General features: G+C 42.2%; 1 non-coding gene across 1 annotated transcript; it reads left to right on the top strand.

Moving 5' to 3' along the window:
- The first annotated feature begins 29797 nt into the window (after nt 1-29797).
- LOC145405558 (5S ribosomal RNA) lies at nt 29798-29916 on the top strand. Its single transcript, XR_013898381.1, has one exon. It is a non-coding gene; the product is annotated as a 5S ribosomal RNA (ribosomal RNA).
- Nucleotides 29917-72089: the final 42173 nt, after the last annotated feature.

A 72089-nucleotide genomic window follows, 5' to 3' on the forward strand; every position in this document is an offset into this window, starting at 1 on the left:
GAGGTACAAGGTAGGGTAGTGGATGTTGGAGTGGCCCTGGTGAGAGAGGATAGTGTTTGGAAACTCCCTGTACTGTTGTTTGGAGATGATACTGTGTTGTTGAGTGAAGACGAAAGGGAGCTGCAAGGCTTGGCGGATGAGTTTGGGAGAGTGTGTAAGAAACGGAATCTAAAGGTGAATGTAGGGAAGAGTAAAGTGATGGTCTTTGAGAGAGGTGAAGTCAGTGAATGTACAGCGAGGTTGGATGGTGAGGAATTGGAAAATGTTAGTACGTTAAAGTACTTGGGTAGTGTGATGAGTAAGGATGGAGGTTTGGAGGGTGAAGTGTTTGAAAGGGTACAGCAGGGAAGAAAGGTTGCTGGTTCTTTGAAAGCAGTGATAAGAAACAGGGAAGTGAGCATGGAAGTGTAAGAGTTACTACATGACAGTATTGTGATACCAACTCTAACGTATGGAAGTGAAGCTTGGACATTGTTGGAAGGACACAAGTCAAGAGTGAGAGCAGTGGAAATTTGTTATTTAAGAGGAGCCTGTGGAGTCATAAGGAGAGACAGGCTGATGAATGAAGATATAAAGGAGCGTTGTGGTGTGGATGTGGATGTGGTAGGAAGCGTTATGAGGAACACACTGAGGTGGTTTGGCCATGTGGAGAGGATGGAGGGTGAAAGACTGACGAAGAGAGTTTATGTGAGTGAGGTGGAGGGGGGAAGAGGGAGGAGGAGGCCGAGGATGAGATGGAGGGATGGGGTGGAGAGGTATATGAGAGAGGGGGGTGTGAGTTGGGAGCAGGGCAGTGAAATGGCGGGGGACAGGGCGACATGGAGGCGATTTGTTTGTGGCCACCCCAAACGGGATTGAGGCATCTGGCAATATATATATATATATATATATATATATATATATATATATATATATATATACATACTCGCATAGTGCATGGAAAGTATAATGCAAGAACAATGACCAGAATGCAATTTAGATATGACATGGATGTTAAGTAATGAAACTGTTCCACAGTGGAAAAAAAGAACAGTAAAATGTAAACGAAAATAGGCAATGATGAAACGCGGTGGTGTAACACAGCAGAACCTAATATCACACACCCAGATCGCTCAGGCAGGCCACTATGACAAATAAAAGCTGATAAGTTATCATGGGTATAGTATACTCAACCTTAACTGCCAAGAGCGACGTACTGTATACGAAACCCAGCGGTTCTTAAGGACGAAAGGGGCAGTAGCCAATCATATTTATTATCAGGTATAGTAGGCAGCCAATCATGGGCAAACCGAACTTTTGTCTGGCATCATGAGTAATGCAACGCCAGTCAAAGAAGGTGTTCCTCATAGATAGAAGAAACAGCGAGGTTGCACTACGAGGACAGATCATCGGTCTTCGAGAAGTGGTTTAAGTATCCGGGCCGTCGCCAACGAATCAGGCATATCAACTAGGACAGTGGCAAAGTGGATACGAAGATGGCAAGAATCTGGAGATCTGACTAATCAGGGTATGTAGTCATGCAGTGAACAACATTGCATTCCTCTTGCACCATTTTGAATTTAGTGAACTAATTTATCCACGTTGCTCTCTTGTTATCGAAGGGTAGTAATTATACCCTATTGTTAACTTAGCCATTATTTTTTTCTGCGTGTCTGTATCTCTATGTGTGTCGGTCGGTCTGAGTGTGTGCGTGTGTGTGTGTGTGTGTGTGTGTGTGTGTGTGTGTGTGTGTGTGTGTGTGTGTGTGTGTGTGTGTGTGTGTGTGTGTGTGTGTGTGTGTGTGTGTGTGTGTGTGTGTGTGTGTGTGTGTGTGTGTGTTACGCAAAAACTAATGAGCAAATTTTCATGAAACTTAGTGGAGGGTTGGAGCATGGGACAGGAAGAACCCATTAAATTTTGGAGTGCATCAGGATACAGGGGCACTCTTTAGAGTGCATAAATTTTTCAACTACTGAATGGATATTCATGAAACTTGGTTGTGAGATGCGGCATGGGCCAGGAAATAACCCGTTAAATTCTGGAGTGGATCCGGATAAAGGAGCACTCAAGTGGAGTGCATACCTCCACAAAGGATTGTTGGGCCTTTGTGGAGGTAGGCACGCTATTGAATACCCCTCTAGTTAATATTGTATTTGTAGCTTTCCCATATTGCCCACCACGTTTGGGTAGGGGCCCGTGGGTAGGCTGTTGTGGTCCAGATTCTTAAGTGAAAGATGACAAGTGTGTCCATCCTCATGGCATTGCGTGAGTCTGTGACCCCAGCCCCCTCGGGGAGACTTGAACCTTTGTGCATGGCATGGCTTTTTACCAAGAAATATTTTTACCTGTTTGCCAGTGCTATTTAGATTATATTTTTAGGCTTTATCTCTTTTTGACATACTCATATACTTGATAAATGTATTATTCCCTCAGAAACTCTAAATACGTTATATAATAAACTGGAACTGGGGTTGTACATTTTCCCAAGAAGTTTGTCAGTTCGTGGGTTTCAACTGTCCTACATAATGAGGGACACCGATTTTGTCGCTAAATCACTGCCTCACCCTAAAAAAGACAGCATGTAAATGTTAATGAGTGATTGCATATGTAGCATTTCGTTGAGGGTCACAATATTTGCTATTACTGAATCTCCTACACACCCAAAAGGCTCTCATATCACTCAAAATGAAACCTTTTCCGACACATAACCCCACTTTGTGTAATACTAATGTGCCCGAACTACTCACTCAAGGAATTCGGAAAATATTTATAGAGATTGACATACATTCCATCATCTGACTTAACGTAACTAACTACATTCCACAGCAAAACAACAACGCTCACGAGTGACGACATGCTAGCATGACGAAGAGTTACTACGTGTGGCACAGGAATCCCGACTAACGAATGCGGTGGCACTACAGGAGAGACTTGGACTAGAAGTACTGTGTCTTTCAGTACAGTCTGTCAGCGGTTACATGAAGCGGGAAGACATCATGGGGTTCCAGTAAAAAAGGAGATCCTCACCGAAGCACATTGTGCTCCCAGGCTGGAATTTGCCCGCTATTATGAGAACCAAGGGCTAGACTTCTGGTCATGGGTTATTTTCCTTGACAAGAAAACTTTATGATCGTCCAATCATGGTAGGGATCATGTGTGGAGAAGACATAATACATGGTAAGATGTTTTATATATTAATCTTTGACCAAAAAGCACTGCCGCAACCAGTGTTTGATACAGCTTTTTTTTTTTTTCTAAGACCTGGAATAAATCTCGGCAATCGACATCCCAGGCTGGGGAGATAAGTCACAAACATCACACTCCCGTATCCATTATTGTGCACAAAAGCAACTTCTCCCGAGTCACATTTAACGGTTATTCTTGTTTGGCATTAAAAGTTGGACACCTAACGCAAGAGAGGCTGATTTTTCACTCAATGTAATCAAAAGTACAATAAAACGATAACTTTGTACGGGATAAGCAGGCCTAAGGAGTCGATACGGTTACACAAGCGCCTGCAGACGAGTGAAGAGATCCGTCGCTGAGAAGTTTTAATACCGATAGTTTCACTTTGTTTTCATTTAAGCTTCATAATTTTCTTTTTTAAATTGCTCCTATATCAACGCAATCTTTACGAGAGGGTGAAAATGTTTGGAATGGGTATGTGGAAGAATCAAGTGAATCTATTTCTTTCCCAGGACGGGTGGTGGGCATGTCGATTATCGACTCTGCGCCATCTGGAAAAAAGAAAAATGACTGTAGTACTGTAATACATAAACAAAAATATCATAAATCACTTAAGATTAGGCCTACGAACTCGGTGCTTTACTGTGAAATAGGCTGTCATAATCACATCAGCAACAATGTGAATGGTTTGTCAAAAGAAAATGACATTATATTACTATAGTTATCTATTACTTAACCGAAGCGATAGTTTTGTTGACAACTGAATCGGTTACCCAGCACATCTGGGAAGGATAAATAAATCTGTTTAAAATGTAGTATAGCATATTCCACCCATAGTCTGTAAGGTGAGATTATGCAAGAAAATATAAGAAACACTACTTCCACCTATTCACTTGATTAGAGAACTCTCCTTCCGCCTATAAATATTTTGTTTAGGTACAATACAGTACATTAAAGCATTTTCCAAAGAAGAGTAGCTTTCAGCTAAAGGAAGAAGTCAAAACCAAGACTAACTCCTATAACGTAATATCTATCTATCTATCTATATACATATATATATATATATATATATATATATATATATATATATATATATATATATATATATATATATATATATATATATATATATATATATATTAGCTATGATCGAGCAAACATCTATGATCAGACCAGAAGTGGACATCATGTGTGCAATGTATGGGGATGGATATCTATCCATGGAGTGGGAGGTATTACGAGAGTAGAGGGACGGTTCACAGCGCAAAAGTATTTGGAAATTCTTCAGGAATTTGTCCTACCTTCCCTGCAGGAGCTAAATGCTTTCCCACCAGGTCCCATTTTATTCGTCCATGACCGGTGCCCAGTTCACATGGCACATGCAGTCCAGGAGTGGTTTGCTACAAGGAAAATCTTCAGCTCTTGGACTGAACTACCAGTTATTTTTTTTTTTTTTTTACGCGAGGATGAAGGAACCAAGGGCTGAGCCAGCAGAAAAAAAAAAAAAAAAAAACAATACAAAAGAGAGCCAAATTCAAGATCCGATCATTTCGAGATGCCTGGACACACTGCGTTTGAAAGACTAGAGATCGTAGGAAATAAAAAATACAGACAGAGGGAGACAGTTCCAGAGTTGATCTATTGCATAAATGAAAGACTGGGAGTAACGGTTAACTCTTGCATTAGAAAGCTGGACAGAAAAGGGATGAGAGACTGCTGCTAGACGGGTGCTACGCACCGGTCATAGAGGTGGAGAGATGCAAGAAGAAAGTTCAGAGGAGCAGTGACCATTGAAGTAGTGATAGAAAAGAGATAAAAAGGCAACAGTGTGGTGAAGAGACAGCGGTTGAAGGGAGCCAGTAAGAGGAGGAGAGTTAATAAGACGAAAAGCCTTTGATCCACCCAATTGAGAAGATATATATATATATATATATATATATATATATATATATATATATATATATATATATTTTTATGCGAGGAAGAAGGAACCAAAGGCCATGAGCCCGCAGTAACAGTTCCATCCAAGAGAAAAACAAAATACAATAGAGAGCCAAATTCAAGATCTGATCATTTTGTGATGCCTGGACACACTGCGTTTGAAAGACTGGAGATCATAGGCAGCAGGAAATACAGACAGAGGGAGGCAGTTCCAGAGTTGACTTGTTGCATAAATGAAAGACTGGGAGTCACGGTTAACTCTTGCATTAGAGAGTTGGACAGAAAAGGGATGAGAGTTTGCTACCAGACGGGTGCTACGCGCCCGTAGTAGAGGTGGAGGAATGCAAGCAGACAGTTCAGAGGAGCAGTGACCATTAAAGTAGCGATAGAAAAGAGATAAAGATGCAACAGTGCGGCGAAGAGACAGAGGTTGATGGGAGTCAGTAAGAGAAGGATAGTTAATGAGAAGAAAAGCCTTTGACTCCACCCTATTGAGAAGAGCTGTATGTGGGGAGCCTCCTCACACATGAGAGTTGTACTCCACACAGGAGTGGATAAAACCCCCGTATAGAGTCAACAATTGTGCAGGGGTAAAGAAAGAGCGGAGTCGGCTTAGCACACCCAATCTCTTGGAAGCAGATTTTACAAGAGATGTAATATGATCTTTCCAAGATAAGTCCCAAGTAAATGAAACCCCAAGCATGTTCAAGGATGATGCAGGATTAAGCTGAATATTATTAAACATTAATGGGTATAGCTGTGGAAAATTTTGTCGGGTTGATAGGTATAAGAACTGAGTCTTAGATGCTTTAAAAACAACCAGATTATTTTTACCCCAGTCAGAGATACGAGCCAAGTCAGACATTAGGTGTGCCATAGCCTTATCCCTTGTTTGTTAAAGTAACTGTTGAGATGGGCGTTGTGGGAACCGAATGGAAAGGTGAAGGGTGGAGTCATCAGCGTATGAGTGGATAGGGTTAGATGTACAGCTTAGAAGATCATTGATGAATAAAAGGAAGAGAGTTGGTGATAGGACAGAGCCCTGAGGAACACCACTGTTGATAGATCTAGGAGAAGAACGATGGCCGTCTACAACAGCGGCTATAGAACGACCAGAAAGGAAGCTAGTGATGAAGGCACAGATAGAAGGATAGAAACCGTAGGAGGGCAGTTTGGAAATTAAAGATTTATGCCAGACTCGATCGAAAGCCTTTGAGATGTCAAATGCAATGGCAAAGCTTTCGCCAAAGTCCCGAAAGGAGGATGACCAGGAGTCTGAAAGGTTGGTGAGAAGATCGCCAGTGGAGCGTCCCTGACAGAACCCGTACTGACGATCGGAAAGAAGGTTGTGATAGGAAAGATGCCTTAAAATTTTTCTATTGAGAATTGACTCGAAAACATTTGAAATACAGGACGTTAAAGCAATTGGACGATAGTTGGAGGGTTGGGAGTGGTCACCCTTCTTTGGGACTGGCTGAATGAGAGCAAACTTCCAGCAAGAAGGAAAGGTACAAGTTGACAGACAAAGGCGAAAGAGTTGGCCTAGGCAGGGTGTAAGCACAGAAGCACAGTTCTTGAGAACAACAGGAGGGACCCCATCAGGCCCATATGCCTTGTTAGTACTGAGGCCAGTGATGGCAGAAAATACATCAGCTGAAGAAATTATAATGTCAGCCATGAGGAAGTCAGAGGGGGGAAGCTATGGAGGAACAGCACCGGAATCGTCTAAGGTGGAATTGGAGGAGAAAGTCTGTGCGAAGAGTTCTGCTTTATCATTAGAAGAAATAGCTACAGAACCATCAGAGTAGAAAAGATGATGGAAGGATGATGAGGTAAAGTTGTTAGAAAGATTTTTGGCAAGGTGCCAGAAGGAGCAGGATGAGTTCGAGTTAGAGAGTTAAGAGTATTTAGTATGGATGAAATTATTTTTAGCAGAGCGAAGAACAGACTTAGCACGATTCCGGGCAGAAACGTAAAGATGATGTGATTCAGGGGTGGGTTGCCTCTGGTACCTTTTGTAGGCCCTCTCCTTGTTGCGGACAGCATTAGAACAAGTGTGATTTAACCAAGGCTTTCTTGCATTAGTCAAAGGATATGAGAAAGGAATGTATGCTTCCATGCTCGAGAGAATAACCTCCGTAATGCGCAAGGCACACTCAGATGGCTCCCGGCCATGGAAGCAATAATCATTCCAGGGAAAATCAAAGAAGTACTGCCTGCGGGCCTCCCAGTCCACGGCTCCAAAATGCCACAGACGACATTTCCCTGAAGGGCCCACAGGCCGTACCGGAGTGATAGGACAGGTTAAGGTGATAAGGTTGTGATCGGAGGAGCCCAACGGAGAGAAAAGATTAACAGAGTAAGGAGAAGGATTAGTTGTGAGGAAGAGGTCAAGTATGTTGGAGCTCTCTCCAAGGCGGTCAGGGATACGGGTAGGGTGCTGTACAAGCTGCTCTAGGTCATTAAGGATAGAAAAGATGTAGGCTTGTTCACCAGGTGAATCAGTGAAAGGAGAGGAGAGCCAAAGGTGGTGGTGAACATTGAAATCTCCTAGAATGGAGATTTCAGAGAAAGGAGAAATGGATAGAATGTGTTCCATTGTAGAAGTAAGATAGTCGAAGAATTTTTGATAGTCAGTAGAATTAGGGGATAAGTAAACAGCACAGATATATTTAGTCAGAGAATGACAGGAAAGCCGAAGCCAGAGTGTAGAGAATTCAGAAGAATCGATTTCAGGAACACGAGAGCAAGATAAGTCGTTGCGTATATATACACAACAGCCACCTTTGGCTTTGAAATGAGCATAGAGGAAATAGGAAGATACAGAAAAGGGTTTGCTGTCAGTTGCCTCAGACAGCTGAGTCTCAGTTAGAAAAAGAAGGTGAGGTTTAGAGGAAGAGAGGTGGTGCTCAACAGAGTGAAAGTTAGAGGAAAGGCTGTGAATGTTGCAGAAATGAAGAAAAAGAGAGTCAGACAGTGGTTCCAGGCTCCTCGAGTCGTCACCGGGAGAGGGGCGGATGGTGGGGGCATTTATGATCCCCCCCCTTGGGGACTCCGAGGCTTGGTGATGAGACGCCATAATTTTTTGACTTTTGGAAAAGGAAGTGTAGTGTGTACCGTGCATGTAGTTTGGTGTAGATAGTTAGAGAAATTTGTACTGGAGAGCATGTTGGCCTACTCTCTGTGTAACTGAGACACTGAAAAAGTTCAGCAAAGGGGGCTGGTCAGGAACTAGTCCTGAGGGCTGACGAAACGGGAGCTCCAGCACTCCCTGTCATCAGCTTTCCATCCACCTCGGGAGTACTGCCCTGCTCGACTGGTGCTACAGTCTACTCCTGCCATATGTATATGGGGAACCTCCCCACACATGCGAGTTGTACTTCATACAGGGGTGGATAAAACCTGTGTACAGAGTCAACAATTGTGCAGGGGTAAAGAAGGAATGGAGTCGGCTTAGAACACCTAATCTCTTGGAAGCTGATTCTACAAGAAATGCAATATCATCTTTCCAAGATAAGTCTCGTGTGAATGAAACCCCAAGGATGTTCAAGAATGATGCAGAATTGAGCTGGATGTTATTAAACATTAGTGGGTACTCTTATGGAAGATTTTGACGAGTTGATAGGTGTAAAAACTGGGTCTTGATGCATTAAAAACAACAAGATTATTTTTACCCCAGTAAGAGATACGAGCCAAGTCAGACATTAGGTGTGCCATAGCCTCATCCCTTGTTTGTTGAAGTAACTGCTGAGATGGATGCTGTGGAAACCGAATGGAAAGGTGAAAGGTGGAATCATCAGCATACAAGTGGATAGGACCGGATGTACGGCTTAGACGGTCATTGATGAATAAAATGAAGAGAGTTGGTGAAAGGACAGAGCCCTGAGGAACACCACTGTTGATAGAGCTAGAAGAAAAAACGGTGGCCGCCTACAACAGCAGCTATAGAACGACCAGAAAGGAAGCTATAGATGGAGGCACAGATAGAAACCTTAAGAGGGCAGTTTGGAAATTAAAGATTTATGCCGGACTCGATCGAAAGCTTTTGAGATGTCAAGTGTAATGGCAAAGCTCTCGCCAAAGTCCCAAAAGGAGGATGACCAGGAGTCTGAAAGGTAGGTGAGAAGATCGCCAGCGGAGCGTCCCTGATGGAATCTATACTGACGATCAAAAAGAAGGTTATGATAGGAAAGATGCTTTAAAATTTTTCTGTTAAGAATAGACTCGAAAACTCTTGAGACACAGGATGTTAAAGGAATTAGACGAAAGTTAGAGGGCTGGGAATGGTTCCCCTTCTTTGGGCTGGCTGAATGAGAGCAAACTTCCAGCAAGAAGGAAAGGTACAAGTTGACAGACAAAGGCAAAAGAGTTTACCTAGGCAGGGTGTAAGCACAGAAGCACAGTTCTTGAGGACAATAGGAGGGACTCCATCAGGCCCATATGCCTTGTTAGTATTGAGGTCAGTGACGGCAGAAAATACATCAGCTGAAGAAATTTTAATGTCAGCTATGAGGAAGTCAGATGGGGGAAATGATGGAGGAACAGCACCGCAATCGTCTAAGGTGGAAATGGAGGAGAAAGTCTGAACGAAGAGATCTGCTTTATCAGTAGAAATAGCTACAGAGCGATCATAGTAGAAAAGAGGAGGGAAGGATGATGAGGTAAAAGTTGTTAGGAAGGTTTTTGGCAAGGTGCCAGAAGGAGCAGGAAGAATTCGAGTTAGAGAGTTGAGAGCATTTAATATGGATGAAATTATTTTTAGCAGAGTGAAGAACAGACTTAGCACGATTCCGGGCAGAAAGATAAAAAAAGATGTGATTCAAGGGTGGGTTGGCTCCAGTACCTTTTATACGCCCTCTCCTTGTTGTGGACAGCATTAGAACAAGTGTGATTAAACCAGGGCTTTCTTGCATTAGTCAAAGAATATGAGAAAGGAATGTATGCTTCCATGCGTGAGAGAATAACCTCCGTAATGCGCAAGGCACACTCAGATGGCTCCCGGCCATAGAAGCACTAATTATTCCTGGGAAAATCAAAGAAGTACTGCCTGAGGGCCTCCCAGTCTGCAGCTCCAAAGTGTCAGAGACGACGTTTCTTCGGAGGGTCCACAGGCTGTACTGGAGCGATGGGACAGTTAAGGTATCAAGATTATGATTGGAGGAGCCCAACGGAGAGAAAAGATTAACAGTGTAAGCAGAAGGATTAGTTGTATGGAAGAGGTCAAGTATGTTGGAGCTCTCTCCAAGGCAGTCAGGGATATGGGAAGGGTGCTGTACATGCTGCTCTAGGTCATTAAGGATCGAAAAGATGTAGGCTTGTTCACCAGGTGGATCAGTGAAAGGAGAGGAGAGCCAAAGGTGGTGGTGGACATTGAAGTCTAGAATGGAGATTTCAGAGAAAGGAGAAATGGATAGAATGTGTTCCATCGTAGAAGTAAGATAGTTGAAGAATTTTTTATAGTCAGTAGAAATCGGAGGTAAGTAAACAGCGTAGATATAATTAGTCAGGGAATGACAGGAGAGCCGAAGCCAGAGAGTAGAGAATTCAGAAGAATCAAGTTCAGGAGCACGAGAGCAAGATAGGTTGTTGCATACATATACGCAGTATCCACAGTTGACTTTGAAATGAGTATAGAGGAGGATATAGAAAAGGGTTTGCTGTCAGTTGCCTCAGACAGCTGAGTCTCAGTAAGGAAGATAAGGTAAGGTTTAGAGCAGGAGAGGTTGTGTTCGACAAAGAGAAAGAGGAAAGGCCGCGAATGTTGCAGAAATGAAGAAGTGAGTCAGACAGTGGATCCAGGCAGCTCAAAGGGTCGTCACCGGGATAGGGGCGGATGATGGGGGTATTTATGCCCTCCCCCGGGGACTCCGAGGCATGGTTGTAGTACGCCATTTGTCTTTTTTTTTTTTTTTTTGAAAAGGAAGTGTAGCCTGTACTGTGCATGTAGTTTGTTGTTGGCAGAGAAACTTGTATTGGACTGCATGCTGGCCTACACTCTGTGTTACTGAAACACTGATAAAGTTCAGAAAATGAGGGTGGTCAGGAACTAGTCCCAAAGGCTGATGAAATGGGAGCTCCAGCTCTCCCTGTCATCAGCTTTCCATCCACCTTGGGAGTACTGCCCTGCTCGACTGGTACTACAGTCAACCAAGTTGAAAGTACCTCTGCGAATTATGATCAACACATGGGAGCCAGAAAGAGAGAGTACAGCCGAGTAGTTGATGGAACATATACGGCGAGAATGGGAATATCTACGGGGAAAGCAGCACATTGTGCGAAATGTCGTCTCCAGCATGCCTGATAGACTCTGTGAGGTTTTTGTGCAGGAGGGAGGATGGACCCGTTACTAAACACATCAGTAAACTGTGTATGATCTACAGTCTCAATTTTCCTTTTTCATATTATATTGTTGCGGATTACCAAATGCTCCTAGTGCTGTTTGTAGAGTGATTCATGTATTGCTCTCAATGCGAGCTTAGTAGTTCAGTCAGTAGAGGCCTGACTCACCGTCCTTAGCGTAGGGAGTTAGGGTCCATGTGGTGCTACATGGCCTTCGATGCCTACGCGATTATATATATATATATATATATATATATATATATATATATATATATATATATATATATATATATATATATATATATATATACTAAAGACAAAAGTAGGCCTATTCCTTATACTTTGGCCGTGAAATATGAATATTTGAGTATCTTATTGGAGTGGGATTTAATTTTAATGATAAACTTCTTTCTCCTCTACCTGGCATCAAAACATACCGGTATGACTATTCTGGCTCAAAGCATGACCATTTTATTAATGCTAGTGATAATCTCACGGTTATCAATCTGTCAGCCATTTCTGATGTCGCATACCACTACACACGACAACCCCTTATGGTTTCAGTTGCCTGGTGCTATAGTGTAAAGTTCCATCCAAGTCTGTTAATTGAACATTGTAATGAATTTGAGTGTCTACGAATACCTATTTATAGTTTTAGAGCTTGATTTCTACTAGCTTCATGACATACCACACATAGTATAAGTGACTTGCTGGAACCGAATTGTCTGAGCACAATAACACAGTATGGTGGTATAACGGGTTAGAGATGAAAGTAAGGGAGTTATGTGGAGGGAAGCGTAGTCTGGTAGATACTGCAAGAGCTTATCAAGGAGTGCTGAAAAGGTCTGATCATGTGGAATTCGTGGATAGTAGGAATGATGAAATGGATATAGGAATTACAGGCGGAGGGCGCTACAGAGAAATGGAGAACGAAGAGATGGAAGAATACTGGGAGACAGGCTTTGTGTGGTGGAAGTTTTTCAGATATTATGAATTTGACGGCACTAGCCCAGAAGAACAAGGCCGATACGCCAATGGTCTCTCAAGAACACCGTTATACTTTTTGTTCCGAATGTGGAACAGTTTCATTAGCGACTTCACTTCCTTTTCTTACCTAAATTGCATTCCAAGCATTGTTCCTGCACTATAACTTCCAGAGAGAGAGAGAGAGAGAGAGATGGACAAATATATAGATATATATAGATACAGATCTATCTATCTATCTATCTATATAGATAGATAGATAGATAGATTTAGATATATAGACTGATAGGTATACAGTATAGATAAATAGGATGAATATGTTCCTCCTCCATTATATGTTGCGTTAGGCATGTCTTATTTTGGCACGCGTCTCATTCAGTAAAGCAAGGCCTGCTTCGGACCAACAGCGCCCCTGAAGCATCCTACTTCATGACTGGTCCCAGCACCATCACATTAAATTAAGCTCGAGTTACAGGCACATGTTCAATAATTACATTGCATGTTTTATATAATATAAGCACTACACTGATCATAGCAATGAAGTTGTCAGTACCTGACCACTATGCCGGGGTTCCTCCAACTCATTCGCGTCTTAATACGACAATGTAAACAAACACAGTGGTGCCACATCTACCGAGACGCCACAAGTCGGTGTAGTACTTAGAAGTGAACCCAACTGTACGTTTATTACCATATTTATTTACCAGGATACAGTTAGCCACCAGCCTGTACGAGTTGTCTCAAACTATCTCCACTGAGCCGACATTACCTTCAATATAGACATCTCATCCTGTTTATCACACACACACACACACACACACACACACACACACACACACGACCAGTAAAACATAAGACACTGTCTTATTTTCGCGAGCGAACAAATAATAAAATTGGTACAGGAAAAAAACTGTTCTTAGGCTGCTTTCAAGAGACAGCTGCCACCCTTTCAATCAACGGGGCACTGCTTACCTAGAATAATTTATTGTTACTGATTTTACCTGAAAAATATCCAAAGAGATTTCTTGCTTGACCACAATGGTTGTGAATATGATGGTCTCAAAGGCGCAACTTGTAGTACAAGGCGCTTATTTTTTTCCCTCCTACTGACAATTAAATTATTCCTGCTAGAGGCACAAACTTAATATGCAACTTCTCAATACGTCTGTGTGGCAATGTCACTCTTGGAGTTGCGGCTTTTGAACGGACCCGCTTGTTTCATTCATGTTAGCGCTACAGTAACTAAACGCACAACATCCCAGTTCCTCGCCTGACTGCCGCCAAACATCTTCTGTAAAATGTACAGTACATATATTTACTTCCAGAACACACAATGTCACTTATTCCTGTTTCACTGTAGAAAGACGCTTTAATATCGTTTTATAACGTATCCTTGCTGCCGGAGGTCAGTTCTTCTAAATGGCCGTGCATATGTTAACTTAAAACTGTAGAAATCTGCACCTATTTCAGGTTCAATTAGGTTGCAACGCTTTAATGGTTTCTTTTATTTTATTGTTCCTCTCGCCATTTATTTTTCTGCCAAAAGAAAATTGATACAAATGATAGTTCATACGAGAGAGAGAGAGAGAGAGAGAGAGAGAGAGAGAGAGAGAGAGAGAGAGAGAGAGAGAGAGAGAGGTGGGCAAAGTTGTCTTTAAACTTTCTGGGCATGAATGAGACAGTCTGTTCCGCAATTCCTAGCAGTCTTTCTATTCGTGCGTATCACACAAGTAACAAAATCAATAAACCATGCACGCGATGCTCCCACGTTTCTGGCAACTTGGACTAATCATGATAACTAAAGTAAATAAACAAATAAAAATATATAAACAAATAAATTCCAAGCCCTTACAAAGAGAACAACCCCAAGACACCGAGGCTTGATGGGGTAACTGCCGTAAACAGTATGTGAGAAGGCCGAGTTCGAAATGATCGGGTGAAAGAGGGAGGTTAAGGAGGCCATTGGCGTCGCGTTCTCCTTAATTAACATGGCGGAGGGAGCCATCACAGAGATGAAAATGAGGAGGAGGAGGAAATGGAAAGGGAGAAGCAAACGGTGAGAGGGACAGGGAAGGAAGGAGAAGCAGAAGAGTAAAGAGGGAGAAAGAGGAAAGGGGTAGGAAAGATGAAAGGGGGGAAGGGACAACTAGGTCAAAATAAAAAATTAGAGAGTGATAAACAAGGGAGGAAGAAGGAGGGACAAGAAGAGAACAATGGAGACCAAGAAATGGAGGAAATGCCGAACGGGATGGAAATGAAATAACTAGGAGTGGAGAGGGAATGGGGACGAGAAATGGAAAGAATTAGAGTGAAGCCTGAATATAGAGAGTAATCTTAATGAGACAAAGAGGAACACAAGATGAAAACAAGGTTTTTAGAATGATAGAAGGGAAACAGAAATGCTGCAAAGCAGAACATGGAGAAGGCACAAGAATATAAGATTAATAATGATTAGGAAAAATGACAAGCGGAAGCAAAGAGAGAAAAAACAAACAAACTAGGAGCAAGAAAGAAGATAATATTAGAAATGGGCTACGCGAAAACGAAGAAAGTAAAATAAACAGAAAAACAGAGAGACAGACAAAGGAAGAGAAGAGAGAGGAGAAAAGAACAGGTGAACGAAGAACTGAGGAAACGACGTCAGAGAGCCTGACAGAGGCACAAAGATGTGGAACAGAATTTCAGAGAAAAAGATAAGGAAAAAATGAAAGATAACAGATGCAAGCAAGCAAGGTCCAAATAGCAAGGAAGGTAGATATTCTCAGACTAGCTAATATGAGGGGGAAAAAAGGAAGATTTGACATTTCAGTCAACAGAGAGGAACTCTGAAAGGAGAGGAGGTTATGTTCCTGGCATTAAGGTCAATTACCGCCAGTAAAGAGAGAGAGAGAGAGAGAGAGAGAGAGAGTCAGGCAGAAAGACAGACAGACAATGACACATACCGAAACAGAAACAGACAAACACAGATACAGACAGACAGACACAGACAGACAAACACAGACAGACACAGACAGACAGAAACACACAGACAGACAGAAACACAGACAGACTCAGACAGACAGACAGACAGACACAGACACAGACTGACAGACGCAGACAGACAGACAGAGAATATCTGTATGAAATTAGAATACGTGAGGTATCTATATCTTTTTGTAAGAGTATGTGCTTTTCTGTGTGTGTAACTTTGTGAATATGCGAGTGTCTCAGAGAGAGAGAGAGAGTTTGTATATTACTCACTTTTGTTGTATTTGGGGGATTCCCACTTTGTGTGTGTGTGTGTGTGTGTGTGTGTGTGTGTGTGTGTGTGTGTGTGTGTGTGTGTGTGTGTGTGTGTGTGTGTGTGTGTGTTCTAGCCTTTGGGTGTTTAGATGCCATTTCAACAGTGGCATCAAGTTAAGTAGATCGGATTGTTTTCATTCAGAAGTTTTCAGAATCTCTCTCTCTCTCTCTCCCTACTTTTCCTGAAAGCCTCCTCATAGTCTCTCGTGGTTTCCTGAACGCCCCCTCTCTCTCCCGGGTCCGTCATTAGCCCCGCCATCATAACTCATTCACAAAATTTACGAGTGGCAGAAAATAAGCAAATTACATCAAGGGAGGGGCCGGATATCGAGGCAAGATAATTAGGCCATTCTTCATGCCTTTGTCCCACTCCACCACCACTCCAAACAGCCTAACCTCAGGGGCACATGACTTCACACGGGTAGCATGAGTTTAATTTGGGGGTTCAGTTGTGGGATAGGTTCAGTTTAGAGTTGTAAACATTATTACATTAATTATTTGTTTTAGTCCTGGTATAAATGTTTGTGGGTTATATATATATATATATATATATATATATATATATATATATATATATATATATATATATATATATATATATATATATATATATATACTGTATAGATACATAGATAGATAGATAGATATACTGGTAATAATACATATTACTTTTGTAGGTGACGAGCTGTTCTCTCGCAGCACTACAAAAGTGGCAAGGACAAGTGCAGCCCTAATGCATAATAGGTGCACATCAAGTACATTAAAAAAAAATGCATATCCAGTAATGTACGTTTCGTGCAAGGTAGGGCAGTGGATGTTTGTGTTGCCCTAGTGAGAGAGGGTAGTGTTTGGAAACTCCCTGTATTGTTGTTTGCAGATAATTCAGTGTTGTTAAGTGAAGACGAAGGGGAGCTGCAAGGCTTGGTGTATGAGTTTGGGAGAGTGTGAAAGAAACGGAATCTAAAGGTGAATGTTGGGAAGAGTAAAGTGATGGTCTTTGAGAGAGGTGAAGTCAGTGAATGTACAGTGAGGTTGGATGGAGAGGAAATGGAAATGTGAGTACGTTTAAGCACTTGGGGAGTGTGATGAGTAAGGATGGAAGTTTGGAGGGTGAAGTGCTTGAAAGGGTACAGCAAGGAAGAAAGGTTGCTGGTTCCTTGAAAGCAATGATAAGAAACAGGGAAATGAGCATGGAAGTGAAAAACTTACTACATGACAGTATTGTGATACCAATTCTGATGTATGGAAGTGAAGCTTGGACGTTGTTGGAAGGACACAAGTCAAGAGTGAGAGCAGTGGAAATGAGTTATTTAAGAGGAGCCTGTGGAGTAACATGGAGAGACAGGCTGACAAATAAGGATATAAAGGAACGTTGTGGTGTGGATGTGGATGTGATAGGAACCGTTAGGAGAAACACACTGGGGTGGTTTGGCCGTGTGGAGGGGATGGAGGGTGTGAGACTGACGAGGAGAGTGTATGTGAGTGAGGTGGAGGAGGGGAGAGGGAGGGGAGGGCCGAGGATGAGATGAAGGGATGGAGTGGAGAGGTACATGAAAGAGAGAGGGGTGTGAATTGGGAGCAAGGCAGAGAAATGGCGGGGGACAGGGCGACTTGGAGGCGATTTGTTTGTGGCCACCCCGTACGGGATTAAGGCGTCTGGCAATAGATAGATAGTTTCTCTCTCTCTCTCTCTCTCTCTCTCTCTCTCTCTCTCTCTCTCTCTCTATCTATCTATCTATCTATCTATCTATCTATCTCTATCTCTCTCTCTCTCTCTCTCTCAGCGCATTTTATTTGGGTGCATTGATAATTCAGTTAAGCAATTTAACTATTTCAGTTCGGCGCTGAGAGAAAATAGAGATGTGGGCGCCGAGTTAAAGTTGATTATCGTAGAACCTTACCTACAGTATAATCAAACAGAAGGTGTCAGAACCATAATGAATAATCGTTTGCTGGTTAGTAACGATATGTTGAAGCCCAAATGAATAAATGGCAAATTGGATTTTGCACCCAATTTAAATGTGATCCCTCCCCCCTCTTTACATATACATATATGTATACACACACACACACACACATATATATATATATATATATATATATATATATATATATATAGATATATATATAGATATATATATATATATATATATATATATATATATATATATATATATATATATATATATAGAGAGAGAGAGAGAGAGAGAGAGAGAGAGAGAGATACAGTAACAGTAAACCCTCGATATAACGAACTAATTGGGGGGAGGAGTGGATATTTATATCCAAAAAATCGCAGTATCTAATGGTCATTATTAACTGAGCGATTACTGACCCAAGGACGCTATATCCGTGGAGTCGTTCGGTCCTACATGCGCAACCACAACTTACTGTTTGAAGTTTCACTTGGAGAATTCAATGGTTTATGTAGTTATACACTACATGCACAGTAAATACCATCCTGTATGAAGTTGTACGTATAAATATAATGCATATAAAGTAAAGTAGTACTGTTACAGTACACTTACCATTCCAGGAAGTGCCAGGAAGTGCCAAGAAGTGATGCTGTAGTCACCACAGGAATAGGAGGGAGGCGAGGGGTTGGGATTTCTGAACACGTTAGAGGCTGGCACCACACAATACACCTGTACACCAGAGCACACGACACTGTACACACCGGAACTTTTTGTACTGTATCACTAGGGTACTATTCTTAATTTAACACTTAACACAAACTGAACTCTCCAGAACAATATTTACACTTCAGTACAGACCTATATACACCATATATACACTTTACATGACACTTCATTCATTCATTCATCATCAGATTCAGCGAATATCATTTCTGGTGGCTCTGGTGTCACTTGTGTCAGCGAGGAAGGTGTGCTGGGGCCAGAAGCCAAACTGCGGAGGCTCACAGAGGACGTCTTAGCAACAGACACACTCGAGGTCTCTGACACAGTACGTTTCTTTTTTCGTGGAGGCGAGGCGATTGGCTTAAAGAAGTCTGAAATTTTCTGCTGGACCTACCTGGCCTGGTTTCTCCTTATAAGGTCCAGCCTAATCCGTCTGAGTTCATAATGCTCCCCCAGAAAGCCACCATTGTCTTCTGCAACATCCAAGAGTGTGACTGCTGCATCGATGGCAGCAGAGAGGGGTGGCCCATGTGGCCTCTCCTCTTCCTCCTCCGCAGGTGGTTCAGGCATGGTCAGTTCCTGCATTATTTCCTCCTCTGTCTGGTGGTGGTATACAGGCAGACCACCATCCTCATCCAGCCACTCTTCCACCTCTTCTGCAGGGATGGAGCCTTGGCCAGATGCAGCCAACATTTTGGCTACCTTTGGTGGCTCAAACCCCTCGTAATCTGGCTTCTGGACTAGAGTCTTGGGATTTTTTAGGAGGTTACACCATGCATTGCAGAGAGCAGTCACTGGCACTTTCCTCCAAGCCTCTGCCCAGTTCAAAATTGCGTCCTTGATATTATATGTCTTAAAACTGTCAAGTGCCTTCTTTCCCCTGGTGTCCACATACCCCTCCTTCTCCATCCCATCCTGTCATGACTAAGCACTGGTCCAGGTGAATATTCCTGTATTGCCTTTTTGCACTTTCTATCACTCCTTGGTCCATGGGCTGAAGTAAGGCAGTCATGTTAGGAGGTAAAAATATTCCCATCATTAGAACACAATCTCGCAGTGGAAGGGTGGGCTGGGGCATTGTCTAGGAGGAGCACAGCCTTAACATTCTCCTTACTGATGCCAAACAAGGCCTGATGCTGCTGAACGGAGAGGTCAAAACTGTTATGAAACCAGTTGATGATAATCTCCTGGGTAAACCAGGCAGAAGGGTTGCTGTGGTATTCTGTAGGAAGCTTCTTCATAATATCTTTCAGAGCCCTTGGCTTCGTAGTCTTACCCAAAACGACTGGTTTCAGGCAGTGGGACCTGTTGGCATTTGTGAGCACCAGCACAAATATGCGGTCCTTCACACTCTTCCTCCCTGGAGTGCTGCTTATTGTCTTGGAGGCCTGCATATTACTTCCAAAAAAGACCAGTTTCATCAGCGATGTAGATTTGGAAGTCGTGGAGGCCCTCCTCCTCCTTCAGCTGACGAAAGTGGTTTATGAAAGGGTTCACTGCGTTGGTGTTGGCACTGAGAAGCTCGCCCATTATTGCCTTATTTACAATGCCAAGATGCCGCCTAAAGCACCACAGCCACTCATCACTGCACTTAAAATTGTCATGGCCTAGGTGACCAGCAGACCTCTGCGCCGCATGTTGAATGCCAACGCCACGAACAGGAACACCCTCTGCTCTCTCCTGCGTGTATCACTTGTACACTGCCTCGTCGAGATTTTCCATGGGAAGTCATCACTTGCAGTACAGTTCCTTCCCCTTCTTGCCGGCCTCCACTGCTTTCATGGCCTCCTTCACCTTCTCCTTCCCTTTGATGTGGTCATGGACTGTTTTCTTGAGGTCATACTTATTCCGCAGTTGACTTTGTATAGCCCCTTCCTCAAACTCTTTAATAATTTGAAACTTCTCAGTCAGGGAGAGAATCTTCTTCTTCCCCTTGCTTGTGGATGAAGGGCTCATTGATTTTTAAGCCATTCTTGCCGTTGGTTGGGAAGTGAAGGTAGGTCACATGTGGTACGAGAGGTCATGCACGGGAAAGAGGTAAAGCGGGAGAGAACCAGATGGAGCGAATACTACTCACTGCAGAAGGGAGTTAGGTGTGCTGGCTAGGTAACCTACGTGACTCGTCGTGCGGTTGCTCCCTCAACAGTGAGTCACGGGAGCTGGGTGCACGTGAACTTCCGCTGCATACATTGACCAAAGGTCGCTACAGCCAGCAGAGCTTTGCTCTGGAAATGGTGGATCATTATAGCTGAGGTTCGCTATAAAAGGGTTCGTTATACTGAGGGTTTACTGTGTGTATATATATATATTCTTATGCATCCTGAGTCGCCAGTATGCGAAACTTCAGCACGAGGACGTACTGGACCCCCAGACTGCCTCGCTGATTTATCCAAGAGTGGCCCAAAGGAGTGAAACGGAGTTGACCCGGTCCCACTGCACCACCCACGCTTTTCCCCCCCCCTCTCAACCAGCCGTGTCGGTGGGGACAAGCCTTCCTATTGGAGCCGGCAGCACTCATTTTATATCATTGGTGGAGATAGACTGTGGGGGCCCTCTGTCCCGACTTTTCGTTGAAGGAGCTGGAGAGAGAGCGGAGTAGTAGCAGTTTTGACTCTGGAGTGTGTGGGAAGTCGAGGAGGGTTATTCTGGGCAGCATGGCAGCTAAGTTGGGCTGGGTTTAAAGTAACTTGGGGGTGTTAGTTTATTTTGGTGCTGTGTTTGTGTTTAACATTTGTTTTTGTACGTGTTGCAATCTTGGATAGGTTATAAGTGTGATTATTTCAGAGTGGGGATAAATACCGAGCAATCCTTTTTGTGAACCTGGGTATTTTCAGCTAAGTCCATTATTTGTTTGTATTTATTTATTTATTTTTTATTTTTCTTTTGTTTTGTTAATGTCACTTTGGGTTTGTAAATACACTGATAGCTTGAATTTTTGCCTGTGATATATTTCCCTTTGCTTGATTTCTCCTCCCACCGACTCGGATCTGCCCCAGTGAAATATTTCGCTGTTGTTCTTACCTAATTGTATCTGTACGGGAATGAGTCAAGCTCGTACCGTCCCGTGTCTTAAACCATATTTATCGTACATATCCTTAAATTTGTGAATTGTTTTGGCACACACTATTTCATTCGGTAGTGCATTCCACTGATCAATTGCTGTATTTGGGAAACTAAATTTCCTTACGTCTTTATCACCTCTCTTTTTATGCAATTTTTTGCAGTGTCCTCTTGCTGATGCTTCCCCATACGTTAAGTAATCATTTATGTCTATTTTTTCCTTCCCTGATATGCATTTATATAGCATAATCATATCACCTCTTTTCCTTCTCTCTTGTAGTGTTGGTAGATTCAGTTTATTTAGTCTTTCTTCATAGCTTAGATCCCTTAAGCTTGGTACCCATCTAGTAGCGGCCCTTTGAACTTTTTCAAACTTATCTATGTGTTTTTTGAGATGAGGACTCCAGACTACTGATGCATACTCCAGGGTTGGTCTGATGAATGATGTTATTATCTTTCTTAGCATGTCTTCATTTGTGTATGTAAAAGCTATTCTCATATTGGCAAGCAGTGTATACATGTTCCGTACCTTCTCACTGATGTGGTCAGCCGGAGATATTCTGTTATTGACAATCACACCTAGGTCCTTCTCTCTTTCTGATGTGTGTAGGGTTTTATTTCCTAACATATAATCCCAATCAGGTCTTTTTCCACTTTTACGAAACTTGATTACATGACACTTGTCCACATTGAATTCAATTTGCCATGTATTACTCCATTCATGAAGTTTATTTAATTCTTCTTGTAGTTCTTTACAAGAGTCTGTGTTAGTAATTCTCCTTTGTATTTTTACATCATCTGCAAACATATTTAAATAGGTTTCATTTCCAGTGTTACTGTCTATATCATTTATATATACTAGAAACATGATTGGTGCCGGCACTGAGCCCTGTGGTACTCCACTAGTCACTTCTTTCCATGATGAGTTATTTCCCCTTAGTACTGTTCTCATTTTCCTTTTCATGAGAAAATCTTGCATCCAGCAATACAGTTTGCCTCGAATTCCTCCTTGATGGTATAGTTTCCATAAAAGTCTTTGGTGTGGTACTGTGTCAAATGCATTCTTGAAATCTAAATAGAGACTGTCCACCCATCCTTCTCTTTCCTGTAATGTGTCTGTTACTCAGTCATAGTAGCTCATCAGATTAGTAACACATGATTTTCCTTTTCTGAAACCAAACTGTCTTTCTGTTATATTGTGTTCTAGATGATTTACCCAAGCTTTTCTTATAAGCTTTTCTAATACCTTACTTACAACACTGGTTAGTGATACTGGTCAGTAGTTAAGTGGATTTTGTCTATTTCCTTTCTTGAATAAGGGAACAATGTTTGCTTTCTTCCAGATATCAGGTAGTTTACCTTGACTCAAGGATTTCTTGAAAATTAAAAATAATGATTTACTTAACTCCTTTGCACATTCACATAGCACCCAACATGAAATTTCATCAGGACCATTTCCTTTTCCTTTGTCTAATTTACTTAGCTCCTCCTGTACGGTATATCTTTTTCTGATGTTTGTATATCTGGTAATATGTGTGGGCATGCATGTTCCACATAATCCCTCTCAAAATTTTTTTCCTCCATAAAAACTGATTGGAAATTCTTGTTTAGTGCTTCACAAATATCCTTCTCTTGTGACTCTGGACAAGCGAGGTAACTGCTTCATTGCCCCCAGGGTACATAACAGAAGTGATGCCGTGACCAGGATTGCTCTGTATAATTATCCACCGCTCATATTTGTGAAAGCCTATATATTATTTTATCTCGTTTGTAACTTTGTGTATTCATAATGCCTCACTTGATTAATGACGAGGACTCAAAGAATTTTCTTGACTCTAATCCAACCGCTGAAGATGCTGACCAGCTCTCGAGGGATGAGCTAAGGGTCCTTGCCTCTTACACGACTTTGACCATCTCCAACAGTGCAGCAAAAGACCTGTTAGCTAGTGCAGTCAAATCAGAGCTGTTTGGTATTCACACAGAAAATGGTCAGAACCGTGATGATTTGGATCAGACGACTGGTGATGTTGGGGGTTCGGAGCTGAGTGATGCTGTTCATGGTACCTACGAGAACTGTCCCCTTCCTCTGGGATATACTGCTGCAGAATATATAGAGTTGGCTAGGTTCAGACAAGCAGAAGTGATGGTAAACCATGAGTATCGCATGGCCCAGTTGCATGCCCAGATCTCTGCCAGTTCTTCGGTTCAGTCTCCCCCTAAGGGCCTGACTATGAGTAGTGTCATCCCTCCTTTTATTGAAGATGATATTGAGGACTATTTTGTTTTGTTTGAGGATGTTGCCACGGGCATGGGTTGGAGTAGAGAACAATGGCCATTTATGCTCCAATCTGTACTGACAGGGAAAGGTCGCACCACGTATGTTACCTCTGAACTGGATGTGAGACGGGGCTATGATCGCCTCAAAAGTGCTATCCTTAAAACCTATCAACTGCGGCCAGAGGCATATAGACAAAAATTCCGGAAGGTGCATAAGAAAGCCGAAGAGACTCATGCCATATTTGTAAAGAATATGACTAAATCATTTAATAATTGGTTAACTAGTCATGGTGTATCAACTTTTGAAGCCCTGAAGGATCTGATTTTGTTGAAGTTTTTGTGGAAAATAGAGCCCAACGTAGCTTATCACTTGAGAGGGAAGGAAGTAGACTGTCTCACAACTGCGACTGCCATGGCTGATGACTACGTGCTAATTAATAAACTGCGTGTTAAAAAACTTAATGTTGATACCATTGGTAAACCTTGCCAAAACAATAATGATAGTCCAAACCGAGGTACTCACAATAATCAAGGTAGTCCCAATATTAAAGCAACTTCCCAGAACCCTCCAGGTACACCCAGAGTCAAAGCAGCTGCTCCAATTCAAGGTAATCCTAATTTTAAGGAAAATGTAAGGGTTGTATGCACCTATTGTGGTAAACCAGGCTACACACCTTCCCAATGTTGGACTAAAGCAAGGGATGACAGGCAAAGGAAGTATTTGGCTGTAGTGTCAGAATCACGTGATAATGTGTCTAAGAATGATTCTAAGCAGACATGCAAGAGTGATGTAGTGGCATGTGTGATGCAGCCTAAGCCAGTAGAAAGCTCCTTATCCACTGTTGCCTCGGATGGATACCGTCCATTTATCTCATATGGTACAGTAAAGTTGAATGACTGTATGCACGATGTGAGGATTTTACATGACACAGGTGCTTCACATACCCTCATGTTAAATCCTACTGCTAATTTATGCCCTACAGATAATCATGTTGTCTTGAGGGGCACTGGGGGACCGTTTTCTGTTCCCCTAGTCAAAGTTGATCTAGAGTGTGACCTGTTTCGGGGTAAAGCCAGTGTAAGCCTGTGCAAGGAACTGCCTGTGCCAGGTGTGGATCTCCTGTTGGGTAATGATCTGGGGGGGGATTGGGTAAAAACTGACCCGATTCTGTCGATCAACCCTGTAGAAGAGCCACTGACCAGTGAGCTCTAGGAGGAGTTACCTGAGGTTTTCCCAGTGTGTGTGGTCACAAGATCAATGGCGAGCATAGCAACCGCCCCTGAGCACAATGATTCTTCCCATATTCCACTCCCTGTACCAGTGACTGAAGGTGAGAATGTGAATGGAGAGGTGCTAGATGAGGCTCTAACTGGACAAAACCACATCCAGACTATACCCTCTGTTGATCTGTCTGACACCTGTATGGCAGATCTGAGTGATGCAGACCCTCCCTCTGACTGTCCTGGTGAATTAATTAAACTACAGCGAGAGGATGAGGAATGCAAGAATTTGACTGCCAGAGCTGTGAGTGAGGAGGATATGGAGAAGGAATTGAGTGACTGTTTTTACCTAAAGAAGAGTGTGTTATGGAGAAGGTGGCATTCTTCACAAAAACCCAGAGACGGTGGGGCGTGTGATGCTCACCAGATATAGTTGTCCCCAAACCATGCTGTCGGGCTATAATGGAGATGGCCCATGATACTCCGTTGGCTGGTCATCTAGGTGTAAGGAAAACTCTTGAGCACAACCGCACACATTTCTACTGGCCAGGGATGCGGGCGGATGTGACAAAGTTCTGTAGAGTGTGCCATATTGTCAAACCGTTGGTAAACCCAACCAAAAGCTGGAAAATAGCTCCCTTGTTCCCTTGCCAGTGTTCGAGACCCCCTTTACTCTAGTGGTTGTTGATGTCGTGGGCCTATTGCCAAAGACTCCACAAGGACACACATACCTCTTGACTATAATAGATATGGCAACTAGGTACCCGGATGCCATACCACTCCGGAATATCTCTTCATCAAAGATAGTGAATGAGTTATTGAAGTTTTTCACAAGAATGGGTTTTCCACTAGAGGTGCAGAGTGATCAGGGGACTAATTTCATGTCTAATTTGTTTCAGCAGTCCCTTAAAGAATTGGGAATCAACCATGTGAAATAAAGTGTATATCATCCCGAGAGTCAGGGGGCTCTCGAATGCTACCACCAAACCATGAAGAGTATGTTGAAGAAATATTGCATAGAAACTGGAGGAGACTGGGATAAAGGCATACCATTTGTGCTGTTTGCAACACGAGAGGTTCCCACAGAGTCGCTCGTTTTTTCCCCAAACGAGCTAATCTTTGGGTACAGAGTATGTGGTCCCCAACAGCTGCTAAAAGATGCTTTGTAGGACCTGACGGGAATGAGAACTTGCTTGAATATGTCGCTGAATTTAAGACTAGGCTGAAATCATCTTGTGAATGTGCAGCTCAAAATCTAAAAGTGGCACAAAATAACATGAAAGTATGGTATGATAGAAGGGCACGAGCTCGGGAATTTCGACCTGGGGACGAAGTCTTGGTTATTCTCCCCCTATTTGGCCAACCTTTAGCTGCTCAGTTCCGTGGTCCCTACAAAGTTGTTAAGCAGGTTGGTGTGACTGACTGTATTGTGGCTACCCCGGACAGGAGAAAGTCACAGCAAGTGTTTCACATCAACTTTCTGAAACCCTACCATCGAGACCCTGAATCCTCTCCTCCTGAACCTCCAATTGCTGTACTAGATGTAAGTGGGGGTAGTGAGGAAGATTCTCTTGTCCTACAGGAGAGTGTAAAGGAACATAAGGGTGTCAGTCTTGATTCAGGGACTGCAGATGTATCTTATCCCTTATTTGTCAGTAATGTGGTATCATTTGATGAAAATTCTGTTGCTTGGGAGGAACTGTGTACTCACTTAGAACATATTTCCCCTGACAACGCGAAGCAATTAATCTCTGTACTTTCACAGACTCCGAGTGTGTTCCGGGATGCTCCATGTCTCGCGTCCCTTGCTGTTCATGACGCAGATGTGGGTGATGCTGCCCCAATCAAGTTGGCTCCATATCGTGTGTCACCACAACGACGGGGCTTTTTACAGGCTGAATTGGATTACATGCTCGACAAGAACCTCATTACTAGAGCTATGAGTAACTGGAGTAGCCTGGTTACACTGGTCCCTAAACCAGGGGGGAAATTCAGGCTTTGCATAGATTACCATCAAGTAAATGCAGTCACCAAGACTGACACCTATCCACTCCCCCGTGTTGATGACTGTATCGACCAGATTGGCACAGCATGTTTTATCAGTAAAATTGATCTTATGAAAGGTTACTGGCAGGTCCCTCTCACCTCCAGGGCGAGAGAAATATCTAGTTTTGTGGCAAATAATCAGGCGTTTAGTTGTGAAGTCATGCCCTTTGGCATGAAGAACGCACCAGCAACCTTCCAAAGATTGGTGAACCAGTTAACACACGGTATACATGGATGTGTCGTATATATCGATGACATATTACTTATCAGTCACACATGGGAGGAGCATCTCCATCAGATAAGATCATTATTTTCTCGTCTTGCTAATGCCAACCTGGTGGTAAATTTGAATAAATGTGAGTTTGTGAAATCAACTGTTCAATATTTAGGATACAGTGTGGGCCAGGGTCAGGTTGTACCTCCCAGTGCCAAAGTAGAGGCAATTTTAGATTTCCCAGTCCCTACTAACAAGAAGGAAATACAGAGAGATTTAGGTTTGATTGGTTAATACCGCAGATTTATTATCAGCTTCTCCAAGCTAACCTCCCCTGTAACTGATCTTCTCCGGGAAGGTAATAAGTTCATTTGGTCACCAGAGTGTAAAGAGACATTTAACCCGTCACGTCCCGAGCTATTTCGCACTTCCGACACCCCCCAATCCTGAGACATTTTCGATTTTTTTTTTTTTTAGCTAAAACCTCCGCTTTTGGTGAGAAACATCGAAAATTCATAGAGAAATCGCTCACATGAGGTTTAAAATACTCGATCCAGGTACCAGTACCTCCTTACCTGACTGGGTTTTCTAACAGGCTGACACCAAAGAAAACTAGTTCTATGGGAGGGTAACTATTTCACACCACTCATAAACGATATTTATTTATTTACTTGGTACGAATTTATATGTAGTAGGAGAGTATATTGGTTTTCAAACAGTAATATAGGCATTATAAGCATTGTTTCACTCACTAACTCATCACCATACCTGACCTTCTTTTGCCACAGTACTTGATCATTATTTCTGACTGTTTCTTCCTCTAATGCTATGTAAACTTTGTCCTCCACACTGTCATCGATTGGGGAATCACTCTGGCCCTGAATGTCTTTACTGGCCAGGTCACTGGTAACAGGTGAATTGCCAAGACAATGGCGGGAGGGGGGAGGTTATGCGGTGTAAGGCATTGTCCCTGCTTGGCATCTTGTAGAGGAATAGAGGAAGGTGTCCCCTGTATACGTCCGAAAAATCACTCGCGAAAATTGAAAATTGTGCAAATTAGGGACCTTGCAATTGCACAATGTACCAGTACGTCATTGGGACTGGCAAATGCAAAATGTGCAATGTACCCATACATCGACGGGACAGGGCGGGTTAATGCAACAAAGGATATCATGTCTAGTTATCCCGTACTCCATACCCCTGATTTTAATAAATCTTTTTCTCTTGCAGCTGATGCCAGTAATTCGGGGGTTGGAGCGGTGTTGCTCCAGGAGGACGATTCAAAAGTATTGCATCCAGTATGCTACTTTAGTAAGAAACTTACATTGGCCCAACGTAACTATTCTGTGGTTAAGAAGTTACTTGCCTTGGTTTTGTCCCTTCAATACTTTGGTGTTTATGTACAATCTGCTCCTGACCCTATCATTGTCTACACAGACCACCATCCCCTCAAGTTTCTTGATAAGTTTCGTGATAAAAAACAACGTCTAGCTAGGTGGAGCCTGCTGTTACAGGAATATGCCCTCGACATTCGGCATATCAAGGGTATTCATAATGTTCTGGCTGATTGTTTATCATGTGCTTAGTGTGTATCGAATACTCCTCCGTCGCATTCTCTTTTCTAGCGGTGGAGGTCTTACGCATCCTGAGTTGCCAGTATGCGAAACTTCAGCACGAGGACATACTGGACCCCCAGACTGCCTCATTGATTTATCCGAGAGTGGCCCAAAGGAGTGAAACGGAGTCGACCCGGTCCCATTGCACCATCCACTCTTTAACCTCCCCCCTCTCAACCAGCCGTGTCGGGGGGGACAAGCCTTCCTATTGGAGCCGGCAGCACTCATTTTATATCATTGGTGGAGATAGACTGTGGGGGCTCATTGTCCCGACTTTTCGTCGAATTACCTGGAGAGAGAGCGGAGTTGTAGCAGTTTTGACTCGGGTGTGTGGGAAGTCGAGGATGGATATTCTGGGGAACATGGCAGCTAAGTTGGCCTGGGTTTAAAGTAACTTGGAGGTGTTAGTTTATTTTGGTGCTGTGTTTGTGTTTAACATTTGTTTTTGTACATGCTGCGATCTTGGATAGGTTATAAGTGTGATTATTTCAGAGTGGGGATAAATTCTGAGCAATCCTTTTTGTGAACCTGGGCACATTTCAGTATGATCATTGTCGTCGTCACCAACATCATTCTCATCATCTTTATCATCTTCATTATAATTGGATTCTATTTTCGAAGCCATATTAAGATAAATATCCAATGAATTACTTCTAGAAAGAGTCCACACACACACACACACACACACACACATAGAGTTAAGGCAGCATGTATATCACCACGCTCTGTGCTGTCCACCCTTGGCCACAACTGACCACACCTAACTAGTATCTTTATATGAGTCAAGCTCTGTACAAGGTTAAACTAAATGATGTTCTAATATAGTACAGCAAGTATAGGCAAAGGTGTTGTCCAATCAATAGAATACATCCAGGTAGTGCAATAATGCGCTGACAATGCATCAACAGCTGGTTGTCATCTGTTGGCTGCTAACAAAGAGATGCAAACTTGTAAGTATAACTTACCTTTCTAAGTTACTTAGATTTACCTTTCTAAGTGATCTTTAGTAAAGTGCCAACGGCCATACCACGTTGAGTACACCGCTTCCCGTCTGATCAGCGAAGTTAAGCAACGTTGGGCCTGGTTAGTACTTGGATGGGTGACCGCCTGGGAACACCAGATGCTGTTGGCATAACGTTCTCCCTACGTGTCAAGTGGGGTTGGTGGAGGATTAGTGCCCCTCCCTGTAAAACAACTCTAAGCCTTGTCCACCCCGTTTGGGATACATGGCGTCTGCCAATGAATGAATGAATATGAATGAATGAATATGGATGGAGTTAAGAAAATAGATGAAGCTAGAAAACTGGATGATGATTTCTACCCAGAACTGGTTGAAATGGAAACATAGGCTATAATAAATTAGTAAAGTGAACAAATTGGAGAAAACGTTTCAAAGTGAAATAGAGGAAATTAAGAAGCAATTACGCATGCGGAACAAAATGAAAAATTAGTAAAGGAATCAAATAAACAAACAAAAAAACAATAAATGAGTTGTCAGTCGAGGTAGGTGCACTGAGAAAGAAGCCTAGTGAAATGGCAAGTACAGTTTTCAACAATAAGAATATTATGGAGTTCAGAAATGATATGGACTCCATTAGGCAAGCAAGCAGTCTGACGGACCAAAGCAATGATAATGAAGAGAGGGTATCCCAGGTGAATGAAGTGACACAGAGTTATAAAAATAATGTAGAAACTACGTACACTGAAATGGTGAAAGTAAGGAAAGACATAGAAATAAAAGTCAGAGAGAAAAAAAAATTAGAATGGAAGTGAAAGAAATCATTAAAAATAACCTCAAATTGGTCAAAAATTCAGCAGTTATCAGGAAATCTGTAGTAATCACTAGTATTGATGAAGAAGAAAGAAGAAACAAAATTTAGAAAGACAGAAAGGAATGGCAAATATGATGAACATACTGAAGGAAGTATCAGAGGAAATTTGTGAAGAAGACACAGAGGAACACAAAAGGCTAGGGAAGTACAGTATAAGAGAAATAAGTCAAGGCCTCTGAAAGTAACCCTCCAGAGTGTGAACACTGTGGAGGAATTACTAGAAAATGCAAACAAACTCATGGAAAAAGAGGAAATAAAAAAAATATGGCTGAAAAAATACCAAGGTAATGGAGAATTGGGACTACTAATGATGAAGAGGGAGGAAGCAAAAACGGAGAAGGAGGACAGATCAGAGGAAGAGTAAATTTTTTTTACATAGTAATCGGCTTGCAGGTATGAAAGTGGTACATAAACAACAGGAAATTAAAAAGGAAGGAAGGTAGTAGACTCAAGCAATGGCAAGTATGTCAACAAGATGATTAAGTTGATGCACTCAAATATAGATGGAATGGTGTCTAAATTATTAGAGATGAAAGACTATACCAAAGAAAAGGAACCACATATTATTTACTATTGGAAAAAAAATAATAACCCCAATGAAATCAAACGATACCTTAAACTTATAGTAATACAATATATGGAGAAGAGACAAATTTAAGAAAAGGAGGAGGAATTATAATCTCAACACAGAAAAATCTACAAGTCAAAGAAATAGAAATAGAAATACTCTCACAAGTAAAGCTGATTGCATTAGAGATTAACACATCCAAAGGGAAATTACTTGTGGCAAATTTGAACATGCTACCCTAAAGAAACACCTGGGAGAGAGGGAAATATGAAGACCTGGCAGCAAGTACAATTCAGAGATTAAAGACATTACTACACAGAATGGAACAGGAATCTAAAAGAACTGTATTAACTGGAGATATCGATTCAAATATATATTGGAATACTCTCAATGTAAGAAGCCATGACAGTTGTTGGGATCAAAGGCTCCTGGATCTTGTGCAGGAATTTTTCCTAGCACACCATGTAAAAGAAACCACCAGAAAAAGAGGACTTGATAATCTATCACTACTAGATCTTACAATTTGGGCATAAAAATGAAATTGACAACATAATGTATCACCCTTCATTCAGAAAAAGCGACATTAAATTGCAACTTCAGGATTGCATATGACATAGTTACCAATAATGAGTTACATAATGAGTGTAAACTACAAAAATGACAACCATCATGACCTGAAGAAGTAATTCATTGATACAGATTGGGAAAAGGAGCTTAAAAGACAAGATTTAAATGCTATGTACAGAAAATTATGATTTTTATGAAATAGTATTCCAAAATTACATCCCACAGCACAAAAACACAGAAATGAAAATAAAGAAGTGATTTAATACACAGTGTAAAAAATAAAAGGATAAGAGGGACTTACTGTGGAATAGATACAGAAGACACAACAGTGAGTGGGCATATTACTACTATAAACAGGCAAGAAATGGTTTTACAAGGATAAGAAAGGAAGCCCAAAGACAGTTTGAGGAAGACATTATAAATAAATGTAGTGGTGACCCGAAGCTATTTTACAGCTACATCCAAAGCAAAACCAAAATTAGAGATAAAATACAGTCCATTACTGACGAGGGGATCATCTATACACAAGAGAAAAATATTTGTGAAGCACTAAATAAAAATTTCCAGTAAGTTTTTACAGAAGAAAATATGCGATGATATAAAACATGCATGCTCATACGTATTACCAGATATACAAATATTAGAAAAAGAAGTACAAGAATGGTTAAGTAAATAAGACAAAGGAAAAGCACATGGTCCTGACTAAATTTCAGGTTGGGTACTACATGAATGTGTACAAGAGTTAAGTAAACCAATATACTTAATATTCATGCAATCCTTAAGTAAAGGTAACTTACCTGATATTTAGAAGAAAGCAAACACTGTTTCCCTATTCAAGAAAAGGAATAGACAAAATCCACTCAACTACTGACCAGGTATCATTGACAAGTGTTGTAAGTAAGATACTAGAAAAGTTGATACGACAAGTTTGGGTAAACCATCTAGAAGACTACAGTATGATAACAAAAGGCAGTTCGGTTTTAGAAAGGGAAAATGGTGTGTTACTGATCTATTTAGCAACTATGACAGAGTTACAGAAACATTAGAGGAAAGAGAAAGATGGGTGGACAGTATCTATTTAGATTTCACGAAAGCTTTTGACAGAATAATGCACCGAAGACTTATGGAAACTGTATCATCAAGGAGGAATCCAAGGCAACCTATAAAGCTGGATGCATGATTTCCTCACAAAAAAAGGAAATGAGAACAGTACTAGGGGAAAATTACGCATCATGGAGGGAAGTGACCACTGGAGTTCCACAGGGCTCAGTGCTGGCACCAATCATGTTTTCAGTATATATAAATGACATAGACAGTAACACTGGAAATGGAAGCTATCTGAATATGTTTGCTGATGATGCAAAAATACAAAGGAAAAATACTACCACAGAATCTAGCTGAGAGCCTCAAGAAGAATTAAGTAAGCTCTGTGAATGAAGCAATAAACGGCAAATGGAAGTTAATGTGGATAAGTGCCATGTAATTAAGTTTGGTAAAAGTTAAAAAAGACCAGAGTGAGATTATGAATCAGGAAGTTCAACCCTACACATATCAGAACGAGAGAAGGACCTAGGAGTGATTTTCAATAACAGACTATCTCCGGCTGACCACATCAGTGAGAAGGTGTGTAACATTTAAAAACTGCTGGCAAATATGAGAATAGCATTCATATACATACAGTAAATGAAGATATGCTGAGAAAGATAATAACATCATTCGTCAGACTAACCCTGGGGTATGCACCAGTAGTCTGGAAACCTCATCTCAAAAAATACATAAATCTATCTATCTATCTATATACCTAGGCTGCTTCCCCCAAGGAAAGGGAGGTAGCCGAGACAGGACGACTCACTCTCCATTTACTCATCCATTCAAACACATTCATTCGCATCTTAGCCCCAAAGGGGAGAACGGACAGATCCTCACCGCATCACACCGCACAAGGGTCAACTGCGCAATGCAAGCAGTGACATCCACAGCAGGGCCCGACAGCAGAACTGGTTTACCCCTGCCACATCATAACAGACCCATCCCCTTACCCGCACCTTACCTGACTAGCTGATCAGACCAAATGCGGGAGAATATCCCCTCAGGGCTGCGTCATCACTTATTCATTCACAATTTCTCTCCATTTATTTCTGTCACGCACAGCCACTCTTCCTTGCTCAACAGACATCCCTCTCGCATCCAGCGCTCTCTTCACACTGTCCATCCATCCTATTCGTGGTCTTCCTCTCAGTCTTACACCTCTCACATCAGATCTAGTTATCTTTTTCACCAATCGCTCATTATCCATTCTCTCCATATGCCCAAACCATTGCAACACCCTCTGCTCAACTCTACCAGCCATCTCCCGAATAACTCCAGTTCTCCTTCGCACTTCATCATTTCGCACTCGATCCATACGCGTCACTCCACACATACTCCTCAGACATCTCATCTCCATTACATTCAAACTTTTCCTCTCTGCTACACCCATATTCCATGTTTCAGCCCCATATAACGCAGTCGGTACCACAACACCCTCATACAGCCTTCTCTTTACATCCATTCTAAGCGAACGACATTTAAACACTTTTTTCATTCCTCCCAGCACCTTTCCTACTTCATTAATTCTAAACTTCACTTCTGCATCTATTCTTCCATCCACAGCAACATGTGACCCTAGATATTTAAAACAATCTACCTCCTCAAGCAACTCACCATTCAAAACTATATTCATCCCCCTACCATCTATCAACCTAGTACACTTCATCACTTTACTCTTATTCTCATTTACTTTCAATTTCCTCCTTTCACACACCCTTCCAAACTCCTCTACCAACTGTCTCAATTTCTCCTCTGAATCAGTCACCAATGCAGTATCATCTGCAAACAGCAGTTGCTTCAGATTCCACTCTCCTCCATCAACATTTACCAGACTCAGACCACCTAAAACTCTTGCATTCACCTCCCTTACAACACCATCCATGTAAATATTAAACAACCAAGGCGACATCACACATCCCTGTCGCAGCCCCACTCTCACGGGAAACCAATCACTCACAGCATTTCCCACTCTTACACACGCTCTACTATTTACATAAAAACTTTTCACCCCTTTTAGTAACCTACCATCAAGTCCATACAATCTTAAAACAGTCCACAAAGCCTCCCTATCAATTCTATCATACGCTTTCTCTAAATCCATAAATGCCCAAAACACATCCTTGCCTTTCGCTAAATACTTTTCACACACTTGTCTCACAGCAAACACCTGATCAACGCATCCCCTCCCTCTCCTAAAGCCACACTGCTCATCACTAATCACTCCCTCTGTACCCTCTCTAACTCTCATAATTAACACTCTACCATACACTTTACCTACAACACTCAACAGACTTATACCCCTAAAGCTAGTACATTCATACTTATCACCCTTGCCTTTATACAACGGGACCACACAAGCACTTGCCCAGTCAATTGGCACCATACCTTTCTCAAAGCACACATTCAATAATCTTACTAACCAGTCAACAATAGTCACTCCACCACCCTTCAGGCATTCCACAGCACACCCATCCATACCTGCAGCTTTCCCTGTTTTCATCTCCTTTACTGCCTTCTCCACTTCCTCCTTCGTGATCAAAGAATCATTCAACTCTCCCAACACATTTATTCCTTGCACCCTTCTATCTGCCACAATCTCAGCCACGTTTTCCTCCTCTACATTTAACAATCTTTCAAAATACTCTGCCCATCTCTTCCTTACTGCATCCATCTCAATTAACATCCTTCCATCCTCTGCTTTTACTCGTTCTTCCTTCCCAGACTCTCCCTTTCGCACCCTTTTCACCTCCTTCCAAAACATTTTCTTATTCTGTTGAAAATTCTCTGTCAGCCGCCTACCCCACCTCTCATCTGCTGCCACTTTAGCATCACGCACAGCCCTTCTCGCTCTATTCCTCTTTTCCTTATACCTTTCATATGACATCTCATCCTTCCTCTGCAGCCACACTTCATATGCACGTCTCTTCTCAGCCACAGCCATACTTACTTCCTCGCACCACCATTCACTTCCTTTTCTTACACCACCACCCACACGTCTCACACCACACACCTCTTCTGCATGCTCCACCACAGCACTCTTAAACAACTGCCATTCCTCCTCCACGCTGCCATTTTCCCGATCTTTCACTGCGTTCCACTCATCTTTCAATTTCTCCTGATACTCTATCTTTTTCTCTCTTTTATCCAACTCACTCACTTTCAAAACCTCCCTGCCACACCTAACCCTCCTAGCTCTCACCCATCTCTTACCTACTCTTAACTTTCCCTCCACCAGGTAGTGGTCAGACATACCTCCACCCTCCACTCAGAACTCTCACATCCAACAATCTTCCTATTACATTCCTAGACACAACCACATAGTCCATCAAGGCTCTATCAACAACCCTTCCACCCTCCTGTCTCACCCATGTATACTTATAAATATCTTTCTTCTCAAACAGCGTATTCCCAATCACCATCTCTCGCTCAACACCCATCGCTATCATTCGTTCCCCATTTTCATTTCTTCCAGGCACACCATGCATACCAACTACGCCTTCAACTGCTACATTTCCCACTCTAGCATTCAGATCTCCCATCATTACCACATTCACATTCGCTCCAAAACTCTGCAGACACTCATCAACATCATTCCAGAAAGACTCCCTCTCTTGTTCATCCCTTTCACTACCAGGCCCATATGCACTCACAAACACCCACAACTCACGTTCAAATTTCGCTTTCACCCACATCAGTCTCGATGACACCTCCTTCCATTCAATCACACACTGCTGCACTTCCGGACTCACTAACAAGGCCACACCTTCTCTTGCCCTTCCTCTATCAACACCTGACAATCTTCCATTCACACTTCCAAACATATATTCCCCCTTCCCTTTCATCTTCGTTTCACTCAAAGCTAACACATCCAACTTTCTTCTCACAAACATTCTCCCAATCTCCTCCCTTTTAGCCTCAATTGTACTACATCCACGCACATTCATAGACCCAATCTTCAGGGTACGGGGATAACTCCATCCCCCGTCCCTTTCTCTAGCATTCACATACATACAGTAAATGAAGATATGCTGAGAAAGATAATAACATCATCAGTCTCGATGACACCTCCTTCCATTCAATCACACACTGCTGCACTCCCGGACTCACTAACAAGGCCACACCTTCTCTTGCCACCGTATTCCCTGCGTGTCGTAAAAGGCGACTAAAAGGGGCGGGGTGAGGGGACTAGGGACCCCCTCCTCTGTTTTTTTAGTTCCTAAAAAGAGACAGGCCAGGCCAAATACATAAATAAGATTGAAAAAGTACAATGGACAGCTACAAGATGGGTACCAAGCTTGTAGGCATAATATAACACAATACTATATGTAACCATATAGCTATGAGTAACAATATGTAAAACAGTTATGTCTGAGTTCTCCAGGAAGAGTTACAGAACACATCCCCTTGTCTATAAGAACCAGGAATGTCAATTCACATAATGTATACCCACAATCATATGATGTATCTCAAACTTCTTCATTGTCCAGACAACCAAGAATTTCATGACGTATTCAAACATGGCGTAACCAGCCCTAGTCAGTTAGCCCACGTGGATGGAAATCTACTAGACATTACAAAACACACACTCATTCTCTCCGAGGTGTATATAATGTCAGAGAGATTCCCCTCAGATCGGAGAAAGGGGAGAGAAGGGCTAGAGAGAAGGTCTGATGCTAGGGCCACGCTCTGCTACACTGTAACTCACTAATATAACTGTGTGCAATAAACTTAGTAATCTAAGAGTGCTGTGACTCACCTCGTTGACACTACTTCTCACTACTTTACTCTGGTTGAGCTTAACGATTCATAATCGATTGCCATATCTCCCTACAAATACTTACGACCACTCTATCGAGACTGGTGGCAAGCGGTAACAATGAACCAAGTACAATAAACTACGCCATTGAGACTGGTGGCGAGCGGCGAAAACGAACCACAGTCAAGCTACGCCTTACGAGTTTATACTACGATATCTGCCTCACTACGTTCACTGAGAGTGGTGGCGAGCTGTAAATGAAGCCAATTAATGTCTCAGTCACAGCAATCTACAAGTACGCTCAATTTGGCGACTTCACGCAGTCAAACTAAAAACAAAAGCAAAAATAGCGTCGCATCAACGTAGCTTAACTTCATCCCTAATCGTTCCTAATCCACAACTCCACGATTACAAGAAACAATATCAACGATAAACTAGGTCCATCAATACCTCTACAAGCCTGCAAGTTGATCTCAACAAGTAAAGAAAATCAAACATACAAGAAGAAGAAACAGCGAAAGTGAGTGAAGTGTCACCTGAGTAAAGCACAACACAGCTGAATTTCCCCCACCTATTCCACCACCCCACCACGACCTCCACCATCTTCTTCCCTACCACCACTACCACACTTACAGCAGGTCATCATTGTCATCATTTGCGAAGGTCGTCATACCCAGTCAATCAGTCCGAGTGCCTGACAATACCAGCCTACCATCCTACACCTGCCTGCCTGCCAGCCTGTCGCCTACCCCAGCAACGACATCAAATGCTGACGCTGTCATACCAGGACATGACCTACCTCAGCTAAACCCTACCAAGTGGCATATGTGACATCTGACCTTCACCACTAGGAAGAGGAGACCGAGTGTCTTGACCCCAGATGTAATCAACAAAATACCACAACTGTATCTCCACTGCTGTTCTAGTGAGCAGATTTATTCTAACCATGGTTGCATTAGTTAACACTTCACCACTGACATAACTCTCCATAAAATACTTACACTTAGTTAACGAACTAAGCAATTATATATATATATATATATATATATATATATATATATATATATATATATATATATATATATATATATATATATATATATATATAAAACAAACTACATGGTGAGAGACAATTACACAATTTACACTTACATATGTGTTGTATAATTTTATTTTTATAAGGAATCAAGAGAAAAGTAAAATATGTTTATTTGTGTAAACCCATTATGCTAAGTAAAGTTCCACAATTAGTGCCCGAAGGATCAACATTAACAGTGACAAATACCCTGACACAAGCACTAGAAAATGATCAACAAAATATAAATTCCGAAACACCATCAGAAACACAGGAACAAAAGGAAAGCCAAACAAAACATGCACTAGATAAAGAACAGCAAACAAATGCAATTTATGCTGAAGTAAATGATCATGATACTTGGTCAGAAATTTCAGATGATGTAGGTCAGAAATTTCAGATGTAGATAGCGAACTTTAAAAAAATTTACTTCCAGTTTACTATAACTTAGACCATAGAGTATTAAGGTCAGGAAAAACATATAAATTTCCTGTAAATGATGACTGCAAGAAAAACACGGTAAAGATGCCTAATTTAGATTAAGCAAGTACTAATGCGGTACCTTCTCAACAAAATCCCAGTAATACTCCATTTACAGCGTATATTTGTCAAGAAGACAGTTAACTACCAAAATTCTCTGGTACGGAAAAAGGCAAGACCGACGTAAACAAACTTATCGAACAATGTCAGCAGTATTTCATTAGGAAACATATTACAGATGAGAAAGGAAAATTAGATGTTTTTTTTTTTTTCAGCTAGAATAAACCAAGAATGATGCCCAGCTGGCAATTTGCTCAGGTCAAACAAACTGTTGAGAGCTTCAACATTTGAGCAATTTAAGGCAGAATTCCTCAGGAAATTCTCTGGAGGCAAGAATTTTCTTGGTGGTATAATCCCAGAATTACACAAAATTGTAGAATTCCTTAGGTAAACATGCTCAGGGTCAGATCTAGGGGAAATTGCGGCAGATATTTCCACCATTAAGAAAACCCTGTTATCTAGCCTAGAAAACTCAGACTGGGTCACAGACGATGGTAATATGTCACCAGTGCATGTCGTTGACATCATTGGCTACATATCAGCCCTATGCCAATTTCCTGATAGGATATTAAATATTTCGAAAACCATCCCATATAATCCAGGGATGAGTTTACTTGATTTCATTTATGAGGTGGAATTAAACTGCAGTAAAGCTGGCGTGACTGACACATCACAGGCAAACAGGACAGGGATCAAAGTGCCAGAAACTGTAGCAGGGATAAATAAGTCAAGTGCTGGCAAGGCCCAGAGACAATCACGACCAGTTCAGAAACAAACACACAGTCACGTTAGCTCAATGACTTGTTCCCGCACACCAGGTAACAGGGCAGTACAAAAGTCTGGCCGAAGTCCCAGTAGACATCGACTGGCACAAAGACAAGCAAATGGAAGATCACCTCATAGGTCGAACTCAAGTAACACTCTCTATTACTATCGTGCAAAGCCTGGTCACACATTGCAGACATCATAGGTCCTCCGGTCATTGGACCTTAGATTGTAGACCAATAGAAAAATTGATATCCATCTACACGTCGGGGGAAGATCATACCAGCACAAAAGACGACGACACATAAAACACCCAAATAAACAAGTAGTCAACATAGGAAGTTTTTTTGGAAATGAATGCATTTTGGTCCCTACTTTATGTGACGAGGAAGATATTTCATTATTTTTGGGTTCTGACTCAATAGTGAGTTTACCCCATCACGTCCCGACTGATTTCCCACCTCCGATACCCCCCAATCCCAAGCTATTTGGAAAAAAAAATTCTGGGTAAAACTTCCGCTTATGTTGAGAAACAAAGGAAAATCACCAAGAAGTTGCGAATGAATAAATGATGATGCAGGCCCGAGGGGATATTCTCCAGCATTTGATCTGATCAGCTGATCAGGTCAGGTGCGGGTAAGGGGATGCGTCCGTTATGATGTGGCAAGGGTAAACCAGCTCTGCTGTTGGGACCTGCTGTGGATGTCACCGACTGCACTGTACAGTTGACCCTCATGCGGTGTCCCTTCCCTTGGGGCTAAGTTGCAAATGAATGTGTTTGTGTGGATGAGTAAATTGGGAGTGTGTCATCCTGTCTCGGCTACGCCCCTTTCTTGGGGGAAGCAGCCAAGGTATATAGATAGATAGATTAACTGGGATGTCAAGGTTTAAAAATAGATGATTTTCACGATTTCTCTCGGGAATACCCGGCTGTGTGAAGGGTCCACGGGAAGATGTGCCTGACAGGATGGGTTAACGGCCCATTCTCTGAGGCACAGCAGTTCCTCTACCTACTGCGCATGCAGCTGCACATGCTACCACTACGAGTATACCTTTGCATGCTGTACATCACTCATCTGAAGCAGTGAAATACCCCCCCCCCATGATCCCCATTCCATCCCTTTAATCCAACCTTCCCCCCTACCCGTCTGTTCCTACATGAGTGTTTTAAGCTAACAGATAAATTGTAGCACATGGGTGTGTTTATTTTTAAAAACTTTCTCCAAAGATTATTTTCGTTTGTTTTTCATCTCTTTAAAGCACAAAATACCCGACCACTTTGACTCCTTTTTAGTCTCCCTCTCCTCCCTCCACCCACTCGTTCTCTCATCCCGAGTGTTATAGCATTATTGGAGAAAAAAAAAATACTCTTTTTGGCCAGGTATTTCAGTTTTCTTCGATGACGAGTTACCATTCATTACCGTTTTTCCTAGAGTCTGCACCCATCTGATGCTTTAGCCTGATGGAAGAAAAAGCAAGCATTCAGATTTGGTGCGCTTCTTCAGTTTCCTTCTGTCTTTGTTTTTCTCTCTTGCACACCACAGCTGGGCAATGAAAGGTTCTCCATTGACCTGTTTTCTTTCACCTTTTCCTACCACCCGTACTCCCATGAGGGTATATTATCCTGATGGGACAAACTCAAGCACATGGATTGTTAATATTTTTAATTTTTATGCTAAATTTCCACGCTTCACATCACGTCCCCGAGGCACGAAATACCCACCTTTCCCGTTACCTCTTTCCCTGCCTGAGTGCTTTAACCTGTTTTCAGAAACATCAGGCACTTATACTGGACATACAATAGGTTTCAGATTCCTTCAGTGTTGACTTTGTTCGCTGCACATGACTCCCTTGAGGGCAAAAAGCACTCCCATTACCTCCTCATAACCCCTTTCCTCAGCACCCCTTACCTTCTCTTATGTTTTAACATAATCAGAAAATAATCAAGAACTCGGACAGCGTATATTCTTCAGTTCTCTTCAGTACTGACTTAATTTTGCACACATTCCCTTTAAGACAGCCAATTGACCTGTTATCTCTCCTCTTTCTCCTTTCCCCACCCGTCCCCTGACTAGAGTTCTATAGTTAGATGGGAGAAAAATAAAGAACCTGGATCAGATATACTTTTCAAATTTCTTTAGTGATTATTTTTTCTGTTTCACATCACATCCGTGAAGCTCGAAATTGGCCAACCCTCTCTCTCTTAACCCTTGCTCCCCGTTTCCCACCTCTTTAATACCCTTTCCCTTACTCCTTCTCCCCCTCTCACTTTCACCCTCACATCAGTACTTCAGTCTAATGAGAAAACAGGAAGTACTTGAATTAAACATTTTTTTTAGTAAAATTTAAAAAAATATTCTCCTTGGTTTCGCATCACTTCCTGAAGGGACGAAATATATTCTCCTTCCCCTTCTCTGACCTCCCTCCCGTTCTCCTCCCCTAACCCCGGTTCTGCAGAGTGCTGTAGGCTAGCTTGATTAGAGAAAAGTCAAGTACCCAGATTGGTTACACTTTTTAATTTTCTGCGGTGTTTGCCTGCTTTTACTCCACATCACTCATTTGAGGCACCAATAAATCCACACTCCTATCCCCCCACGGCCTCCCTCTCCCTATATTTGCAGCTCCCTTTCCTCCTCATCCCATCCCCTCTTCCCTATCTTCTTTTGTTCCTCTGTTCTGTTTTGGCTTTTCATTGCATCCCTTTCTTCTGTCTTCTTCCCATCTTTCTTTCCTCCTCCCCCTTTCCTTTCCGTCTCCTCGTTGTCGTTATCTTTCCTTTCTCTCCTTCCTCTGCCTTCTCCCTGCCCACTCTTCGTCCCTTCCTCTCTGCATTCTTACTTTCTCCTATCTCATATTCTTGCCCTCACCGCAGTTCATTTTTCCTTCCCCTCCTCATTGACCTCCTCGCCTCCTCCCTGCCTCCCCCCATCATTTCCATTGCCCTCTCCGATCGTCTTCCCTAAACCCTCCTTCACTTCCTATCCCCAATTTTCTTCCATTTCCTCTTAGTCTCCACCCCTTCTTCATGGCACTCATTCCCTGAACCTTCCCGATCTTTCCCCTCTTCTCCCATCTTCCCCTCTCTCCTCCTAAACCTTCTGCCTCGTTCTCCCATATCTACCCCTCCCTCCCCATCCCATTTCGATTTCTTTCTCCCATGATTCCCCTCCCTCACCCTCGTCCTCTCTGTATTCTTTTCCAATGCCTCCCCATTTTTCCCTTCCCTACCCCTCCTCCCCACTAAACCCCTCCCCTACCAACCTTGCTTCAGACTGATGGAGGAACCAGTTGAAGCATTACCTCTTTAAAGGCTTATTGTGACTGTTCTCCTTCGGACTCCTATTATCGCAATTAAATATTAAAGGCCCTGTTGACGTCCAGGTAAGATACTTTGGACCTCCGGGAGAACGGGGGAGGGGGGCATGGGAGGGTGCCAGTAGGTAGGGGGCGGAGGGTAGAGGTCGGAGGAGGGTGAGGGCTATGGGTAAGTGGTAGGTGGGTTGCAAGGACGATGACGAAGAGCGCCATTTTTTATTATTAAACCCGGTGAAAAATGTATTAGTATCCTTTAAAAGGGTCATAAAGAAGGTTATTACGTATTAAGAGGAGAGGCTCTTCTAAAAGTTCCACAATGGTTTTACGTAGTAGGCTATGAATAAGAAATGCCATTACGTAGTGGCTTTCAAAGGAAAGACGTTATGGAAGTGTCTCATGGATTTTGGGAGTTGCATAATCACTGAGAGGGTGCGTAAGAATCTGGTGGCTGGGAGGAGGAGGAGAGGAAGACCCAAAACTTTGTAGAGCAGGGGTCTCCAAACACTTCAGCTCATCGACTACTTTCTCCTATTTCAGTGTTCGTCGACCCGCAAGCATTTATTATATGAAAGTGATTTAATAAATACTATTTCATTTAACTACTACTACTACTACTATTACTACTACTGTTACTACTACTACTACTACTATTACTACTACTGTTACTACTACTACTACTACTAATAATAAATAGTATACTATCATTAGTATTTATCATTATTATTATTATTATTATTATTATTATTATTATTATTAATCTAGAGAGAAGGTGACTCCCAGTGAGATGTTACAGTGAATGGAGAGAGACTGAAATTGGTGAGAGAATTCAAATACCTTGGCACAATGATAGATAGGAGAGGAAAATGTGCAAAAGAATTGGAATGTAGAGTGACACAAGGAAGAAAAGTAGCTTGTGTTATGGCCTTAATAAGAAACAGAGGCTTCAGTGTTGCAGCTGCACGAGGCTTACATGAAGGAGTGTCAGTGCCAACTTAAACATATGGATGTGAGACTAAGGTGTGACATGAAGCTGAAAAGTCAAGAGTGAGAGCAGTGGAGATGGGATTGCTGAGGAATGTATGTGGAATACAGAGAGTGGATAGGATACGAAGTAATGTGATTCGTGAAATATGCAGAGTGGGAAAGTCTGTGGATACCAGAATCGAAGAATGTGTGCTGAGATGGTTTGGGCATGTGGAGAGAATGGATAACAATATAACAGTGAAAAAGATACCGGTATATCATAACGAATTTGAAGGAGAGAGGTGGCGAGGTAGGCCAAGGAGAAGGTGGAGGGATATGGTGGATGAGTGTGTGAGGAAGAGAAATATGGAAGGCGGTGAGGCTAGGGAACAGACAAGAGATCGAGCTGGCTGGATGACTGTTGTAAGAAGTGCATGATCAGGGATTTGGCACCCCTTTTTAACGTGACAGCGTCTGCATTGACTCTATCGGATACGTTTATGTGAAGCTACAAAATGTGGTGAAAGTTTTTTAGCGTATCATAATTATAGAGCCAGGGTTCCGGGGGCTTGAATGATAAGTGAATGGAATCATGGCCCATTGGACTGGTAAACTTGGGCTGTTTGGACGTTGCTACTCCTCACCCTGGCCTAGGGTGGGAAAGGAGGTCCGAATGATGATGATATGTTTGAATTTAGTATTTTCTAATATTAAAATCCACGTTAACAACACCGTTTGCTTTATCGGATATAAGTCAGAATATAGCTTGAACACACCACAGTGATGAGCCATACCAGTATTGGAATGCAGGAACCATATCTCAGTGTGACTCAGTTGACTAGTGCACCTGTAAAGTACATTCAGTGAATTGTTTCTTATTCTATTCTTTAACCACAGATAGATAGATTTATTGAAAATGCACTGATCCTTGGTTTATTGCACTGATGTAAGCAGCCTAGCGAAGAAACGTGGCAGATATTTACATGGAGAAGAATGGAGACGCCTATAAGAGGTACTTCTTCATGATGGTAATAATTATGCATCAGTACCAGTTGCTTTTTCTGTGCATTTAAAAGGAACGTACAAGAATTTTGGAAAAGCTTTTGGAGAGAATCAAGTACAATAAACTCCATTTGTTCAGTTATTGTGGGTACCTGAAAGTTCTGTGCATCTTACTGTGTCAGCAGTCAGGGTATACAAAATAACCATGTTTTTCAGCAGAGCCAGTAATATACAACAGGTTCAGAAGGAATGGTCAAGTAGAAATAATGTACAGCTTGGGTCCAAAAACATCATCAGACCTAGCTTGGTTGAAAGTAGATAAAGCGCTGCTATCACTGCTTTATATGAAGCTTGGATTAATGATGCAGTCTGTCAATACCCTACCAAAGATGAAGCCTGCTTTATGTATTTGTGCCAAAAGTTTTCTGGTTTGTCTGAAACTAAACTGAAAGAGGGCATATTTGCTGGACCTGAAATTAGAAAGGTGATATCTGATGCAGAATTTCATGGTGCGATGAACGGCTTTGGCACAAGCGGCTTGGGTATCATTGAAAGATGTGGTTTCTAAGTTTTTAGATAACATTAAGGATCCTAACTGGAAAAATTACATGGTGGTAAAGTTTAAGGAGTTGGGTTCCAACATGAATAACAAAGTCCACCTTTTGGATTCACATTTGGAAATTTTCCCCGAAAATCTTGGAGTAGTGAGTGAAGAACAGGGAGAATGATTCCATCAGGATATCAAGGACATGAAAAGAAGGTACCATGAGCGTTCGGATGATGGCGGACTGCTGCTGTGATTCATATGGACACCAGATAACGTGTACAAACGACTAGCCATCAAACGAAGTTTTTGGATCAAAGAAACTGAGAAATTATAATGACTAGAGAAGTTACATCCGAGGCATGGAATATATACTGTTGTTTCCCTTATGTATATGTATACAAAATTACATTGACTAAATATTTTTATTTTCAGTTAATTTAGAATAATGTTGCACACATCGATGGAAATTTATAACTTGCTACATTATAATTAAATTTCTTTTTGATTGTATATTAAAGTGCAACCATTCTAAACGTATTTTTTCAATGTGTTCATCAATGTAATAAAAAAAATAAATCAATACTCAGAATTTAAACAATATTTAATGGCTTAAATTATGCATACGTGTGTCATAATATTCCTATAATCGCTGAATTCCTGTAATCGCTGACTGAGAGAGGAAAATGACTGTAGTTTAGGCACTTGTTTGTTCAGTGGCTGCGTGTGTGACTGAGATGACAAGAGAGAGAGCCGAGTGCAACGCTTAACTTTTTTTTTTTTTTTGTACGACTAACAAAAGTGTGCGAGAGTGGAGGGGTTGGAAGGGAGAGAAGATGATCGAGTGCAAGGTGGAAAGGTAGGGTGGGAGCATTAAGAGCATCATCCATTGGATGTCTTTCATTTTTTGCTTTGACTGAAAGTTTGCGGGGGTAGGGTTGCGGAATGAAGGAGAGGCACAGTTCAAGAAAAAGGCATGGTTTGTAGCTATATAACAGTCAGGGTGAATAAGGTGGTTAAAGACAAGAAATGCAGAGCAAGAAGAGGGCATGGTTATGTGGCTATATAATCGCAGAGATGTTGCATGGGAGAGAGGTAGTTAGGAGAAGGACAGGTCAATCACAATCTATCTATCTATCTATAGCCCGACGCCCTAATCCCGCAAAGGGTGGCCGCAGACAAAACGCCTCCAAGTCACTCTGTCACCCACCATTTGACTCCCCTCACCCCAACTCACCCCCCCCTCCCTCATATACCTCTCAACTCCATCCCTCCACCTCATCCTCGGTCTACCCCTCCCTCTCCCTCCCTCCACCTCACCTACATACACCCTTTTAGTCAGTCTTTCATTCTCCATTCTCTCCACATGTCCAAACCACCTCAGTGTATTTCTCCTAATCTTTTCAACCACATCCACATCTACTCCACAACGTTCCTTCACTTCTTCATTCGTCAACCTGTCCCTCCATGTCACTCCACATGCTCCTCTCAAGTAACTCATTTCCACTGCTCTCACTCTTGACTTGTTCCCCTCTTGCAATGTCCACGCCTCGCTTCCATACGTCAGGGTAGGGATCACAATACCATCATGCAGTGACTTCTTAACTTCCATACTCACCTCCCTATTTCTCATCACTGCTTTCAGTGTACCAACAACCTTTCTTCCCTGCTGTACCCTTTCACGTACTTCATCCCCCAAAGTTCCATCCTTACTCATCACACTACCCAAGTACTTGAATGCACTCACATTCTCCATATCCTCACCATCCAACCTCACTGCGCACTCTGTGACTTCATTCCTCTCAAACACCATAACTTTACTTTTGTTTACATTAACTTTCAGCTCCCTCCTCCTACACACTGTCCCAAATTCATTCACCAAACCTTGCAACTCCCATTCATCTTCACTCAACAATACTGTATCATCAGCAAACAGCAACACCGGAAGCTTCCAAATCTCACCCTCATTCATTAGGGCCACCCCTACATCCACTGCCCTACCTTGTACATCCTTTACAACCCCATCCATATATATATTAAACAGCCATGTAGACATTACACACCCCTGTTTCAGTCCCACATTGAGATCAAAGAACTCACTCAGCTCATCATCCTCTCGCACCGTAGCCCTAGCTCCCTCGTACATACTCTTCACAGTACTTAACAATTTCCCCTCCACTCCATATATTCTTAATACCTTCCACATACCTTGCCTATCTATTCTGTCATAAGCTTTCTCCAAGTCCATGAAGGCAGCATACACTTTCCTTCCCTTCTCTAGATACTTCTCCACTAAACATCTTAGAACAAATATCTGATCTACACACCCTTTTCCCTTCCTAAATCCCCCTTGTTCTTCTCCAACTAGCTCCTCTGTCATATGCCTAACCCTATCAATGAGTATTCTACCATATATTTTACCAGTCACACTAAGAAGGCAAATACCCCTATGGTTACCACATACTTCTCTCTCCCCTTTTCCTTTGTACAGAGGAACAATTATACCTGATTTCCAGTCCTCTGGAACCCTTCCCTCTTCCCAAGCCAATCTACACAACTTCCATATCCACTCCACAACAATCTCACCCCCATACCTAAGCATTTCACCACACACTCCATCAATTCCTGGGGCCTTTCCCAGCTTAATCTTCTTCATCGCTTCCACTACTTCCGACCTACTGATCTCTTCCTCCCTCCTCTCAACTCTTCTTCTCCCAGCCATTCCCCAACCACTTATACTCACACTGCTCTCACTCTCTACATTCAACAAATCCTCAAAGTGCTCCTTCCATCTCCCCAATTTCTCTCTCTTCTCCACCAACAATCTATTCTTCCTATCTTTCACCCCCCTACTATTTCCCCTTTCACACTGGCTTACTTTCTTTACCTCCTTCCAAAACAATTTCTTACTCTCCCTCCATTTCACACTCAGATTCCTCCCAAACTCTTCATCCACTTCTTACTCTCCTTCACCAGTCTCTTAACCTCCCTTCTCCTGCTCACATATACCTCTCTCTTCTCTCTCTCATCTTCTCCCCTACCTCTACTCGCCAACCATTCACCATATGCCTTCCTCTTTTGTTTCACCTCATCATTCCACCATGCTGTCCCTTGCACACCCTTGCATCTCCTCCTCACTCCACAAACCGCCTCACACGCTGCGCTTATCTATTCCGTGAATATCTTACATACGTCTTCCACCCCTTCCATCTGCTCTAGCTCATACCTTCCCAATCTTTCTTCCACTATGCTCTTATACTCTGTCCTTTTCTCACTATCTTCCAATTTCTCCACTCTTCTCACAGGAGCTGCTTCCTCCTGTCTTCCCCTTCGCCTCCTCAACCACTTTCTTTGCAGCTCTACCTTGGCCATCACTAAGTGATGGTCCGAGACTCCATTCCCCCACCCTCTCCACACCCTTGCATCCAACACTTGTCTTCTCATTCGCTCATCCACACACACGTAGTCTATCATTGCCTTTCGTTCAACAAGTTCACCATCCATCCTCCTCATTACTCTCAATCACAATGCAGGTGGAAAATCAGCAAGAATGATACTGGCAGCCGCTTAATGAATGACTGTGCTGTTTTCACCTTTACTTGATCTTGAATTTCTCTGTGTGCAGCATTTTCCATACAGCTTAGTGGCAGAATAAAAGTAAACTCTGTATACATTAATAACAATTCTTCGTGACTAGGATCATATTCTACTTTTGATCTATTGCTAAAAGCCAGCATTCAAGAGGGAGACATGGTAACTAAAGCCGAATTAAAGTACAGCAATTTTAAGAGCGCATATCAGAGTGAGGGGGTTGCAAGGATAAGAGTGTTACCAAAAATAAAATGAAGGAAAAAAGCAGGAGTGGATGTCGGAGGAAATTTTACTGGTTAAGGGCGGATATTTCTTGAGATCTTTTGTCGAGACCACCCTGTACAGATTGTAACTCCAGACAATAGACAGCTAGACGGATAGATAAATGATAGACACGTGGTTAGATGAAGGGTGGAGGTATGCGCAGACAAACAGATACTGGCTGTTCCAATTGCTGTTCGGCAGAGTGTTGACAGATAGTCATATTGATAAATATACCGAGGTAGTTACATATACATAAATAGAAAGATAGGTGATGGACAGAGACATGGAAAGATATGTATAAACAGACAAATGTACCTATAAACAAATGAATTTCATATAAATAGATAGGCATAGATAGATAGATAGATAGATGACGGATGGAGAGAGCGATGGAGAGACAAACAGAATAGTAATTACGAAGATTATAGTCAGATATATCGACAGACATACAGACAACTAGATATACATATAGTAACAGTGATATAGACAGACAGACAGATAATCGCTTCCATACTCCTGTCATCGTATTTTAGCGCAACACCAATTTTCATTTTGGTTCGGTCGCTGAACTAATAACACGATTTAATCCCCGTAATGTTACTGTGCGTTCCATTAGCATTTTCATTACTAAACTAAATGTACGAATTTTCCCTTAATTGATGCAGTTTGCACTTATGTGATATTGTCATTTGCTTAACCCGTTTATCCCGAGAGAGAGAGAGAGAGAAAGAGAGACGCCTTCACATGGTGGCACCGATATTACCAGGTTGTTCTGCTACTTATTTTTATTTTTAATAACAGAACAGAGGAAGGAAAAACAAATGAATATAGAAATAATCCATACCAGCTTATTGGTGTCCTCTCTTCATAAAATATCTGTAACAATTAGACTTGAACAGCTGTAGGTTGAAGTTTGGAGGGAAACAACTCTGGGGAAGCGAGTTCCAAAGAGATGCAGTACGGGGAATGAAAGAATTCTGATAGGCAGAAGTTCTGCAATATGGCTGAGTGACATTCCAGTCATGAGCGCTACCAGATGCCCGTGTAGCACGAGGGAAGGCATGGATAGGTGGCACCATGGACGCAACTTCGTCTGAGCATTTGCCAAAAAAATATCTGTAAAATAATGCAAAGGAGGCAACATTCATTCTCACTTGCAGGGGAGGTAGTTTATATGTAATGGCAGGGTTGTTAATAATTCTAACAGCTTTGTTCTGAATTTTGTCTAGTTGTTTTAATGCAACCTTTCCACATCTATTCCACAAGGGTGAGCAATATTCAAGCCAAGAGCGCACATGACTCTTATAAATCACAGCTAACTGTTCGTCAGTGAAGAAGTTACAGACTGTACATTAATCCAGGTTTCTTTGAGGCGGTTTTAGCAAGTGATCTATCATGAGAGGTCCAGATGAGGACATTAAGTGAGACGCCGAGAATTTCAATACCTTTGGAGATGGGAATTTTAGTGGTACTGAAGGTAATATACGAATCTGGCAATAACTGTCTATTAGTAAATTGTATATATTTAGTTTTACTAGCATTAAATGAGACAAGGTTGTTTTGTCCCCATTCAATGATCGTAGATAGGTCTTGATTTATGGTGATGAAGTGAGAGGTAGAGATATTAGACTTTGTAAATGGGTGTCTGAGTGTGAATGAACTATGTAGTGTTGAGTCATCTGCGAATGAGTGGATGGGATTGTGGGTGACAGATAAGGTGATCATTAATATGAACCAGGAATAGGGTTGGAGCCAGAACTGATCCCTGCGGCACGCCGGCATTAATTGAGTGGAAATTGAAATATACATCATCTAGTTTTACTCTTATTTTCCTGTCACTGAGATATGAGAAAATCAAAGAAACAAAAGACTTTAGTCCATAGCAAGGGAGTTTGGACAGCAGGGAACGGTGCCATACTCTATGGAAAGCTTTAGAAATAGTAAGGGCTACTGTATGAGTTTCTCCATGTAGGTCAATTGACTGATGGATGGTATGGGTTAGGAGTCTGAGTATGTCAATGGTGGATCTTTAGTGGCGAAAATCATATTGTCTATCACTAATTGAGTTGTTGGATTCAAGATGTTTAATAATGTGCTTATTTATTAAAGTTTCAAATACCTCACCAAGAGAAGATGTGACTGCTATTGGTCTGTAATCAGAGAGGTCAGGGGAACTTCCTTTCTTCGGAATTGGGTGGATATTGGCTTCTTTCCATGAATTTGGGGAAGGAGAAGTACATATGCATAGTCTGAATAATTTAGCTAGTGTTCAGGGGAACACATTTTCAAAACAATTGGTGGAATTCCATCTGGGCCTGGAGTTTTGTTAGTGGGTAAATTGTCTAGGATGGATTTTACGTATCTTGTCTGTATTTTAAGTCGAACAATTTCGGGAGAGTCAAGTTCTAGTACTGGGACGTTCTGGCTGGCATCGTCTATGGTAGAATTTCTGGCAAATGTACTGCCAAAAATATCTGCTTTCGCACGTGGGTCATTTGTAATGTTGCCATTTGAAAATTTTAGTGGGGGAATGGATGATGACTAGTTAAAGTTATTATTGAAAGAATTAAGAGTTGACCAGAATATTCTATTGTCATTAGGGTTGTTAAGTAGTTTTGATGTTTGCTTTTGAAGAAAGTTTGATTTAGCTAGATTTATTACAGCTTTTGCATGATTTCTAGCAATTTTTAAATGAGAGAGTGATTCAGATGTTTTTTATTTTAAATAAGAGTTATAAGCTAATGACTTTTGGGCTGTTGCTCTGGCACAGTTGCCATCAAACCATTTTGGAGAGTTCGATCTTTTGGTGAACTGTTGATTTGGTAGGAATAAATCCATACTAGCTAGTATTATGTTGCACATGTGGGACTGGGTAGAATTGGGATGACTAGAGAAGAAAGACTGCCATGTAATGTCAGCAAGATAATTTCTAAATCCATCCCAGTTTGCTCTATCAAAGCGCCATTGGGCCACCCCGACAGGTTCAGAACAGGGAGGTGTGGGGGGGTTAACTAATAAGGCTTTGATGAGATTGTGGTCAGAGGATCCAAGAGGTGATAGTGCCTCTATCCTGTATTGATCTGGATTATTTGTCAAGAATAAATCCAAGAGATGGGCATTATGGGTAAGATTATCAGGTATTCTGGTTGGTTGCTTTACCAGCTGGGTGAGATTAAACGATTTTGCAAACAGCTCACATTCTAGACCAGCGTCATCTGTCCTGGCAGACTGCAATAACCATTCAACATTATGTATGTTAAAATCACCCACAATGGTAATTTCGGTGCTAAGGGCAAGGTTAAGGTTAACCATCAGTGTGGATATGGAATCAAATACACTGGGTTAAGAAGAAGCCATTTACCTCTCTATTGCCCACAAGGAGGATGGTGGACTGCAGGAGAATGGTAACTTCAGCCTCCAGTCGACCTGGATTATGTTCAGATGAGCCTAGGTCTGTGATTTCTACCCAAGGACCTGCTTTGTTTCTTCATTCCTGTCGCTGCCGGACGAGTTATAACAGTTTAGGAAACAACTTGTCAAGCAGAGAGTTTGCAAGAGGTTTCATTAACCCCTTCAGTTGAGATACAGGCATTTCCTAGGTCGAGGAAAATTGTCTACTGGTTTGTTGACTGAAACGAAATACGTCACTCGAATGATTAGTTTAACTCCTTCAGTACGGTCACTGCTTGATTTTATTATATTTCGTTATTGTTGTTCTCGTTCTTGCGGTCCGAGATTCATTTGAATGTGAACCTAGTAGACTGCAGGCTGAATCTATCTTTCCCGCAGTTCATCCTTCTTTCTTTTAACGGACGTTTGCATACGCCGATGACTCCACCCTACACCTTTCCATTCGGTTCCTGTAATGTACGTCCATTTCAGCAGTTACTTCAACAAACAAGAGATGAGGCTATGGCACATCTAATATCTGACTTGGCTCTTATCTCTGATTGGGGTAAAAATAATCTTTTTAATGCATCAAAGAGACCTATCAACCCGACAAAATCATGACAGGAGTGTCACGGGGTTTTTATAATATCACGGTAATTTTGGGATATAAATGGTTAAATATTATTTAAATTGTTATTAATATTCAATAATATTGAAGAGCAGGGACAATGATTGTCTTGCTACATCAAGCAACGATTACTTTACGCTGACTTGCTACGATTCTCTAAGAACGAGAATTTATAAACTTTCTCAACAGTACACAGCAGAGACTAATTACTCACAAATGCTGAATTAGTACTGTTAGCCTCTGGAGAAAGTTACTTCACCCCTGACAATAAATAACTAATACTAATAATAATAATCAGGTTCTTGCTGATGCTTTAACTCCTAGGTGGCACAACGGATTTTAAGTTAATACAGCAAGACTGGTCTAAGTACCAGTTATGAATAGTAAAACGTCTATGCAAGCTAGGAGCTATGTGGGAAATAAGCTTAATTCGGAGAAATGAAACAAGAGTTTACTTTACATTAAGCTCAAGAAAAGAACTGTTAAATTTATTGATTACAAAAAATAAATTTAACGTTACAATTCAAATCAAATTAATGAAACGCACTCACTCACTCACACAAAAGCTAAATACTTACGCCTAGGAAAAACACCTTAACTAAGCTCTTAAAACTAGGATTATACAAAAGGAAATACCGGTCGATGAATGCTATGTATCACCCGGGGGGGTGGGAGGACTGGATTAACTTTGAAGTGGAGTTTGGGTGCTAGGGACCTCTCACACTGCTGGCACAGGACCTTTCTCCGTCACAACAAACACTAGGCTGCATTCAAATAATGTATAGGCAGGACGCACAAGCCACCAGCTAGAGAAGGCGTGGCTAACGGTTGAGGGAAGCAGAGGCGAACAATAAAGAAACAATAGTATCGCTCAGTAGCGCACTTAGTGACGTGCATTAAATCGGTCACTTTTGAACAGTGACGAATGTTTTGAAAAGTATACCCCGAAATGGAGAGAGAAACGGTTAACTGAGCGATACACAGTGAGTTTTCCACTAATACTTCGTGGCTTCTCACAAAATGGAAATGTCGCAAATTGATTCGTGACAAGGAGTACCCACTAATGTTTAATAATATCCAGCTCAATCCAGCATCACCTTTAAATATACTTGGGTTTCATTTTCTCGGGATTTATCTTGGAAAGATCATAGTACATCTCTCGTAAAATGTGCTGCCAGAAGATTAGGTGTGCTAAGCCAACGCCCTACCTTCTTTACCCCTGCACAGTTGTTGACTTTATATACGGGTTTTATTCGCCCCTTTGTAGAGTAAAACTCTCATGTGTGGGAAAGGCTTCCTACATACAGCTTTTCTCAATAGGGTGGAGTCAAAAGTTTTTCGTCTCATTGACTCTCCTTCTCTTACTGGCTCCCTTCAGCCTCTGTCTCTTCGCCACACTGCTGCATCTTAATACCGGTATCTTTTCTATCGCTACTTCAATGGTCACTGCTCCTCTAAACTCACATCCCTTTTCTGTCCAACTCTCTAATGCAAGAATTAACCGTTACTCCCAGTCCTTCATTTATGCAACAGGTCAACTCTGGTGTCTCTATTTCCTGCTTCCTATGATCTCAAGTCTTTCAAACATAGTGTGTCCAGGCACCTTCAAATGAACGGATCTTGAATTTAGCTCCCTTTTGTACTGTTTTTGTGTTTTTTCTTACAAGGAGCGGTTTGAGGGCTCCTGGCCTTTGGTTCCTTCTTCACTGCATAAGAGAAAAAAAGTGCTCTGGGTCTTTCAGTTATATCGGAGCCAGCACTTGAAAGCATCCCTCTCCAGCACTGTTTTATTCTTCCTAATACCAGCTATATATCTCAGCTTCGGAGCTAGTATCCTATTAGCGATGCAGTTAATAAGTATTGTATCTAACTTCTCATTCATACATTCATTCATCCAGTCCTACTTTGCCCCATGAGGAGAGTAGGAGCCCGGGGCTAAGCAAGTTGGTCCTAACATTTAAGATGAGAGTGATCAGCCTCACTCATCCCTGAGTAGCATTACGTGAGCAATAAACTCCAACCACCCCTTGGATATATTGTAAATCTTCACCGGCTCAATCCGATTGGAGCTCCGTAATTACCCACTAAACCACCAGGCGCCAAAATTTGGTTTTAAGGTTACCACCCAGCGTAGTAAATGGTTTCCTGGTGTACAGGAAACCATTTGGCTTGTCATTCAGTGTCGAGTCACCCACAGGCAGAAGGAAGAGGAGAGAATGAAGGAAAGAAAGACAGAAGAGGGAGTGTAAAGTCACCCTTAGGCAGAAGGACGAGGAAAGGATGAAGGAAAGAAAGACAGAAGAGGATGGAAGGAAAGAAGGATGGAGGAGAGGAATGGGTAGGCAGCCAAAAGCGGTACTACATCGGGTGAGTCTATGGTGAGCGCCCCCACCTACCACAACTTCTAACTTCTCCATCCTGAAAAATAGCTCTTTGCCTGAACAAAATTTTCAGGAAATGGCAGGATTAAGATGAAAATGACCATCATCATGGTGAAGGGCTGAATATATATTAAATTTTAATTTTCAGGTTATTATAGGAACACTGTATATATGAAGTTCGACTGATATTGATAAAATACGCTTGTTTGACTTTGCATACTGGATAACGGTGACAATGTATAATGAAAATTAGGTGCATAATTACAGTACCTTATGAACGCGGCCATTAGGGTCCTCTCAATCTCTTCTCTTTTCTCTTCCTATTATTTCACACCCTCTCCCCCACCCCCCTCCACTCAGACTCTCTCCTAGTTCTCCTATTTCCTCCTTCCTTTCTACTCGTCTACCTCGTCCCGCTTCCCCTACCCACCACTCTCATACGCCTCTCATCATACCATCCTCCCTATTTTCCATTCCCCTCTCCCACTCCCTCTCTTTTCCCTCCTCTTATCCGTAGATTCCCCTTCTCTATCTGCATCCACAGTCTCCCTTTCTCCTCTCCTTTCTCCTCTACCTCACCTTACTTTTCTCTCCTTCCTTCACTCTCAGTTCCCCATTACCTTCTCCCTTTCCGTCACGTTCATTCGTGTTCTTTTTTTTAGAACCCCCCCCCCCATATCCTTACCTACACCCTCTCTCTTTCTCCCTCATATTCACTTTCACTCTTCCTCCAAGCCTCTCTCCCGCATTACTCCCTCCTCCTCCTCCTCTTCCCTCTTCTCCTCCCCTCTCCCCTCTTCTCCTCCCCTCTCACCCCTTCCTCCAATTCTCCCACCCATTCTCTCATCTTCACTCTTTTCCTCCCCAATCCTCATTTCGTCCCTCTCCCCTTCAGCTTTCCATCACTCTTCCCCTAAAAAACTCTCACTTTCCTCTCCGATCCCCTTATCTTCTCCAGGCCATCGCCCTCCCAGTCCCCCGCACTCTCTTTTCTTCTACTCAACTGCGCTTTCCCTTTCTCCCACCGTTACACTTCCTGACTCCTTTCCCCGTTCTCCTTCCTTGTCTCTCTCCCCCCGTCTCCCCTCCCCCACTCTTCCCCTTTTCCTTCCTCCACTCTCCCTTCCCCTTCCCCTGCTTGCCCCTCTTCCATCGTCACTGTTTTCATTCCCCAGCTTCCCTCCCCTCCCCATTTTCATTTTATCCCTCATATAACCCCATTCCTTGCTCAATTTCTCCCCCTTCTCAATCTTATTCGTCCCTTCCTACACCCCCTCATTACCTTCCCTCTCTCCCAGTCCTCCCTATGTCCCTTTCTTATTCTCACTCTCTGTCTTCCTTCACTCCTCTATCCTCAGCTCCTCCCCCCATCCCTCTTCCCTGTACCTCATACACATAACACCTGACCCTGTAATTGATTGCAAACAATCCATCCATAACCCAACTCAGAAATATGCAACATTATTGTCCTCACACAACAGAGATCAGATTAGTAGTAACAACTTGCTAGTCAGGCTGCGCCTTCACTTCCAGTGCAAAGCGTTTTTAATTCCTCCCGTTTGATTAGGCCATTTTGTGTACTTTTTTATTTTTTGAGATTTCGGAATATTTTTCTTTAGTTGATGGGAGACCTGTCTTAGGGAAGAGGTTAATCTTTTCAGCCTGAGTGATATCATTATTGTTTTAGTAATTATAACCTACCAGATGAATTAACTGAACTTAGGAAAGACCTTTTGTTATGGCTATATCTGACCCCTCGGGTAGTGAAAGACAAATCTAAGATAAATGAAATCGCCATGAGATGGTATGATAAACTTAAAAATACGTCATTCGTCCTTGGATTGTAAGGATAAATTAAGGGTACGTCAAACTGTCACGGGGAGATGTGAATTTATGAATTAATAATAATGGTAGGTTGGGGTGCTCACCATCCACTCACTCAACGTAGTGCTACTCTCGGATGTCTGCCCTGTCCTCTCCTTCATCCTTCTTTCCCTCCATCTTCTTTTGTCCTTCTTTCCTTCATTCTTTCCTCGTTTTTCTGCCTGCGGGTGACTTTACACTCCCTCTTCTGTCTTTCATTCCTTCATTCTTTCCTCTTCCTTCTGCCCGTGGGTGACTCTACACTGAATGACAAGCCATATGGTTTCCTGTACACCAGGAAACCATTTACTACGCTGGGTGGTAACCATATAACCAAATTTTGGCGCCTGGTGGTTTTAGTGGGTAATTATTGTGCTCCAATCGGATTGAGCCGATGAAGGTTTATATCCAAGGGGTGATTGGGGTTCATTGCTCACGTAATGCCACTCAGGGATGAGTGAGGCTGGTCACTCTCATCTTAAATGTCAGGACCAACTGCCTAGCCCTGGGCTCCTACGCTCCTCATGGGGCAACGTAGGATTGGATGATGGATGGATGGATGGATAATGCTTAGATGTTGCTTGAAAATAGAGACAAGGAATTGGCTTGTGAAAATCAAGCAGTAAGTTTTACTTTATGGCGGCTTACTTCGCCGATTCTCTAAGGACGAGAATTTATAAACTTTCTCAACAGTACACAGCAGAAATTAATTACTCACGAGTGCTGTTTGTAGTACTGTTAGCCTCTTGAGAAAGTGACTCCACCCTGACAATCAATAACGAATGCCATTAATGATAAACAGGTTCTTCCCGGTACATTAACTCCTTGCTGGCACAACGGATTTAAGTTTGATACAAAAGAACTGGCCTAAGTACCAGTTATGAATAATGCAAAGCATTTGTGCAAACTAGGAGCAGCAACTAAAATAAGCTTAATGCGGAGAAATAAAACACGAGTTTAATTACATTAAGCTCAAAGAAAAGTACTGTAAATTTATTAATTGCAATGAAATAAATTTACGTTACATGAATCTCAAAAATGAATTCAGAATAACAAGGAGAATACACTCACTCGCTCATTCAAAAGCTAAACACTTAAACCTAGAAAAAAATGAAAAGAAATACTGGTCAGTGGAGGGGAGCTGAGCGAAAAGAACTGGGCACCTGTGCAGGACATCAGAACGCTGCAATTCGCTAAGCCCGCTTCGCCTATTTACTGTCTAGGTGGAGATTCAGGAACTCACTGTACAACGTTTGGCACAAACGGTCCTATTCTCGCGATGACTCAAAGCTGACTAACTTCAAATTATGAAAGAGGGGGAGGGATGGCCGTGTTCGAACTTCAACGGTCAACGGAAAGAAAGTGAGTGATATACACTCACAATACATCACTCAGTGAAAGCACTAATGTCATGCATAAGAATGATCATTTGTGAAACAGTGAGAAACATTCTGAAAACCATCCCGATCGGATGAATAAGAGGACGGTTGAACTGAGTGATGCCCAGTGGGAATTCCAGTAGAGTTCGTGGTTTTCCCACTTAGGTACTGTCACGAATTTATAAATACGCTCGCGCAAATTCATGATATCACGCTCCATCAAAATCAAATTTTTCTTCAGAAAATTTATTGATATACATACATATTAATCCTAACTCAGTCACACAAGATTCACACTGTGGTGTGTGTACTATCCTGCTACAGGAGAAAATCATAGTCACCCATGAACGTAAAAACCTCGTATTTATGTTAATAGAAGCAAGCTTGAGGAAAAAACTCTGTGACGACAGTGAAAAATCCTGTACTCAGGTCAAACTGAGCGAAAAGTTTGCTACATTTACATTAACAACTAATTGTTATGTAGCGTGATGTATGTAATACACAGTGTAGGTGTGAGTGTTGTGGTGTAACTGTGCTTACGTGTAAAATTATGTAATGCAAATCAGTAGTAAATAATGGCGACGAGGCATAAGAGAAGAGGCGGAAGCGTGCGGCAGAGATGATCAGCTGATCTCCACGACAAAATTGCTACACCTGCCAGTTGCACCTGTGAAAGTAATCAAGGTGGAGCATCAAAAGTGTCAGTGCAACAAACAATATTTATTAAATTTCAATTTCTCTGCCTAGCAGTCAGTATGTACACTACAAAAAGTACGCCCTAGCCAAAAATTTTAAGTGACAGTCAAGCTTTGTACATTCAAGGTCTCCATTATTTTCGTATTGGATACTTTATTAACCAGGAGACATAGTCCCAGGACAGAATCTCAAAATACCCTTATAGTTTACTAGTTAAACCCTAAACCTACATTATTATTAACCAGGAAACATGGTCAAACTGAGCAAAAAGATTGGGTGCCTGTGCAGGACATCGACCTCTGCAATTCGCTAAGCCAAAGGACCCAGTTTACTGGTTAAACCCTAAACCTACATTATTATTAACCAGGAAACATGGTCAAACTGAGCAAAAAGACTGGACGCCTGGGCAGGACATCAAACGCTGCAATTCGCTAAGTCAAAGGACCCAGTTTACTGGTTAAACCCTACTCTACACTTACAATTAACATTGGCAAGCTTAGAATCTCTATGCAATCTCGGGCAGGTCACATTTTAACACCCACCATAGGTGTGAACACTCATGTGGATAATGTGCATTCTCCGGGAATCCTCAGAGACAGCAATAGCTCGAGACACCACAAGGTAATTCAAACACAGCCTCGGATTGTCTCTGCAGGGTTCTTGAACTTCCCCCTTAACCTACGATATACACGTATATACAGGTCCTGGACGTAATGTGTCCTGTGGGACCAACGGGCGAGACATCAGATCTGCACCCACATTTCCACTGCCCCGTCTCTCAAGTACTTCAGAGATTATGGGTGTGGATTCAAACAGCACAGGAAGGACATGTCCCTGATTGGTGGTACGTGGACACATATTGCAGGAACGCACAAAACTATCTATTGCCAGTCCCTTTCCTGGACAGAAAAAGGCAGCACAGATACTGCCCTGGGTTTTCCTTTGGCCATGTGACCTTCTGAGGCTAAACAATGACCCCATTCTAACACTGCTAGGCGATACTTGGCAGGAACGACAAACTGCAGTTGAACCTCACCCTGGGGTGTTCGTGACTCACGGTACAGCCGTCCTTGTTTATGAAGGAACCTGGCTTGACCTCCCCGTGAATACTTAATCATTCTACCCTTTTGTTTCTTCCGAACAGCAACAAGTGTTGGGTCAGAGTGTTGTTCTTGGACAACACCTTGGCTACAAATCAGATCTTGCGGCGATGCAATGGTCACAGGGGTGACACAGTTTGGAGCCTCAGCCATGGCTTGTGTTGCTGCAGCCGAAGTCTGAGTAGCGTCATCTATGGTGCAACTATACTTGGCACCTGGAATATTGCCTATGATTAGGTCAAACAAAGGTTCTGGCATGACAACTGCGATTGTCGTGCCAGTGTAAAATGGAGATGCCACCTGGGTACGTGCCTCAGGGAACAATCTCACTGATCCATCAATAAGCTTAGCTTGGATCTGTCGACCTGTGTACTCCTCAGGCTGAACTAGACATTGCCTGACAGAGCAACCTGAGGAACTATTGTCTCTCAGGACCTTTACAGGAATGCCTCCCACAAACCCTGGCTGAACAAGGAAGGCACTGTTGCCTGTGGGAGGGCCTGTGGAGGAAGCAGCCAGCCAGTGATGAGGCTGCTGAGTGAATGATGCGGCAAACATGGCGCCCTGAGAATTAGATACCTGAGGGGTCATTCTCACCGTCTGGGGAGATGGAGCGTTGACCTCCTGTGGCAGAGTGTTCACTGTCTTAGGGGGGACTAGTGAACTGTGAGGAAGTAACCGTACTGCTAGGGAGGACACCACCGTACTGCTGTTGAGGAATAAAGGCTGTGTTCGCCTCCTGCCTCCGATTCACTTGGGCTGGTGCTGAAAAGGGTTGTCCTGACTTTTAATTCCGTGGCTGATACTGTTGCTGGTTAGGGTACTTGTTGTACTGCTTCCACTCAGGTTTCTGAATGTTTTACCCCCGGTCCTTCTTCTGTGGTTTGTTTGGACCTTGGCCATTATTCTGAGAACGGCCTTGATGCTGGGGTTCAGTCTGAGATGGTTTCCCAGATTTGTCAGCTTTCCTGTTCCAGGTGTGTTGCTTACGAGTTTGATACCCATACGCAGTGAAGAATGCATCAGCCTTCTCCACCATTTGGCTGGCATCCCTTACCTGGCAGATCTTAAGCTGAGCCATAAGCTCAGCAGGCCATGACTTTTCTAGCTGCGTGTGCAGCATAAGGTCAATTATCACCTCTCGTGTGGGAGGAGTTTCATCTTTTGCCATCCACTCATCTAAGTAAGCAGTAAGCCGATTGAGGAACTGAACAGCAGTCCCCTTTTCTTGTAAATGCACCCTCATAAACTGACTCTTGGCATCGTAAACTGTGAGACCGTACATTTTGACAAGTGCGGCCTTCATCATCTCATACGTGTGATTGTCTCCACGAATTCTGTGGAGAATATCAAGGGCAGGGCCCTCAAAAAAGCTAAGAAACTGGAGCCACTTAGCTGCCTCATCCAGCTGGTACACCTGAGCCATGTCTTCGAAACGAGCTATGAATGGCTCGATTCACTTGCCTTCCTTGTATGGAGGAAGCTTGATGTGTGGGGTCGCCAGAACATGTGCAGGGAGAGTGCTCGTGGAGCTTGGGTTAGCTGCACCAGATGTGTCTGAAGCCAAGGAGTCTTGCTTGAGCTTCAGCATTTCAAGTTCATTTTTCTCACGTGCCTCGTGCTCGGCACGATCGTGTTCTCGTTGTTCTCACTCGTATTCACGTTCTTTCTCTCGTTGTTCACGCTCGTGTTCACGTTCTCTCTTGCGTTGCTCGCATTGTTTCCGCTCGTGTTCGCGTTCTCTCTCGCGTTCCTCACGCTGATTTCGATGCTCTTCGCGAGCATCATTCTCTCGTTGCTGCTCATAACTAACCGAGAGAGTACGTATTCCTTGATTTGTTCGGGGTCGTTAAGCCCCATATCTTTGGCTTCCTGTACATAGATATTAGTAGTCATGGTGCTAACTCAACTAAAACTGAGTGGGCTCAAGACTCAGTACTGAATGCTATTCTGCAGAGATTTGCCAATGATCAAAAGTAAAGAATATAGGCACAGGTTGGTGGTGACCAGTTTTATCTAATTAAACTGGTAAAGAAAGAAAATTGAAAAAAGAAGCAACTGACTGGGAAAACTGTTACATAAAATTAATAGAAATAAATCAATAACCACCAGTAAGATAGTGCCTAAAGACTGTTGATAAATACCTAAGTGTGAGTGAGTGAGTATTATCTCGTTAATAACTTAGAGCTAGGAGTTAATATCCTGAAATGAGGTCGCCAGATGTCACGGGGGGATGTGAATTTATGAATTAATAATGCTTAGATGTTGCTTCAAAATAGAGACAAGGAATCGACTTGTGAAAATCAAGCAGTAAGTTTTACTTTATGCTGGCGCCATTACTTCGCTGATTCTCTAAGGACGAGAATTGATAAACTTTCTCAACAGTACACAGCAGAAACTAATTACTCACGAGTGCTGTTTATAGTACTGTTAAGAAAGTGGCTCCACCCCTGACAATCAACAACTAATGCTATTAACGATAAACAGGTTCTTGCCAGTGCATTAACTCCTTGCTGGCACAACGGATTTAAGTTTGATACAAAAGAACTGGCCTAAGTACCAGGTATGAATAATGCAAAGCATTTGTGCAAACTAGGAATGGCAACTAAAATAAGCTTATTGTGGAGAAATAAAACACGAGTTTAATTACATTAAGCTCAAAGAAAAGAACTGTAAATTTATTAATTACAATTAAATAAATTTACGTTACATGAGTTTCAAAAATGAATTCAAAATAACAAGGAGAATACACTCACTCTCTCATTCAAAAGCTAAACACTTAAACCTAGAAAAAAATGAAAAGAAATACTGGCCAGTGGATGGGAGCTGAGCGAAAAGAACTGGGCACCTGTGCAGGACATCAGATGCTGCAATTCACTAAGGCCGCTTCACCTATTTACCGTCTAGGTGGAGATTCAGGAACTCGCTGTACAACGCTTGGCACAAATGGTCCTATTCTCGCGATGACTCAAAGCTGACTAACTTCAAATTATGAAATAGGGCGAGGAATGGCCGTGTTCGAACTTCAACGGTCAACAGAAAGAAAGTGAGCGATATACACTCAATCGGTAGAGAGGTGGCCTGCAGTCCTAACGGACCCAGGTTCGAATCCCGGCTGGGGTAGGGAACAGTTTAAGGATTTGAATTTCATTTAATAAGGCTTTACTGATCTACCAGAAGACCAGCCGACATGTCGTAAAATTACCCCCGCTAATACCAATACCCCAGTCCTGTATGAGACAGCCCTAGCATGTATTCAGTATGGATGGTGGGTGTTAGTGCCGAAGTGGTGACATGTAGAGGTGTATGGTATGTAGGAGGACTGCTGGGCCTTGATAGCAGGCTGTGAAGCTTATGCCCAGAGTCGGACACATAAAAAAAAAAAAAATAAGAAAAAATAAATAAATAAATAAATCACTCAGTGAAGGCACTAATGTCGTGCATAAGAATGATCACTTGTGAAACAGTGAGAAATTTTCTGAAAACCATCCCGATCGGATGAATACGAGGACGGTTGAACTGAGTGATGCCCAGTGGGAATTCCAGTAGAGTTCGTGGTTTTCCCACTTAGGTACTATGTCACGAATTTATAAATACGCTTGCGCGAATTCGTGACACAAACCCCTCCAGTAAGTAGAGTTTCTCCTTAGCTGAATAATATCGCCTGATGGTAGCAAGAAGCAAATACTCGTATAAAATACGTCCTCATACTAAAGACCTTTAGTCCACTGAGTGCTGCTCTCAGGTGACTCTACATTGAGTGACAAGCTAAATGGTTTCCTGTAGTCCAGGAGACCATTTACTTAGAAGAATGGTAATCTTATACCCAGTGACACTTGGTTGTCCTGTGGATCAAGGATCTCCCCTCAGATGAGGCCCGTAAGGGTTTACATCGACGGGAAAGCTGGGGTTTAGTACTCACGGAACGCCATTCAGAAGCGAGTGAACTACCTACCATCATAAACTTAAATGTCGGAAATGGGTAGCGTGACCCAGAATTATGCATTCTGGAGAGAAATGTGGAGAGGATTGCCTTGTGGATAAACAGACAGATAGATGGATTCTTGTTCAAATCCTGTGATTTGCCTCAGTATATGGAAAGCTCCACATAGTGAAAGGGATTAGGTCTGTGTTGCAGGTGGTTAGGTTCGGTTAAGTCCATGTTCAAAGGCGTTAGATCTGTGTTCTAGGTGGCTTGGGAAGCTCTGTAGTACGGTACCTTTTGGCATTATTTTGCATATCACAAATTAACATTCTCCTATATGATAATCTTATACCATTTTCATAACAACATACTTGTGCACGAATAAGCAACTTCCTACCCATCTACCTACTTACCTACCTGCTTACATAATTACCCACCTACTTACATACCTACCCACCTACCTGCCCACCTGCCTACCTACTTACCTACCGACCTACCTACCTGGGAGTGAGCAACTGGATGTTTTACGCTGACCCATCTGTGAGTCAGTACTGACAGCAGCAGACTCTATGGGCCCACATCTCACATTCTGGTGGCAGTCAGGTCAAGAACGCACCTTATATCAACTCTGGCGCCAAGTCCAGTAGTCTGTTTACTGATTGTCTGCCATCTATCGACTCTGGCTGTCACAGATCCTATCTGTCATTGAGCCCATCTGTCATTGCACCTGTCTGTCTGCTGCAGAGCCCGTCAGTGAGACTGTCTGCCGTTCGAACAATCTTCTGCCATCGTTCCTGCTGTCTGCCGTAAACTGTCTGTCATTATCTTTCACCAACTGCCAATGAGTAGCCCATCTGCTGCCAAACTCGTCAGTGAGACTGCTTGCTGCTGAAAATGTCTACTGTCTCACGTTCCTGCTGTCTGCCACAATCCATCTTTCATCCCATCGTCCCGGCCAACAATCCGCTGACAGTCAAACCGGCAGTGACCCGGTGACCTATAACGTGCCCTCCTCACTCCCGATTAGCTACCAGAAGCGGCTTACACCACACCCTATAGTAGATGTTATTTAAATACAGTAGGTGGGACATACATTCATTAGTAAAAAGGTTCCTTATATTATATTTGGACCTACTTGTCACCAAAGATTCTGCCCTATGGACAATAATATCTGTTTCTTATGTATTTTTGCATGCTGAATCCAAATACGTTTTCAGAAATTCTCTATCACCCATAGTTTTTTGTTCCAGCATAGCCTACTCGCATGTCATTACGTTTAGTAGCCAATATGCGTACCAGTGCTTTACAGTCCATTTGAAGCAAAAAGTTTACAAACACAGCTATTTTCACTGGTTGTGAAGTGCAATAGTTTCTTTCTGAAAGCACAAGCCTTGATAAATGAGTCACTAGGGGCCTGCAGAAATGCGACTGGACATGTTGGGACATTCAAACAGTGCCCATTCCTGAATACAGTTCTCTGTCAGTTGCAGACTAGAACTCAATGTGTGACAAGCTTCTTTTCCACTCTGTTGACAAGTTGTGCTCTTGTGTATGCAAGTGTTGTGCTGATATACAATCCACCATTATAATGCCGAGTAACTGTATAAATAATCTGACTTCTTTCGGCTACATCTGGGGTGAACTGATATTCATATCGCAAAAATGTACTTGCACACCCTTCATTAAAAACTGCTATGAACATTGCTTCGGTTGTAAGGTGGGCGACCAGGATATAAGTTGGACTCCCCCATATTTGTTGTGTCACATGTGTCAGGCTTTTCACAGCATGGGCAAAAGATTCACGCAGTATGCCCTTTGCCGTTCATATGGTTCGAAGAGAACCCCAAAATCATGCTTCGGATTGCTATTTCTGCCTAACAAATAGAAAATGGTATAACATCATACTCTAAGCATACTATTTAATACCCTGATTTACTAAATGCTATGAAGCCAGTACCTCACAGTCAGGAATTAGCTGTGCCAGAGCCTCCAAGAAACATGACTCTGTGTGACTATCATTCTGGTGATGCGATAGTAGACCAAGCAGAGGACAATATGGATCCAACATCTAGAGCAAGCTGTTCTTCGAATGAACCACATTTGCTGAGTCATGGAGATCTTAATGATCTCGTCAAAGAAGCAAGCCAAACTTTTGCATTCCAGGTTTATGAGCTGGAATCTTCTTCAGGAAGAAACTAAAGTTTGTTTTTATCGTGATGGCCATGACATTTTCAAAGAATTTTTCTCCCTTAAAGATTGTCTGGTGTTTTGCTATGATATTCGTTCTGATATGGAGGTACTTGGCCACGAATATAACATGGATGAATGGCGCTTGTTTATCAAATGCAATCTTGAAAGCGGTTATACTCTACAACGGTAATAGGTTCCCCTCCGTTCCTGTGGCTCACGCAGCAAACATGAAGGAATTGTATGATAACACGAAGCTTCTTTTGGGAAAAATTAAGTATGGGGACTTTAAGTGGAATGTATGTGGTGACCTAAAAGTTGTGGCACTTTTATTCAGAATGTAAATTGGTTACATGAAGTTCTGTTGTTTCGTCTGTGAGTGGGACAGCCAGGGCAAGATAATTTATTATGTCAAGAAAGTGTGACCAAAACGAGCATCATTGACTCCAGGGAAGAAGAACGTCATCATTCATTCTCTTGATGATGATGAGAAAATTTATTTGCCTCTTTTGCATATTAAGCTCAGGTTGATGAAGAACTCTGTCAAAGGTATGGATAAAACTTGCCATTTATTCACGTATTTTAGGAATAAATTCCCCAGAATCAGTAGTGCAAAAGTCAAGGAGGGTATTTCTATAGGACCACAGATCATGGAACTGCTTCGAGATGCAAAGTTTGATGAAGAGCTAAATGAAGTTGAAAAAATTGCATGGGTGTCATTAAACATAGTTTGCGAAGATATTTTGGGAAATCACAGATCAGAAACTATTGTGATGTAAAAGATCTGTTAACTTCATATAGAGTTATGGGGTGCAGTATGAGTCTAAAAATAAACTTTTAAAACTCGCAGTTAGAGTTTTTCCGGAAAATTTCGGGGTGGTCTGTGATGAGCACGGCAAAAGATTTCACCAGGGAATTTTGGACATGGAAAAGCGGTACCAAAAAAAAAAAAAAAAAAAAAAAAAGGATCCTCTCAATGTTGGCAGATTACTGCTGGACACTAAGGATGTTCCTAGGGCCAAATATAGCCGAAAATCATACACTTTTACATTTTAGAGGTAAGTTTTTAAAGTGTAATACTAACGTTATTTATGAACGAGTAATATACACTTATTGTAAAATTTAATTGTTTTGTCACTTAAAAACCATGCCTGATAGAAAAATTGTAAGAGGTGTGAATGAGGAGAGCAAGGGGGTTCCCGGGACGTTAAACAGAAAGAACGTCGTGTGGTCGGACCTTAAACGACGCTGGACTGTATAATGATATTTATAATATATATTTTAGTTTTCTATAAATATATTTTTATCCCATTCAGCACTACCGACTATTTCCAAACTTCATAGTCACCTATTGTTAGTCAGAATAGAGTAAATATGGATATTATTGTAGTGGATGTGTAACTAGAGATTATTTTTAACCCCCCGATTACAAAAAATATCATCCTAAACTTAATAAAATCCTCTAATGGTATCCAGAACAAAATGAAACTGATGCCATATACTGAAAGGGATACAAATGTTTTGCGTTTACATTTGCATGTGCGGAACCGCAAATTTCAATAAGTTTGCAGATTTGCAGCTGCAGAAGGTAATGGTTTGAGTTTGCGGATTTCCATTTGTGGAAGTGAATTTTCATTTGTGGTAACCAGCTTTGGTAGGAATAAACTATAGCTGACGTCCTCAGGCTGCAAGGGTTAAGACTTTGACTACTGTAACTTGTAACTCGTGCTATGTGTGTTGTAGTTAAAACACGAAATATTATATACGTAAACTAGCAGGGGCACCCGGCATAGCCCGGGCCAAGAAGGCGAACACTCTGATCCTATTTGCTCTAGTTCAGTATTTCTTTCTACTCCAGAAAGACCATGTACTTCTTATGCTTTTCAAGAGGGATTATAAGAGGTCCAGGAACTTTCTATTTCAGCTTTTGCAGACTAACGCACAGTATTTACGAGGAGTAGACTGTAGCACCAGTCGCGCAGGGCAGTACTCCAAGGTGGGTGGAAAGCTGATGACAGGGAGAGCTGGAGCTCCCGTTTCATCAACCCTTGGGACTAGTTCCCGACCATCCCCCTTTGCTGAACTTTTTTCAGTAATTCAGTAACACATAGAGTAGGCCAGCATGCTCTCTAATACAAGTTCCTCTAACTCTCAACACCAAAGTACATGCACAGTACACACTACACTTCCTTTTCATATTAAAAAAGTAATAATGGCGAACTTAGAGCTTGCCTCGGAGTCCCCAGGAGGGGGACCACAAATGTCCCCAACATCCGCCCCTCTCCCGGTGACGACTCTATGAGTTGCCTGGAACCACTGTCTGACTCACTTCTTTTTCATTTCTGCAACATTCGTGGCCTTTCTTCTAACATTCTCTCTGTTGAACATCACCTCTCCTCTTCTAAGCCTCACCTCTTTTTAACTGAGACTCAGCTGTCTGAGGCGACTGACGGCAAACCCTTTTCTCTATCCTCCTACTTTCTCTATACTCATTTCAAAGCCAAAGGTGGCTGTTGTATATATGTACACAACGACTTATCTTGCTCTTGTGTTCCTGAATTTGATTCTTCTGAATTCTCTACTCTCTGGCTTCGGCTATCCTGTCATTCTCTGACTAAGTATATCTGCGCTGTTTACTTATCCCCTAATTCAACTGACTATCAAAAATTCTTTGACTGTCTCCTACGATGGAACACATTCTATCTATTTCTCCTTTCTCTGATCTCCATTTTAGGAGATTTCAATGTTCACAACCACCTTTGACTCTAATCTCCTTTCACTGATCCACCTGGTGAACAAGCCTACATCTTTTCTATCCTTAATTACCTAGAGCAGCTTGTACAGCACCCTACCGGTATCTCTGACCACCTTGGAGAGAGCTCCAACATACTTGACCTCTTCCTTGGAACTAATCCTTCTGCTTACACTGTTAATCTTTTCTCTCTGTTGGGCTCCTCCGATCACAACCTTATTACCTTAATCTGTCTTATCACTTCGGTACGGCCTGTGGACTCTCCAAAGAAACGGCGATTGTGGCACTTTGGAGCTGCAGATTGTGAGGCCCTCAGGCAGTACTTCTTTGATTTTCCCTAGAATGATTATTGCTTCCATGGCCGGGAGCCATCTGGGTGTGCTTTGCTCATTATGGAGGTTATTGTCTTTGGCATGGAAGCATACATTCCTTTCTCATATCCTTTGTCTAAAGCAAGAAAGGCTTGGTTTAATCGTACTTGTTTTAATGCTGTCTGCAACAAGGAGAGGGCCTATAAAAGGTATCGGAACCAACCCACCCTTGAATCACATCTTTTTTATGTTTCTGCCCGGAATCGTGCTAAGTCTGTTCTTCATTCTGCTAAAAATTATTTCATCTGTACTAAATGCTCTCAACTCTATCTACTGTAGAATTCTTCCCGCTCCTTCTAGCACCTTGCCAAAAACCTTTCTAATAACTTTACCTCATCATACTCCCTCCTCTTTTCTACTCCGATGGTTCTGTAGCTATTTTTTCTACTGATAAAGTGGATCTCTTCGCTCAGACTCTCTCCTCCAATTCCACCTTAGACGATTCCGGTGCTGTTCCTCCATCACTTCCCCCCTCTGACTTCCTCATGGCTGACATTAATATTTCTTCAGTTGATGTATTTTCTGTTATCACTGGCCTCAATACTAACAAGGCATATGGGCCTGATGGAGTCCCTCCTGTTGTCCTCAAGAACTGTGCTTCTGTGCTTACACCCTGCCTAGGTAAACTTTTTCGCCTTTGTCTTTCAACTTGTACCATTCCTTCTTGCTAGAAGTTTGCTTTCATTCAGCCAGTCCCAAAGAAGGGTGACCGTTCTCAACCGTCTAACTATCGTCCAAGTGCTTTAACATCCTGTGTCTCAAAGGTTTTTGAGTCTATTCTTAACAGAACAATTTTAAAGCATCTTTCCTATCACAACTTTCTTTCTGATCGTCAGTATGGGTTCCATTAGGGACGCTCCACTGGCGATCTTCTCACCTACCTTTCAGACTCTTGGTCTTCCTCATTTAGGGACTTTGGCGAAAGCTTTGCCACCTCACTTGACATCTCAGAGGCTTTCGATCGAGTCTGGTATAAATCAATAATTTCCAAACTGCCCTCTTACCATTTCTATCCTTCTATCTGTGCCTTTATCTACAGCTTTCTTTCTGGTCGTTCTATAGCCACTGTTGTAGACGGCCATCGTTCTTCTCCTAGATCTATCAACAGTGGTGTTCCTCAGGGCTCTGTCCTATCACCAACTCTCTTCCTATTATTCATAAATGATCTTCTATGCTGTACATCTAATCCTATCCACCCATACACTGATGATTCCATCCATCACCTTTCCATTCGGTTCCCGCAATGTCCATCCCAGCAATTACTTCAACACACAAGGGATGAGGCTATGGCACACCTAATGTCTGACTTAGCTCGAATATCTGACTGGGATAAAAATAACCTTGTTGTTTTTAATGCATCACTCAGTTTCTACACATGTCAACCCGACAAAATCTTCCACAGGAGTACCCACTAGTGTTTAATAATATTCAGCTCAAACCAGCATCATCCTTGAACACGCCTGGGGTTTCATTCACTCGAGGTTTATCCTGGAAAGATTATATTAAATCTCTGATAAAATCTGCTTCCAAGAGATTAGGTGTGCTAAGCCGACTCCGTTTCTTTTTTACCGCTGCAGAGTTGTTGACTTTATACACGGGATTTATTCGCCCCTGTATGGAGTACAACTCTCATGTGTGAGGATGCTCCCCATATACAGCTCTTCTTAATAGGTTGGAGTCAAAGGCATTTCATCTTATTAACTCTGCTCCTCTTACTGGCTCCCTTCAACCTCTGTCTCTTCGCTGCACTATTGCCTCTTTA

This window comes from Coenobita brevimanus, chromosome 7 (assembly GCF_032717465.1).
Source record: "Coenobita brevimanus isolate Jiangsu-jjx chromosome 7, ASM3271746v2, whole genome shotgun sequence".
Classification (NCBI taxonomy): Eukaryota; Metazoa; Arthropoda; class Malacostraca; order Decapoda; family Coenobitidae; genus Coenobita; species Coenobita brevimanus.